This window comes from Mytilus californianus, unplaced genomic scaffold (assembly GCF_021869535.1).
Source record: "Mytilus californianus isolate M0D057914Y unplaced genomic scaffold, xbMytCali1.0.p SCAF_2, whole genome shotgun sequence".
NCBI lineage: Eukaryota > Metazoa > Mollusca > Bivalvia > Mytilida > Mytilidae > Mytilus > Mytilus californianus.
In genome coordinates this window covers 33,889,279-33,960,169 of record NW_026262668.1, presented here as the reverse complement: position 1 = coordinate 33,960,169, position 70,891 = coordinate 33,889,279, and the positions used below count along the sequence as shown (strand labels likewise).

The following is a 70,891-nucleotide window of genomic DNA, read 5'->3' as shown; positions in this document are numbered from 1 at the left end:
GTTTGTCTACATGTGCTCTTTCTGTTCAAATATCTGCAATATAGCCATCATCCATGTAGTCAGTGCCTTGGTTCTGGTATTATTTTAATAAAATGATACAGCGTGATTTTTCTTTTTGACTGTTTGTAAATTATACGAATATTCATCTTGCATGTTGCTCGCACTAAAATCTGTATCATCCATTGCTTTTCAAAAATCACATAGTTGTAGATTTTCTGATTTAATGATAAAGCATATAATCATAACATCAATTATTCCTCAGAATTTAAGCGATAAACATGAGACAGTCTGCATGGATATTGTTGTTTCTAGTTCCACTTGTTGTAGGCAATATACTCGAAGATGTAGTAAGTACATTTTAGAAGTGTTTCCGTGACAACATGACAAAACACCTTCCCAGTTTTAGTAGTTGAGTGACAAATCAAGAAAAAGTCGCTTATTTCAAGTTTAATGGACCGACATACCTCACGGCTGAAAATCCACATGTTCTTTATGGTATGGTAACAAACCTTTCACAAAAATGTCTATATGTTGTCATATATTATTGCATAGCAAAATATTAAATGTAAATAATTTGTCGATAACTTCCGCAGATAAATATGACAAGCTGAATTTGTGCAACATTCCCAAGGCATGATTTCATTGACAATTTTTTCTCAATTATCATTAAGGACCACCGAGAAATTGTTCAAAATGCGAAGAAATGCTATTTTTTCAAATCGCCCATTCCGACCTTTGACCACATTTTTGAAAAATCTGCTCCACTTTGGCACTCTACGACAGACTTAATCAAAGGGCATTATATTTATTTCAAAATTAGACCAAAATTAGCCGTGAGGTATTTCGGTCCATTAAATTTTCAAATTCACCTTACTTGTCAACGAACTATAGTACCAATTATTACATTTTACATAATATGTCAGAAAAAAGTAATAAAATTTATATTATCCTCATTGCAAAAAATGAAATTGCTGTTCTTCATTTGAAAGTCACAGTGATGTTTCCAACGTGGAGTAAAAACTCTCACCTCACTGCAAGTTCAAAACGTCCCCCTGCAACAGTTTCAGCGGAATTCTTTGCTAGGCGACGATTACGCTTCATCTGTGCATTAAAGCACACAACTTCTGGGGTAGTATCAATACATTATTATTTATATCTGGCAAAAAAATATAAAAAAGTTGTCGTAAATAGCCTGGTATCTCATTGTAAAACACAGAAACAAAACAAGCATTTGGACAACCACGAGACATGTTAGATAACGATGTATGATTTAGACAAATAATTCATGTGAACATAACAAATTCACTATAAATAAACTTTTCAACAGCAAAAAAAAAATGATATAGCATACACAAGAGAAATTATCTCGAGGGAAAATGCGCCATAACTTAAGAAATAATGTTATAATGTCATACATTTCAAGCACGGGGATATATTTAACACAAATCATCCAACGAGAAAACTATATATTTATAGAGAGATACAAAGTGAAGTATACGATTTCTTGCTGGTGCATTACATGTAATTATGAATAAATAAAAAGAAAAGACACTAATTTCTTTGTAATATACAATAATCACACACTAACATACAAATGTATATGTATCAATACAGGTACATTCAACATGATACAACTCTATCGAGATATAAATAACACCACGGATTAATGGACAATGTCACTAGCAATAACGAAACATTTCTAAAATGGACTCAAAGACGCTTACATAATCAAAAGGAAGGACTATAATGCGTAGATTTAAAACAGAAAACCGAAAGGCAAAATATTAAAAGTATTGTTAATTTTTGTTGAGAGTTAAAGTTTTCATATAATAAACTTATAAATGAACTGTTTCTTTCTTCATCCGATGTTGTTCTGACATACTATCTGAAAAGTGAAAATAATGTACTTCGGAAGTTGCATTTCAATAGATAAATCAATGTGTTGATTTACAGGGATTTGTCTCGTAGATTCTTTTTTCTCATTCAGATAAATAAATTTCAAGATGAAAGAGACAAAACAAGTGTTTGTAGTATTCCAACTGATCGTGAACTTCTTAGATGTGATGTTCTACCACTTGAAAACGTTGTACCTGAAGGGTCAAAGTGCTCCTTTATGGAAACTGACAATACCCGATCGGAAAGAGTTGTTGTCAATTATGTTTGCGAAAGTCGAATGCTAATTGCGATGAATCACATGCACAAATGTGAGTGAGGATTATTTGCGATTTGTAAATTGTGTTTATCTGTTATGATACAATTTTTAAATTTGCTGTATACAGTATGTGAATATATATTGAACAAGTATCATTAGCAATTTAATATAAACCAATCATTAAATTTACAATACAAAAGCTGTTTGCATATACATGGTATTCATTGCAAGTTAAGGGGTATTACCTGTCACATTTATTTCTCGCTTACTCGTTGTATGAGGATACGACAGTCACTGATCAATAATTTGATAAGATTGAAAAGTTCCAAAGGACGCAATCGTAATAAAGTACCAGCATTTCGTATGTTCTTAAGGTCTACATGTCATCTAATTAATCACCGACTCGTAGATAATCTTTAAAAACAAGCGATTGTCATGGGACCCGATATAAATAGACAAAGTTGCACATGCAATGATACTTTGATGATTTTTCTAATTTGCATTTAGCTCACTTGACCAAAGTACCAAGTGAGCTTTTCTCATCACTTGACGTCCGTCGTCCGTTAACCTTTACAAAAATCTTCTCCTCTGAAACTACTGGACCAAATTCATTCAAACTTAGCCACAATCATCAATGAGGTATCTTGTTTAAAAAATGTGTCCGATGACCCCGCCTGTCAACCAAGATGGCCGACATGGCTAAGAATAGAACATATGGGTGAAATACAAGTTTTGTCTATTTTGAAAACTGTTATAAAAAAAAATCTGAAAGGGGGCAGAAATGTTCAGAATGTTGAGCTCTACCAATTGTCTATTTACGTCAAAACTTTCAGGGGACTTATAAGAGTTACATGTATTGCCCTTAACATTTTTTTTCATTTTTGCCAATTATCTTGAAAACTATAATAGATACAGAGAAACTTTAAAATGCAAAAATGATCAACAAGACAAGATCTACAAATAAGTTTTACATAATCGAAATCGTCAGTCTACTCCTTATTCGAGTTAATGCCCTTTGATGACGTTTTTTACCAATTTTTTGCGTTTTTGCCTTATATCTTAAAAATTATAATATATAGATAGAAACTTAAATAAGCAAAAATGATCAGCAAGACAAAATCTACAATTAAAACAATTATGGAGGAAATAGTCCGACGACTCATTATTGGAGTTATTGCCTTTTAATGACGATTTTTACCAATCTATTTGCGTTTTGCCTTATATGATAAAAAATATAATAAATAGATAGAAATTTTAAACAACAAAAATGATCAGCAAGGCAAGATCTACAAACAAGAAAAATTTTGCCGATACATAGTAAGTAGACTGTCACTCTTTATAGGAGTGGTTGCCTTTAAATGAGGAGTTTTTTACCCACTTTTGTGTTTTGAGCAAAAACTAAAGAAGGTAGATAGAAAATAAACAGACAAAAAGAACAACATTACAAGTTAAAAAAATGAGATTTATTTCATGAATTCTATTCTCATCTACGATGTTGGAGAGTGTCCATTGTTGGATATGCACATAGACCTAGGTGAGCGACACAGGCTCTTTAGAGCATCTAGTTAAATTACATGTCATAGATTAAAATAGAATTTATAGTAGAAACTTTGTCCTTCCCTGTGGCTTACTTGTTTTATTTTTCAAGTTTGACAATCTTTTCTTTTCATTAACTTAACATGCTAAGCACATGTGGCAACCTATTTCAAACGAAGGGTAGAAAGCATACGGACCCAAACGAGGTCGCATTTTTGTGTTGCAAGACAATAATGTTTCAGTGATTTTTTTAGATTATTTTTACAAAATTGACCCAAAATGTCTTCGTATAGCGATTTACAATTATTTCAATATTTTGCTTTTATTAATATTGAATCAAAGAAGAAAATACTGTATTTTTTTGGTGTAAACCGTAGCTAATGTCCTTTTGGTTAATAAACGAGAAGTTTGTTTTTAATTTTTTGAAAAATGAAATCGAAAATCGTTTTTGAGTGAATGGCAAATGCGAAAAATATGCTAGGATTTATATGTCAGTGAAAATGTACAAACTTCTATATTCTTCAGAAACTCGTTTCAAAAAGCTTGAGTTTGACTAAACAAGTATTTTGCCATCGGTTATTTTTTCCTTTTCTTGATGCTGTATTGTCTCCCTGCGACGAAGAGCGATAGTGACAAGTAATTTATCGTTTTTGCATTTTTGTGAAGTACAAAGTTCCGTAACCTTTGTTCTTCATTGCAGCGAATTGTGTTTCACTTTATGATGGTATAGTTCAAATAGCACTTTTAATAATAAATTTATGGAGAGTGATTAAGAGTTCTAAGCTCAAATACTTCATTGAAAAAAATCATTACCATTTCAAACAGACAAAAAGGAATAAATCAGTTAGATTTACGAATATAATTTAATAAGAATAAGCTTCTTTTTTTCACAGGAACGGGCGAGCATCATGTCATAAGGAAACGATTTTGGTTCGGTGCTATAATGTCTGCCATAGTAGGTGTGGGCGCCATCATCAATATTGTATGCGGTATATTTTGTGAAGCTACACCCGGTGCAAGTAGTTCAGGTGGCAGTAGTAATTCAGGTACTAAAACGTATGACACTGATTTCCGTGCGCATAAGACGTAATTCTGGAAATACTTCATCAGGCACGCTAGAGACCAAAAATTTTGAAACCAAAAAATATAAAATCTTGAGTTCGTTAACTAAAGGATAATAATCAGATAATCAGTACTGTAACAGTAGTTATATTTCATGAACTTTATGGAATAGACTTTTTAAAAACCTTGTGTCTGATCCTTTTGTCATTGTTTTGGACAATAGAAACTAACTACTCGAGATAATCCCGTAATCATGATATCATTTACTATTTTAATAATCAGATATTTTCAAATAATCTTGAAACCTTAAAACTCGCATCACGAAATCAAAACAATTCACGTGGCCGATCGACGTAAAAATAAGTAAACAAAGCAACGTTTTGCAATTCAGAAAGAATCAAATCATCACAAATACTATAATTATATTTGTCGATATGATGAAAAATTGTAAACATAACCTATATTATATTATTTTTTTTGAAGACTTCTCCGTTAAAAGATTTCGTTTTTTAAACAATATATTGTACGAAAACGGTTTTACACTTTCAAACGTATGTTCAATTTGACGATTTACGTTACTAATTTCTTAACCTCACCTTCTAATCCGGTTGCAGGGCAAACTTTCTGTCCTATTCCAACGTGACCTCCTTTTCCAGTGACAACCTTATTTTCATTCCCTTCATCTCATGCGAACAACTTTGCAGTACCTAGTTTATTTAGTTCTAGTTTGATTTTGTCCTGAATATTCTGAAATATTTAAAACTGGACGTCAAACAAAAAGCAATCAACCAATCGATCAATCTGAACCCTTACCATTAACCATATCTGACAAATTTTCTTTAAGGTTGCAAAAAAAAAACCAATCATAGTTCGGTGCCATTAGTGGATCAGGAATTGCTAATCTTCCTGGATCAACTGAGTTTTCTCCCTTGTTCGTGATGTGTTTCGTGTTGCTCAATCTTTTTTATTGTAGTGTTTTGTCGACTACTTATTTGTGTTTTAATCTTTTTCTTTTGGGAATAGTTTCGATCTTTTTCTTCAACTTAATTGCCTCTGTTACATTCTACTGCCTTTTGTTATTCAAGTGGTAAAACATTTTTCTTTAATTAGGCCCTGCTGATTGATCGGCAAAATGCTTATTGTAACCCGCTTGTCCGTCCTTTCCACTCTCTAACCTTGGAGTTTGGTAATGAAACTTGATATGATTATTCTCCTAGATGGTGTGTCGAATAAAGAGAAGAAAATTCTTATAGTGAAGTTCAAGGTCAAAAACTTTGTTCAACTTGGTCACTCCTGTGCATTTGTAGAAAATAGTTTCCGTTGTCTAACTTTGACACCCTTGGAAATTCCATAATGAACATTGAAAATAGCATTGACTGAAAAAACCTTGCAGTTATTATGAAAATTTGCATAATTATTTGCCACTACTTAAACGTGTGTTTTTTAAAAAGGAAGAACACTATACGATCAAAACTTAGTTCATCTTAGCCATCGCTGTGCATGTATATAAAAAATGATTTCAGCTTTAAAACCCATTGCAGCTTGGTGGTGCATTAAAAATGTTCTACCTTCCATTATATAAGCACTATATGTTTATATTAAATAACAAATAATAATTTTCTTGAAAACTCGAGCGCGACACTCGGTGATGCAACCCATCATTATCCTCTAGTTTTTGTTTCAGTTCTTTACTTTATTACAAAAAAGTTTTCTTTTCATGTAAGTGAACAAACCACCAACAATAACTTGCCCAGATGTTCCTGATAAATTTAAAACTAGCCGCCTGCAAGATACCATAGTTATCACATGGGATGAACCAACAGCTACTGATCCCGAAAGCAAAAGTGTTGAGTGAGTTTTGTTATATTTAAATGAATTAGATTTAATTTTACTTCATTAAAAACAACTTCAAAATTAAAATTCAAAATGTTTAATTTAAACAAACTAAATTCGATAATTTTATTTTGTAGATATAAGAAGATGAGGTATGAGTGCCAATGAGACAACTCTCCATCCAAGTCACAATTTATATTATTATACTTCATTTCAAAATGCCAGATTGTGATTGGTTAATACGAGGGAGACAATTTACTCTATCCCATGGCAAATACTCTATTACCCTTAACGGAGACGTTTGATCAAATACGGATGATTGTTATGTACAAGACGTCACAGTTTATTTCTTTAAGAATTGAATGCTTCTTTTTGTAACTTCATTGGGGTGTAAAAGCGTTGACCGAAGTACATTTTGTATGAAGCGCGGAAGCGCTTCATTCTAAAAATGTGCGCACGGTCAACGCTTTTACAACCCTATGAAGTTACAAAAAGAAGCATTCAATACTAATAATTACATTTTTTAGCTAGGATCATGAAAACACGATTTTTATCAAGTTTTTATTTGATTTACCTGTGCACTTTATTGTGGGACCCCGTGTCATCATGAATGATAAATTTCATTGTGTAATGAAGTTGATTAAGGAATAACGCGAGATTGCAGTTAGCCAATCAGAATAACGTATTATAATGAAACATACATCTAATGTTATTATTTGAATTTGATATTTGATAGACAGTTATTACAGAACATTCAGTATAATAAATTAAATAACACATATCTGAGAGGGTGATAGAGCAGATTGTTACCCCTCGAAAAGACATTGTCAACCTTGGCTTCGCCTCTGTTGACAATGTTTTCTCGGGGTAACAATCTGCTCTATTACCCTCTCAGCTATGTGTTATTTATATAATAATTTATGTGTATACATTAAGTAAGGTTTCAACACAAACTATCTTAATTGAAGGTTGTACTACACAATTTTGGTCTTGGCTATTCTTTATTTTATTAAATATATACATAATTCTGTAGGTAATTTTTATATTGGTATGTTTGATTTTGTAGCAACAAGTGTACCTGTTATAAATATTTGGATTTTAATTGTATGCTATCAAAGTAGTAATGATGTTTATCCAAATATCGGTTCGGATGCTACAAATACACTTGCAGGTTTAAATTTTGTTTGATTTTTGTTTGAATTAATGTAATTGTATACTCTTATGAAATCATTATCATGTACTATATTTTCGTATGCGTTCATAGAATTACAAGAACAGGTGATCCGTCAGGATCTTCCTTTGGAAGTGGCAGTCATGTCATCACATACACAGCATCAGATGACAAAGGAAACAAAGACACGTGCAACATTAGATTTCAAGTTTCGGGTCAGTTTTTACATTGCTTCATTATTCCATCTTTTGGAAAAAACAATATTTTTATCTTGATGTATACTCGAAACTATTGATGTTTACATGAGACATCGGATTTAACGTTCCTGTTTCGACGGACGTTACTGAGTATTTATACATCCATTACAGAGAAACGGACACCGCTCTTTAGTATTGACTGTAAGATGGGAGAAGTCTAGGTAGACATATTTTTAGATATCCTAAATTGTATTATTTTTGAACAACTAAAAAAAACACGCTTAATAAGAGACAGTTTTCAGGTGAATTTATTTTTATACATATTAAAAACCCGTAAAAAATCACCATTTTAAAAAAAGTTCATCGGAAGATACCAAGACCTAGTTGATAAATATTCTGTATCAACTTCAAATCAATACATGATGGTCTTGAAGTATCGATTCTAGGTACTGACGTTGTTTATCATCTTAATTACGTGTTATAGTGTTCATTTTGTTTGTTTTGTTTATTTTTAACCTTTACCGTTTAGTCCATTTTCGGTATATCCTTTTGGGGTGGCTCGGTATTTATACATCCCGCCATTGAGTTGTTGTGCTGTGGTCATTTTTAGCTCACCTTTCCAAGTATTCATTAGGTCAAGGTCTACCTGCCCTGAAATTATCAGCCAAATCGGGTATCTGATTTTTTTGTTATTGCCCCTGAATTAATAATTGTAAGGAAATTTTGCAGTTTTCGGTTATTATCTTGAATATTATTATAGATAAAGATATACTGTAAACAGCAAAAATGTTCAGCAAAGTAAGATCTACAAATAAGTTTAAGGAGTTATTGCCATTTAAAGACAATTTTTCACAATTTGTTCATCTAGTTTGCTTACTTTAAAAATCTTCTCCTCTGAAACTGCTAAATCAATTTCAGCTAAACTTGGGCTGAATGAGTTTCAGAGTATTTAGTATAAATTTTGTATTTTATTTCCTTATACAGCAAGAAACATAGCCACTATGGCTAAAATGGAACATATGGGTAAAATGCATTTTTTTGCTTTTAAAGAAAATATGACAGATACAAAGAAAATTTGAATGGCATTTTAAAGCAACTCATTAATATATCTTGAAACTACTGAACCAATTCCAACCAAACTTAAGTTGAATGATTCTTAGGGTATCATAAATAAAGTTTGTGTTTTATTTTTTGTTTCGTCAAAAAACATGGCCGCCGTGGCTAAAAGTAGAACATAGGGGTAAATGCAGTTTTTGGCTTATATCTCAAAAACTAAAGCATTTAGAGCAAATCTGACATTAGGTAAAAATGTTCATTAGGTCAAGTTCTATCAGCCCTGAAATTTTCAGATGAATCTAACAACCCATTGTTGGAATGCTGCCACTAAATTGGTAATTTTAAGGAAATTTTGCAGTTTTTGGTTATTAGCTTGAATATTATTATAGATAAAGATATACTGTAAACAGAAAAATTGTTCAACAAAGTAAGATCTACAAATACGTTTTATATAACCAAAATTGTCAATTGACCCCTTAAGGAGTTATTGCCCTTTAAGGACAATTTTACATAATTTGTTGATCATGTTTTCTAACTTTTAAAAATCTTCTCCTCTGAAACTACTGAACAAAAGTAAACCAAACTTAAGCTGAATAACTCTTTGGTTATTAAGAATAAAGTTTGTGTTTTATTTTCTGTTTCCTTAGAAAATATAACCGCCATGGTTAAAAATTAAACATACATGTAGGGTAAAATGCAGTTTTTGACTTATATCTGAAAAAAACTAAAGCATTTAGAGAAAATTAGAAAAGACGTTAAAGTATTCATTAGGTCAAGGTCTACCTGCCCTGAAATTATCAGCCAAATCGGGTATCTGATTTTTTTGTTATTGCCCCTGAATTAATGATTGTAAGGAAATTTTGCAGTTTTCGGTTATTATCTTGAATATTATTATAGATAAAGATATACTGTAAACAGCAAAAATGTTCAGCAAAGTAAGATCTACAATTAAGTTTCAGGAGTTATTGCCATTTAAAGACAATTTTTCACAATTTGTTCATCTAGTTTGCTTACTTTAAAAATCTTCTCCTCTGAAACTGCTAAATCAATTTCAGCTAAACTTGGGCTGAATGAGTTTCAGAGTATCTAGTATAAATTTTGTATTTTATTTCCTTATACGGCAAGAAACATAGCCACTATGGCTAAAATGGAACATATGGGTAAAATGCATTTTTTTGCTTTTAAAGAAAATATGACAGATACAAAGAAAATTTGAATGGCATTTTAAAGCAACTCATTAATATATCTTGAAAAGCAAAAATAATCATTGATGAAAGATTTAAGCAAAAAATTACAGGTAAGCGATTCAGGGTCTTGAGCCTCTTTTTTGTATTCTTGTCTTTCATTTTTGCTTATGTGCTTTGTCTATACAGTGTCTTCATGCCTTTATTTTTTCTTTGTTGACATAATTGTTTGTTTTAATAGTGATTATAACAAAATGTAAAAGTTGACTGCTATACCCCAATTTTTGGCGTTCACACATTGTTGTCAATATAATGGAACTTTATGCGACTGTCATACAAGTATGAGGGTTAGCTAGCTATAAAACTAGGTTTAATCCACCATTTTCTACATAAGGAAATGCCTGTACCAAGTCAGGAATATGGCAGTTGTTTTCCATTCGTTTGATGTGCTTGAGCTTTTGATTTTGCCTTTTGATAAGGGACTTTCTGTTTAAAAAAAAAATGAAAACAACACGTTATAAATTGAATGCGTCCGAAGCGCTTTTCTGGATTTACCTTCATCAGGAACGCTCAAAGCCGAATATTTGAAAGCCAAGGATATATAAAACAGACACAGTTAAGGGGCTTTGTAATAAAAAATGACCTAAAATAATAGCCAAATCCTTCTAAGGGCTTTGCCTGAATTTTCCATGGAGTTCGGTGTTTTTGATATTTTCCTTTTTTCCATGTACACGTTTAAGTTTAAGAAAATGTCATGTGCAGTTTTGAAAAAAAACATACCTTCTTGCATCTGGAAAAGCATATCGGTATTGATTAACTCTGTCGGAAGTGTAAATATACTCTCAATGTTACTAGTAACTGAATTATATTATACCTGTTCAATTTCCACACATTTTTTGCAACAGCACTCTATATATACACGCTCATAATTCTACAGACGCCATTTAAATTGTTCCTTAAATATAAAAATTCTTTCTCTTTCATGTAGTTCTTATTCTATCAAATGGTAATAGAAGAAAGTAACTATTAAGAGCCAATCTGCCAGAAAACCATGCAACAGGCTCCAAATGCAATGTTATCATATTGACCTGAAATTTGGCATACATGATACATTCATAACAACTAATCTTTGTGCAAAATATTTTTCAAAAATATTCATTGTTACTCTTTATATGGAGCGCCATCTATAAATAGCCACTTATGAAAAAATAAGCTGAACATTAGCCAATTTCAGCAGTTTTAAGCTGACAAACACCCGTGTTTATCAACATGTTACTGTTTTATTGGTAATAATATGTCATAATACTGTATTTTAACTGTCAAAATGTGTTAATACCTGAGGTTAAATTTTTTTCCTATATTTGCTCAGTGTGGTCCAAATATCCGAAACTTTACGAAACTGCTAAAATTGTGAAATTTGCTAATTTTTAAAAGTTTATATTTTCTTAAGTGGTAAAAATATTTTAATGCCATTTGTTTTTTTCTTAAACCCTAGTCATATATCTACAAAATATAAAAAAAAAAATCCAATTTCGTCAAATGATCATAGTACTCAATGTAAATTTTTTTTTTTTTTTTTACAACATAATTAAATATTTATTTCAATTATTGGCTTGTTACAATATCCTTCAAGCTCCCCCTGATGTTCCCTGTTACATTCCACTAATCACTCAGGGCAGTAATTAGTTGTAAAATTCACATTACATCAAAAATATATTAAATAATATCACTCATAATGATTATTCATATGTTTTCTAATGGTTGCTAAAACATTACTTTTAATTGCCATTGTCAAACATACTATTCTATTGAACTCATTAAGAAAAATTGAGAAAACATTGACATTTTTTGTCTTTTGATCAGATATGTAATAGGCTTTGTAAATTGAAAAACCAACAATTGTAAAAAAATAGTTAAAGTCAAAATATTCTTCGTCTGAAGTTTTATATCCAAGTACCAAATGTCTTAATTTTATCTTAAAAGTTATTTTACTCTTCTTTAAAACTTCATTTATTTTATTCCAGAAATGTTCTAAATACGGACACAGTATAAAGAAGTGATCATAATCTTCTTCTTGTGTACAAAAGTTACAAAAACTATTGTTTACAATTTTCCACCTGAATAAAAGTTTCTTTGTAGGTAGAATATGTTCTACTAATTTCCATATAAAAAATTTTAAGTTTATTTTCTTTTAAATATCTGAATAAAAATTTATATAAATTGTTTTGATATAACACATCATCTATATCAAGTATACGCAGCCATTTTTTGGGTTCAATAGCTGGTTCAAATTTTTTATTTATCAGAGATTTATATAAAAGTTTGTTTGATAATGATTCTAATTTTATAGGTAAACCTTTCCATATAATTGGTTTCTTTTTATATTTACAGTACTTTTTACTGAATTTTCCGACTTTAAAATTGCTACCCAGTCTTTTGGTATTGATTTCTTTACCAAATTAATTTCAGCTATCCAGTTTCATTTATTTTTTAGTTTATTAAAAATGATGTCTTGAGAAATGCAGCCTTTTTCATCTATGATATCAATTACATAAATAAGATCGCTTTTAATCCAATGTTTTAAAACTATAGCTTTATTTTCAAATTTGATAAATTTATTGTTCCATAATATTTGTTTTCTTATATCTGTAAATGTTTCAGGTTTATTCGTTAGACCTCCTCCAGTTAATTTCCAACATTTAAGGATATTTTTATAAAAATCTAATGTAAATTTATTAGTTTGGAAGGAACTGTGGTTTAGCAGGTGTTATCCTATATTAATGATATTTCTCTTATTTGGACACGTCAATAATCCTCATCTGTGGCCCCACCTTGTAGAAAATAAATATATGATGCACAACTAAAATACTTAATTAGTATCTCATACAACTTTCACATTAAACCCTTTAGTGGTTGCGGAGGAGTTGCAGACCGCAGGTAGTTACACTACACCACTACTGATTTTCTCCTTTTTGGTCCAAAGTTTCCCTCATAAACCCTCAATAGATAAACAAAAATATATATGGTGCACAATTTCACAACCCTCACAAGACATAGCATAGTTTGGTTTAATCCATTCTGTACTTTGAGAGGACTTAAGGATTGAAGATATATTACAAACAAACAGACAGACGGACGGACAGACAGACAGACCGACATTATGAATATTATATATACCCAAGCTATCACTAAGTCTCTTTACGAGAGGATCAAATGGATTCAGGACAGCCAATAATTAAAGGTCAAGCTAGCCCTTCTGGCCTGTTAAATGATTTGTTAAAAGAAGAATGCTACGGGGATATAGTTGGTTCACTATTGTGGATAAGCGTATGAATCTTTCTAATGGAGTAAGACACGTGGAGAAAATTTATCAAATCACCAATTACTATATCTAAATTAAAAAGGAGGGATATGTTGTATAGATTCATGACACAAAATCTTTATATTTACTTGATAAAATCCCAGCAAATGAACTGAGCTTTTGTTGTTGTTCTTCATCTAAAAGTCACAATGATGCTTTCAACATGTACAAAAAGCTCATAGCAAGTTCAAAATGACCCTTACGCACTGTTTAACTTCATTTAGACTTTAAATGTTGGATTTTCATGTACATAAAATAACACGTTTCAATCATTTTCATTTTATATTAATTCAAAATACATGTATCAAGGCAATTAATACAGGAAAGAAGTACACTAATACAATGACAATGGCATTTTTTTGTAGTTACACTGCAACAAGAATGAATGTAAAGTTGAAATGTCTATGCTATCTCTGTATAAAAATATATGTTGCCAAGTCTGTAGAAACAGCATGTACCGGTATGTCATCACTTGACATTCTGCTTTGCAAATCTTCGTCATCAACTACATTCAAATTCTCAATTTTGACTAATGACAACTTTGCTGGATCTCTAGATCTAGTTTCACAAATTTGGCAAATACACTCCAAATTTGAGATGTGGTAACCACTCGTCAGAGTTAAATTTCTTTGTTCCATCATCATTCCTTAATAGTTTCAAGTTTTTTTGCTATAGCCCTGCATTCTACTATATATATATATCATGTAAAAATTCCTTAACCATACTACTAAAAGGTTTCAATGGCTTATAGAATCCGTAAAAGCCCATCCTTCTGCAATATTCAAATAAGTTATCAAAACTGATTGTAGCAAAACCTTTGTGCTCATGGAAATCAGCTACATATGTCTCAGCCCATATAAGTTTCACTTTGTAATAACTATTTTCTTTGTTGGCATATATATACATGATTGTCTATGCATATATGATATTCTAAGATGTGTGGTTTTTGTATAAACCTAAAGCAATTTCGCTCTGGACAAGCAAAGAATGGATCATCATCTGAATTATCATCAGTGTCGGCTATTACATTTGCTCTTGGAAAATATTCAGTTTCTGCTGTTTCATTATATCCTCCAACTTATTTGTCTTTGTTATAAGTGTAATTAACAGATCCTTGTACGAAAGTTTCTTTTTGTACCTACAAAAAAAACCGTAACCATATTATCATAATATATGGAACTGATTAAGCATAAAGTAGGCTAATATTGACAAAATGCTAAAAGAAAAGTGTTCTAGCTCAATACAAAATTTTTTTCTCAAATATGACCCGAAACATATTGTTGTCTCATACAGACTAGAAATTTTACTGACACAGTTTTTTTTAGAACAATACAAGAGTAACTACTGGTGGAGCACGACAAGCTTACACTTCCTAAGTACCTGAGTACCTTCTCTAATTATAGTCTTTTTATTGAGTTTATTTTGATAACTTTAATTTATAATTCTTATGCAATTCTTTTGAAATGTGAGTTAATGCCCTGTGCGCATTTTTAATTTGTCTACTTTTTTATGGATGGTTTTCACCTTTATTTTTTTATGGGTTGGAAAAACTGGAAAATATTCCAAAAGGGGGGGTGGGGTTTAGGAAACACAAATCATGGATCTGCTGAAGATTTGTTATTTGTTTTTCGATTCTATACTAAAGTACAGTTTGATAGATGTTACTGCTTTCGATAAGGTCTCCATGCTTCCAATGGAAATTTGTTATAATTTTATGTGATGATTCATAAAAATATACAGATATTTGATAACCCATATCAAATTCATGAACGAATTATAATGCATATTTTCATTGATGAGTATGAAATCATATCTGGATAAATTTAGTTTTCTCCCTTTATCAGTTGATGTTTTTTAAAAGTTAGCACAAAGTAGGAGAACCAGGGAAACAAATCTTAGTTGATATTCTGTGGAAAATTAAAATCAAAATTATACAACTCTTTATATGAGCAGATTTTTACATCTGACATTGTGATGTGAGGCTGGTCCTGGATACTTCGTACACAATAACACATGCTATATATATATGTGGTATAAAAATTGCGACAAGAAACAACGAGACGAAAAAATTAAAACCTATAAATTGAAAATTAAAAAAAAAAAACGAAAATGTATAATACAAATATATCTCTGTATGGATTATATAAGACTACATTGTAGTACTAATATCAACAATGCAATTTGTCCCATCAAAATTATAAAACCGTATCTAACGAGAATATATATTGACTAAAAGGATAAACATGAATATAAGCCAATGGTGAATTTTTGTCTGAATGACCAATTGAAAGAGGGTTTTTTTTGAACCCATAATTATAAATTACAAACTGTATGATAATCTGAGTTTGTTTTATAATTTGCTATATGAAACACTCAATGGATGTCTGACCAAACTGTGGCAGATATCTTTTTAAGGGAAAGGGTTGTCAAAACACGGATTCATATGCATATATAAAATTAGAAAAAATAACCATAACAGAGCATTGCTGTATATCATATTTCTTTTTCGTTCATTATTTTGTACATAAATCAGGCCGTTAGTTTTCTCGTTTGAATTGTTTTACATTTGTCATTTCGCGGCCTTTCATAGCTTTACTATGCGGTATGGGTTTTACTCATTGTTGAAGCCCGTATGGTGACCTATAGTTGTTAATTTCTGTTTCATTTGGTCTTTTGTGGAGAGTTGTCTCATTGGCAATCATACCACATCTTCTTATTTCTATACTTGTCAAGAATTTTAAAGGGGTGGGATTTCTTTAATATACAGAAATATTGTCAAGAAATAGGAACTGCCCTAGAAAAGAGTTAAAACATTAGTTGTCATTTATGCAGTACTTAATTGACTTATCTTAATCATACTGTAATGAAATTTCATCAAAATGTTCTGTATGAAGGCTCGTTTAATAGAGAAAATGAATTTCACCCTCTATAGAATTTTTTAAATTTCAGACACACCCACAAAAAATACCAGTCTTTTTCTATACAGGGGATGGCTGTTAGATTTTGTTTTTGGAGGGAGTGGGACATTATTTACCATAACTTTGTTGAAAATAAATTATTTGTTGCAAAAGGTTTATAAGAAAATAAGTAATTTCTTTGCCTCAGATTGTAGGTCATTTCCCCTTACATGAAAATATTTAATTCAAATCAGCCTATGGCAAAAATAAATGATTTCCCCCAAATACATTGAAAATTATTATTTGATCCAAAAATCTTCCAAGCTCAACCATTATTTTCTACAAGAAATACCAGTAAATATGAGAAGTTCTTATTCTCATTCTTCATGGCAGACAACTTATGGTAACATTGTGTTTTCACACCGGAGAGTGGTGGTTTTTCCTATTTCAGAAATTTTTTTGGCAATGATACATAAAAATAATGAGATTATGTATGTAAAATGTGTCATGCAGTAATTTTATGTAAATCAGGTCTAAGTTAATTCATAGGTTAAGGGTTAGCTTAATGGGTTGTAATTAGAAAATAAATAATTCAGAAATTTATCAAAATATAGGAAAGTTAGATGCAAATTTCAATATCTTGCAATAATTTGCCAAAATTGGATTTTTGATATTTTTGACAATATCCATTGGTCTATTCACTAGTGCTTATTTCATGGAAAAATGAATGCCACTTTAGGAGATTGATGGACTCAAACTGCCTTCAAAATTGATTGTGGCCTACAAGGCCTTCTTTAATACCCTTTACCGAATAATTATTCTAGACAAATCTTTCCTGATATGGTTAATTTTTGTCTATCCAGGTTATTTTTAACAAATATAAGTTTAAATGGCCAGTAACACTTTTAAAAATCATAATTTATTGAGTTGAAACTATACACATTTTTCACTAGCATTTTAGTGATATTTAGGCATTTATGCAAATGAGGCTGTTTCTAAAAATAGACATGATGCAACAAAGTCTAAGATGTATTTTTACTTTTCCTTTATATATAAGATTTCAAAAATATAAAAATATTTCAAAAGTTCCGACATGCCATTTGGACAATATTTTGGATTTTGCATGGTTTTCTGGCAGACTGGCTCTTAACATCTGTAAAATTAAGATTACAAATATTAAAATCTGAAATCGGTGCATGTGTAGGCTGTTTTGAATTAGTTTTTTTTAATAAAGTTTTGATTTCAGTAATCTACTGCTTGCAAAGTTTATACCTTGAAAATGGGAAGATTGATTGTGATACATCAAGCCGTATATTCGGAACAGCATGCAAGTATACTTGTAACAATGGTTACCAACTATCGTCTGACAACAGTTCTGCAGTTACATGTGACATTTCCTATTCCGAAGGAGTCTGGTCACCTTCATCTAATGTTACATGTACTAGTAAGTGTGTGTATTTGAATAGACATTAGATACTAAGGGTGCCATACAAATCAAAAGTCATGATGTCAAAATGTAAAACAAACAAATATATATAATAAAAAAGACAATTAAATCATAAAACAAAATGCAACACAGAAAATTTCAAATTTAGCAATATAAAACGGGTACTCTGGAAGGATGAATGAGAAGACCCTCTATCACTGTATTGGATCACACTATAGAATATATTTTCATAATAGTAATAAATTAAAAACTTGTACATTCATTATTTGATAACGTAGAAAATCTGATCCATTTCACACTTACTGAAAAAAGACTTGCTGAAGTCTATTTTTTTTTTATCACACTTTTATTTCTTGATATTGCTAATAAATTGGTTGATTTATTGCTGGTTATGGTCATGTGGAAGTCTTTTGTAGGATTAAGACCCGCTGCATTGGACTTTCAATGAGCTAACTCAAAAGTTAAGTTCCGCGAGAATATGATCACTTACTCAGGCACATTATTATGAATTCGAACCTACTGATCTTTACTTTTATCCCTCAAAGCCGCGTGTTTGTGCCGAAAAATATTTATCGTTACCAAGCCTAGGGTCAAGCGCATGACCTTCCGCCCTTGTGCCGGGTTTAAAAATAAACTGTCTGTGTAAAAATTCAAGGTTGTAAGATATGTCTTCAATTTGCGGTTGATCTAGCCAAAAGTTCAATTGACTTTATTCGAGTGCAGATTTAAGCAAAGAACTAAATTGATTATGTACTGCTATTTTACAATCCAAGATGGCGGTTTACACTTAATTTACCATAAGTTAAGTCTTAATATTCTGTATCTTTCTATAGTAGATAAAGTGTTGAATGGAGATCGTTGATGGCAATGGTTATTCGCTTGGAGTTTAATTTATTGTATAGACACGTCTATTGGTGAAGACTATTGTTTGCTGTCTTGTTTACTTTTGTTTGTTTTGTTTTGGATGGTTTATTGACGTACATTTATTTGCATGTGTTTGTATTTATTTTCTGTGATGTTCCAATTTTAATTTTTTTTTCTCTCATCTTAAATGTAAAATGAACTGAAACTCTACTGAGCAGATGAAAGTGTTCGTCAATGCAATGACTTCGAAAGATAATACCTGCAGTATAATCGAATTGAAAAGGCTAAATCGTGTCTTTATGTAATCTTAGAAAAGATATGCAGCTCTCCATATCATCCTTGCAATGGACGCCTGTCTTGTACCTCTGACAACTATGAACACGGCACAACTTGTTATCCAGTATATAATGACGGGTATTCTACAGATTCCACGAAAAGCATGGTTTGTAACGGTGATCAGTGGACAGGTGTCATCGATCCTTGCTTAGGTATAAAACACATTTAAAATATGTAAGGTGATAAATTCATAAAATCATGATTGCATAATTAAAACCTTGCTGTGACGTAATATCATTCATAAACTGTAGTTTCTCTTACTAAAATCAACGCTTCCCAAACCAGTCACTGAGATAATGTTGAGTCAGTTATAAATAACAAGGTCTGTTATGTGCATTTAAATATTTCAATTTTATACGAAGGAAAATAGTGGTATATATTTTAACAGGTCAGGAATAACTTGAATCAATTGACGTATAATCCACCAATTGACATATATTGGTATAGACCAATTGACCTATAATGCAAGTTTTTTTGTTATTAAATGCTAGTGTGAGATAGGAGCATCATTTTGCAACTTACAACCTATTTTATGACCATTATTGAGTCCTCCGAAAGTTTCAGTTTTGTCAAAGCCTGCTGCATCTCTTGAGAATGCATGTGTACAATAATTCTTTTGATGAAACATCTGTACTATTGACCATTATTGACTTTTAATAATAAAAGTCAAGTATTAACAAAGAGCTTCATTCACCTGTGGAGTTGTACTCATAATCACATGACTGCAGACAGTATTGATGTCTATTGACAGGTGATTAGTGATACATTTGCCAATCAAGAATTGACAAGATAACAATAGAAGAAACTGCAAATACAATTATTGATTAAATGCAATATGTTATGTCACTATACTAAACTAGGAATGTTTGACATGTTTTCATACAATAATATGGTTTTAAGAAAACAATGCTCCATTTTGGTTGAATAATTCGCTTTGAAAAACAAAGAATTGGTCTATACCATTATATGTCAATTGGTGGATTATACGTCAATTGAGGTATAATCCACCAATTTGTGGTTATTCCTGACCTGTCGAACAACATTTTTGTTACCAGAATTTTACTGAAAAATGATACAACCCAGTATAATGAATACATAGGGCTTGCACCTTTGTATACGTAAAACGACGTTCGTATGCTGTTGGTACCTGCGAAGATCGGACGATTTGTAAAGTTAAGGTTGGAAGAAATAACCCATAAACAATACAAGTCTTACAATTTGGAAGGTTAGACGTTCGTCTCGTCTTCATAAGACACATCAGAGGCGCTCGAATTTAAGCAGAAAATGTGTTTTTTTTTTCATTTTCCTTTGTTTTTTCCGTTTTTGTTACTTTCTGAGTTATTGTTAGTGTTTTGCTATGAGCACGTTTTTTTTTATGGTTTATTGGTTTATTAATGACTATTTTATGCATACATGTATTAAAACATTGTTACATTACCTTCATTTAGTAATTTTGTATAAAATTTATTTAGAGTATTTTTACAAATTTACATATATCTGAAAATAACACTTGTTTAAAAATTTTGTTCTTTGATTGAAGCGGTAAAAAACCCAGCTGACGCTTTGGACTTTAATTACGTTTTAATAAAATTGGAAACGGGAAATGTGTCAAAGAGACAACAACCCGACCAAAAGAGCAGAAAACAGCTCGAGGCCACCAATGGGTCTTCAACATATCTAAATATATATCATTTGGGTAGAATCTTGTTTAGATTTTATAATATCAACATATTATATATTTAATTCTATATAAAAGATTCTGAAGAACCAGAATTTACCTTTTGTCCTACAACAATGCGTAAAATTGCTGATAGGCTTACTGGAGATATTATCGTCAACTGGTCAACACCCATTGTGTCTGATAATTCCAAAAATGAAGAAACATGTGGTTTTGGATCATCAGTTGAAATTCAGCAAATACAAGGATTACCATCAGGATCATACTTTGGAGTTGGATATCATCACATTTCGTACAATGCCACAGATAGTTTAAAAAACATAGCCCAATGTACTTTTGTCGTGATCATTGAAGGTATGTGAATAAAAAGTAAAACAAAATACCTAACTCCAAAGTAAATTCAAAAAGGAGAAGTCCACAAAAAATGAAAAAAATCAACGTTATCAACTAACAAAATGAGTTGAAATTAAATGTCGTATTTCTGACTTGGTAAAGGCATTTTCCGACAAAAAGACTGGTTTTAAAGCTAGCTAAACCACCCACTTGTATTACAGTTGTTTTTGTTCCGTTATATTGACAGAATTGGGTGAGCAAACCAAACAGACATAATAGGTTAATATGACATTAATTCGGATACAGCAGCCAAATCTGTGTAAATATAAATCACAGACATACAACACAACTGACTAAAGAATTCAAACAAACAACATTTGTTGCATTGTATTAATATGCAATAACATAAGTATATGCAATTTTAAATACGCATACACCAAAAGTGTCATAAGTATACAAACAGTTCATGAAAGCGTTCCCACATTACAATGCTTGGATATTTTGTATAACATGGTAAAATAATTACAGTAATATCAAATCAGACGACATAGTTACAAAAATTACCATCAAGGTGTTTTATTTGAATAACACTTGATCTTATCTAAAACAATGTATATATTATAGTTTCAATCTATTCTGTCTACAGAAGTTTCGTGTGACCCTCTAATACTTGACGACGAATTTGTATTGGTTACATGTCCAAATGGGTACGCATACGGATCGACCTGTTCCCTTGCCTGCTTCATGAGTTACGAATTAGATGGTGATGCTAATGTTACATGTGAGAGAAATACATCTGCAGAAGATAAAGCGTTTTGGAACTGGAACAATGAAACTCAGGCATTCTGTCAAAAACTATGTAAGTTAAGTAAAATTGTAAGTATACTCATTATGTAACGGCTATACAAGAACAATCACCTTTACAGGTCCTTCTTTGTTAACAGTTTCTGCTGTGTTCTTCTTTATGAAAAGCGCCATAGTGCGCAGTTAAAAGCTAATGAATGGATGATAATGTAAATTTATTCTGAGAAATGATGAAAGTTCCTCGCAAAACACCTAGCAGAAAAAAAGTCATTGCTATATTCCATATAACGGTGACAGTGAAGTATATAGAATATTACCTGCTAATAACGTAATGTTAGAAATCACACCTCACTCTTTTATCACAAATATGAATAAAGAGAACGCAGTTCCTGTTCAATTCTTATTCGTGTGAATGCATTAATGAATTATCAACAACTATAAAATGCACAACGGAAAATAGAGCTTTATTTTAAGAGAAAAGGTGTATTATCAGGTTAAAAAAAGTATCAGAAGATTCTAAAGGGAGATTCAAAACTCGTTCGTCGAAAAAATACTTACACGATCAGCGTAAAATACTTAAAACGACGAAAGAATAAAATATGTCTGCAAAGCACTACGTAAGAAAATAAAGACTTTGCCTTATGATAACTCAGTGTTTCCCATTATGGACTTTCAATTTTTATGTAGTAAAAATACAACACCAAGTGAGACAAAGTAGATACGATATTCTAAGGCTTGGTGTCTTACCAGGATTATCTTCTTAGATGGTTGCTATAATGTTACTATGGAGGCAAACAAAGCCATGGACAAAAGAAAAACGACAAAAAAAAAAAACAGTCACAAACATACTACACAGAAAAAATTGAGCACCACGAGCCGTATCAAAAATATGCAGTTAATGTAGATACTCTTGAATGGTCAGCATAACCTACTCAAAAAGTAACACCCGTCGTGGGACTCTTGCTAAAATCAATTGATACAAGATGTTCACTGTTTAACAGTATAAGGTTGTGAATTTCTTTAATCAGAACATCACAAAATTCATGCACCATCGATACATGTATATTTTCTAACCATTAAACCTAAAATATCGTATCAATTTGGAAATAAATACTCCATGCGCGCAGGTGCTGTGAATGTTGCTACCCAGAAAGTGAAATTTTGCAATGGGAAAAAGTAAAATAACAAAAATACCGAACTCCAAGGAGAATTCAAAACGGAAAGTCCCTTATCAAATGGCAAAATCAAAAGCTCAAACACATCAAACGAATGAAAAACAACTGTCATATTCCTGATTTGGTACAGGCATTTCCTTATGTAGAAAATGGTGGATTAAACCTGGTTTTATAGCTAGCTAAACCTCTCACTTGCATGATAGTTGCATAAAATTCCATTATATTGACAACAATGTGTGAACAAAACAAACAGACATTATAGGTAAACATGTCAAAAATAGGGGTACAGCATTGAACCTTTGTCGCAAAATTTTAGTATTGGCCTATATTGTCAATTTCTAGTTTTAAGTCGAGATAACATACGGACTTAACTTTGTTTGTTGTTATACTTTATCTCAAGTATAATCGGGTACAAATATCAACATAGTCAACAAATATCAAATCATTCAGTAAGAGAACATCAATAATATAGAGAAATGTGAATTCAATGGATAATATAACCTTCTTCCATGTTTTATGCTTGCGTCATAAGAATAAAGGAACAAGGTGACAAGATAGGATAGTTGGTTCCTATGTGAATGTCGACTGTGTGTTAAAAAAGTAATCCAAACGTTATAAATGTGATTGTTAGTTAAGAAATCAATCAATCAAAAACATTTGACTTTTCTACACTTTACACACGTATTCCCAATTCCAAACTAAAAGACAAATTGAAAAAGTTGGTTCTGCTTTGTTTCATAAAAAAGAATGGCCAACGTAGATACAAGTATCTTGGCTTAGGGAGGGATAAATCCTACTTTGTAAAAAATCACTCTGATTCAAACAAAAAATTCTCTGAAACTGACATTATCAAGATGCTTAATTTCTTGATTAACAACATATTTGTAACGTTTGGAGGACGTGTTTTTCAACAAACAATCGCCATGGGAACAAATTGTGCCCCTCTTCTTGCCGACTTGTTCCTTTATTCATATGATGCTGACTTCATACAGGAACTTCTTAGGAATAAAGAAAAGAAGTTAGCGGTATCCTTTAACTTTACTTTCCGCTATATAGATGATGTTCTCTCACAAAATAATTCAAAATTTGGTGACTATGCTGAAGGTATCTATCCCATCGAACTTGAGATAAAGGATACAGCAGATACAGTTAAGTCTGCCTCATATCTTGACTTACATCTAGAAATTGACAATGAGGGTCGATTGAAAACAATTTTTATGACAAAAGAGATGATTTCAAGTTTCCCAATTGTGAACTTTCCATTTCTATGTAGCAACATTCACGCTGCGCCTGCATACGGAGTATATATCTCCCAGTTGATACGATATTCCAGGGCTTGTTTTCCTATCATGATTTCATTGATAGAGGATTACTGCTCACAAAGAAGCTATTAAACTAAGTAGTGAAGTTGAAATCATCACAAGTTTTACGGACGTCATCACGAGTTGGTTGACTTTTATGGAATATCCGTTTCACAGACGATAGCGGATATATTTCTAATGTCGGAACTACAACCCCGTCCTCTTTTTCCGAATGTGACCTACCGAATTAGACTCATAACCGGGTTTGTATAGACATGATCAACACGACGGGTGCCACATGTGGAACAGGACCTACTCACCCTTCCGTAGCACCCCCAGTTTTTTGGTGGGGTTCATGTTGCTCAGTCTTTAGTTTTCCATGTTGTGTTTTGTGTACTATTGTTTGTCTGTTTGTCTTTTTGTTTTTTAGCCACGGCGTTGTCAGTTTATTTTCAACTTATGAGTTTGAATGTCCCTCTGGTATTTTTCGCCTCTCTTTTGCATCTTTTTTTAACCATTCCTTTTATAAAAACAAGTTGGACTAATTATTTCAGGCAGCCTTTCAGTTAAGAATGAAGAATACATATGTAAAAAGGGGAAGGAAAGCAAGTGCTTGTTTGCTACTGCATATGGGGAGAGGAACTTAGATTGTAAATTCTGCACCCTTCCGTAGCACCTGCGATCACCCCCAGTTTTTTGGTGGGGTTCATGTTGCTCAGTCTTTAGTTTTCCATGTTGTGTTTTGTGTACTATTGTTTGTCTGTTTGTCTTTTTGTTTTTTAGCCACGGCGTTGTCAGTTTATTTTCAACTTATGAGTTTGAATGTCCCTCTGGTATTTTTCGCCTCTCTTTTGCATCTTTTTTTAACCATTCCTTTTATAAAAACAAGTTGGACTAATTATTTCAGGCAGCCTTTCAGTTAAGAATGAAGAATACATATGTAAAAAGGGGAAGGAAAGCAAGTGCTTGTTTGCTACTGCATATGGGGAGAGGAACTTAGATTGTAAATTCTGCAATGGTTCTCAATGGAATAAAAATGAAGTCATATCTTTGAAAATTTGGCCGTTATAGACTTTCCGTGACACAAAATACTTTGAAAAATGTTCCATTTGTTTTAGCCAAATCCTTTAAATCTTTCTTTTCCAGTATATGCACCATTTTGAAACCACGTGGTGTTCATTTGTGATGTACTTGTACGTGTCTACAATAAAACAAATATATTTTATTTTTAGAAATTTACTTGACGTGTGAAAATATAAACGTCACAAAAAATACGTCACTTTTTGTGGCGTTTATACATTCGTGTGACGCACAGTTTATAATTCATTTGTGGTGTCCTGGTGTGCTGTCTTGGATTCATGGGAGGTGTACGTTGTTATTCTGTGGTTTACATGTTGTAATGTACTATTATATTATTTATCTATGTGTTTCTATGTCCTGAGTGTTCTTGCGTTTATTTGTACCGTATTCCTGTCACGTAATGTATTCATTTTAGCGGTATTTTTAACATTGCCATATAAGCGGGAGGTTTGGCTAGCCCTAAAACTAGGTTCAAGCCACCATTTTTAAATCCTGCACGTGGTTTTATTAGTTGTAACCTTTTTTGAAAAGTTTTTTTTTTTTCGTTACAGCATGCCCAAAGCTTCCTGTTCCCGAAGGTGGAGCATTGGTTTGTAGCACAGCCATCGGTAATGAAGTATGTACAATGTCTTGTTCAAATGAACATCAAGTTGCAAAAGGAACATCGATTACGTATATATGCAGTGATGAACAAATTTGGATACAAGGAATACCTCCAAATTGTACAGGTTAGAGACTAACTTTATGAACTGTAAATTCTTCTGTGAACTACAGTAGTCAGCACTCTTGTGTTGACATGAATTATCATTGATATGGTCATAACTATAAATTAACTGTTTACAAAACTTTACATTTTTGAATTACTAAGGCTTTTCTACCTGAGGAATAGATTACCTTAGCTGTATTTGGCAAAACTTTTAGGAATTTTTGGTCCTTAATGCTCTTCAACTTCGTACTTTATTTGGCCTTTTTAACTTTTTTTTATTCGAGCGTCATTGGTGAGTCTTCTGTAGACGAAACGCGCGTCTGGGGCAAATACAAAATTTCAATCCTGGTATCTATGATGAGTTTATCTACATACCAATTCAGGTCATGATTGATTCACTGTCAATTTGTTTCATCAAAACTAATTCTTTACAGATAGAAACTTGAACTTCCAGTGATTTATAATTTTTTACAAAACACTGGTTGCAATTCATATGTTATAAAGATGGTACTATGTAAATCAACGACAGATTCAACAAAGAGGGTATACCATAGGAAAGGGGATTTCAGAAAGTATCACTCCATTTACTTTTCCAATACGTATACAAGTGTTAATATAACGGTCATCTGCCGTTGACTAGACATTACATATTACCAAAAATCTAATTTAAAATTTCTGACATATATATATATATAAGTGTAAGCATGTGTTACTTCACTGGCTACCCTTGGACACTTCCACCATGTATTACAATGTATATATTTTGACAGTTGTGGAGTAAAAAAGATGACAACAAAAACTTATCTGGTTTTTTGTATCATACTGCGTATTTTCAGAATTTTTATTTTTATACTTTAATTCCCAAAAATGTCAGACGTTGAAACGTAATAAGACATAATAACACTTAATTCAACGAAAATAAGCTTAGAAAAATAAGTGTACAGATAGCATAACCTTTAATATGACAAATTTAACATCTTTTAGTCAATTGAAAGCTTCGATGATGTTAATATCAATATAAAATCGCGAAATCTTTATAACAACTTTGAAATTATACATTTAAATTTTGAAATAGGGTATCCAAACAAAAAAATTGTTATATTGTCATCGCTTAATGTTAATGACCCCTTCTGTACACCTGTGTATTACGAAATGTTCAAAGTGCTATGATATCAAAACAGTAAAAATACATAATAAAAGTGACCTGCCATTTCGTACATATACGAAAGGGAAACGTTGTTCAAAGCAGTAGTGTTAAATATTTCATTGCATTTAATAGAAAATGGGGATGGGTGGCAAATAAAGCCAAGATTTTTGAAAAAATCCTACAGACTTTATCACAGAGATGTTCGTTATAAAATTGTAAACATAGATACTCACTTGTTTGTCCATGATGTGCTAGCGTTTATTGTCTTCAAAAAGTCCTAAACAACCTTTACAATCTCAAAAAAACTCTGCTGAGACACTAAAGTCGAGCGCACCTTAGAAGGTGTATTTGAATAAGTCCATTTTTATAACTTGTTTAACCAATATCTTTATTTATATAATTGTTTTAGGGAAATCATTGCTAGCACTGCATGCAATAATCCTCTTAATATGAAGTACTGACTTGTCAAATATTGGAGTACAATAGTAAAGGCTGTTGATTTTTTTTTTATAAAATTTCCATATGTTTACATCTAGAAATTGACAATGAGGGTCGGTTGAAAACAAAACTTTACGACAAAAAAGATGATTTCAGTTCCCAATTGTGAACTTTCAATTTCTATGTAGCAACATTCCAGCAGCGCCTGTGTTCAACGTTTATATCTCCCAATTAATGCGATATTCCAAGGCTTGTATTTTCTATCATGATTTCCTTGATAGAGGGTTGCTGCTCACGAAGAAGCTATTAATACAAGAGTTCCAAGTGAAATCGTCCCTTCGTAAATGTTACGGACGCCATCACGAGTTTGCTGACCGTTATAAAATATCCGTTTCAGAGATGACAACGGATATGTTCCAATTGTCGTAACTGCAATCCCGTCCCCTTTTCCTCGAATGTGACTTACCGAATTAGACGTATCACCGGGTTTGTAATAACATGAGCAACACGACGGGGACCACATGTGGAGCAGAAACTGCTCACCCTTCCGGAGCACCTGAGATGGGGTTCGTGTTGCTCAGTGTTAAGTTTTCTTTGTTGTCTTTTGTGTACTGTTGTTTGTCTTCTTCTTTTGTAGCCACGGCGTTGTCAGTTTATTTTCGACTTATTATAGATATAAGAAGATGTGGTATGAGTGCCAATGAGACAACTCTCCATCCAAGTCACAATTTGTAAAAATAAACCATTATAGGTCACATTACGGTTTGAATGTCCCTTTGGTATCTTTTGCCTCTCTTTAGCATTTGAAAAAAAAGGGTACACTATCCTTAAACATTTCTCCCGAATATAACTATAATGTATATATATATATTTTTGCACCTCATGTTTGCGGTATACCATCTTTTCCGCAAGTTTATTGTTTTCTGTTTGGTAATAAATTAATAATAAGATCCATTTTTACATCTGGTGATCCGTTCATTTGGCAATCGCCAATGGCAGTCAGCAGGGTTTAGAACATCAGTTGTTCGACCTGCTAGTCAAATGCGTTTTGTTAAAATATACTTTTTCACTTTTTTGGTCTTTTGGAAAATGTTGTTTGTGCTGTATTTAGACCCCTCTACCAAGAAATTTGTTTTGCATGCACACGTATAAAAATTGCGGTTTTTATCCAAGGCAATCATAGGTTTGAACGTTGTTTTCAATTTACACTTGTTTATATTTTTTCGTTTGGGCTTGTATTATATTTGCCTTCGGGTTTATATGATCCGTTCATCCTATTTCGACTCTTTTCAAAATTCAAGAGTCTATTCTTAATTGAGGTAAATTATATGGCCTTCCAAATACCGTTTCGATTCCTAACATCACTGAAGAGACATTAATTGTCGAAATCCGGATATGGTGTACAAATTTTTGCACCTCATGTTTGCGGTATACCATCTTTTCCGCAAGTTTATTGTTTTCTGTTTGGTAATAAATTAATATTAAAATCCATTTTTACATCTGGTGATCCGTTTATTTGGCAATCGCCAATGGCAGTCAGCAGGGTTTAAGAACATCAGTTGTTCGACCTGCTAGTCAAATGCGTTTTGTTAAAATATACTTTTTCACTTTTTTGGTCTTTTGGAAAATGTTGTTTGTGCTGTATTTAGACCCCTCTACCAAGAAATTTGTTTTGCATGCACACGTATAAAAATTGCGGTTTTTATCCAACGCAATCATAGGTTTGAACGTTGTTTTCAATTTAGACTTGTATATATATATATATATATATATCTTCAAATAAATAATATGTTTAACGATAGTCATAACATATTCATGTGCTATTCTAGTATGTTCCATTCTGAACCAAGTTTACTCAAAAAGATTGTTAGACATACTTAAAACATATTCTCTTATATGAGGTATAAGGTCTGTGTGTATTGAATCAATTGGGAGTAAAGGGTTAAAATGTACATTCATCCGCAAGGATTTTATGCACTAAATTTCCATTTAATCATACAAATTAGGACATGTTTCAACTAAAAAAGAATTACCTCGTCGTTTTTATTCATTGTTTGTATCTTAAATGTTGAATGTTTACTTATCTCAAACGCAAGTTCGGCTGAACACGCCGTAGACACCGAGTGCAATGCATGAAATAATAAAATCCGATGAAATCCAAGCATTTCAAATATTTCTATTAGTTTTGTTTCGATTGATTTACTTCATGGAATTAATGTTTGAATTTCGTTTCTGGTGATCAATAGATCTCGTTCCGGTTAACAACCATTTCTTTTTCAACACATTCATTGTACATTTAGAATTTCTTAGTTTTACCATATTATATGATTTATGTTATTAGGACACGCGAAATTTAAAAAAAGTGTGTATTTCATTTGAAAGCATTTGGTTCGATACTGCAGCTGGTGGACTGGTAGTCCCCGAAGGTATCACAATCTTTTGCAGTGCATCGGTACTGACATTATTTTTATAACATTAATTTATTTAAAATTCCGTTTTGAAATTAGGAAATTATAAAATAACTAAGGTTCCAACTACATCATGCAAAGTTGACCTTAGATGAAATTGGTTATTCTGTTTAGTGTTTTTTTCTAATATATGACTCCTTACGTTGCAGTGAATTTATGCTTCCTTAGTATTCAAATGTTTAGGTTTTAGTACTCCTGTAATATCAATCCAAATAGAAAAGCGCTTGAAATGAATGAAATTAATAAAGTGTTTATTTCATTTATTAGTCACACCATAAACCCATGGACATGCAAAAAGTGTTGTCAGTGTATGCTCCTGGTGCACCTGACATTGTATAAGAATTCACAAGGATGTACATTAAACCATTAGGCTACATGCGGGCCATTCGAATCATACAAATGCATGCATTTTCTTTTATTCAATTCACGTCTTAATTTATTTTATAAAAGTGTCCTTTTTTCAATATTTTGATATAGACAAGGTGCATCCTAGGAATGCGATTGGAGAAGAGGAGTTTTTCTTATACTATGAAGGAAATTGTTCTGATCTAACTACGATTGAGACAATAAAAAGTCATTTTATTGAAACAATAAGAAGAGTAGAGAGCACAGAAGGGTGGAGTAACCTCTGTCCAAGTAACTGTACAATAGAAGATGTTGTTGTGGATTGTGGATCCCTAAATGGAAAACGCCGGAAGCGATCTACTGAAACAGATGCGTTTCACAAAATTTTCAAGCGATCTACCGAGCCTGTGAAGATTACATTTAACTTTATATTAAATTTCCCGTGGCAGACAGACAAGGGCCTGTGGGGAAATGATGACATTTATGCAGAAATGTCTGATTTTATGAGCAATAGAGTGGAAGAGGGTATGGTTGACTTTCCTAATGTAACAACAGGTTCCATGCAGTTTGGATGGCTTGAGTACAATTGTCCATTGGGACAATTACCAACCTACAATGACGACGGAACGTGTGGTACGTATAGTACCGAGAGACGAATTAAGTAATTTGGTTGATAATAAATTGGATCAAACACATGACACTTTTAAATAATTTAGTCATTGGTTTTGAAAAATTAACGGTTTTTTTTCTGAAAAAGAGCTTTTTTTTACTGTTACTTTTTACAGGAAACTTGCAAAGCAACAATCCTGGTGCATTTTCTTGTTATTTGTGCAATCAAAATCTTTAAATCCGTGATCCCGAATTAAATTGATATTTTTGGAAGATCATAAACGGAATCCTCTTCACAATGAGGTGTATGCCAGAACAAAATCATTAAGTTACGAGTTATTTCTAATTTATCATTTCCCAATTATTGGGAGACACACACAATTTCAAATTTATGTTATACGGTAGCTTATAAACGCATAATAAGTTGTATATTATAATGTATAATTTTGGATCATCAATCTAACGGATTCAATGTTTAATGATCACAAGGATGTCTTCGTTCAAGTTTTTAACTTCCTTGTTCCAAGGGTTACAACTGGTGTATTGAAACAACACTCATATTTGCATAACCCATATGTTACTACCAGTTCAATGTGATCTTAAATTAATTGAAAGAGTGTTTGGACTAAAGCTTTATATGTTTTTCTTTGCTAGAAATAGATCATAGAATGAGATTAAAAAAGTCAATATAGCAAATTTGGTTCTGTTAAGCTTGCTTTAAAGACCTCCCAGTATTCTTTGATACGGCCTTAACTGGTTATCTATTACCAATATTTTTGTTTTTATCGTCGTTATGAAAGACGTTGGATCTTTGTTGCTTTTATCTTATTTTGAATGTTATTTAAGAAGGTCTCCGACACGGAATAAGAAACACATTGTCATATGGCATATTATTTTATTATTTGTGTTATTGTTTGTTTCTTTATACCTTTCCGTATGTATTCATTTAGTTGGATGTCCCCCAGGACAGTACCTGGACAATGATGATTGTCTAGATTGTAGCAAAGGCTATTATCAGGACAAAGAATATCAAATTAACTGTGAAAAATGTCCATCAAACCAGTCAACGGAAAGTAGGAGATCAATGTCAAAAGATGATTGTCAAGGTAATTCTTTGCTACAAAAATGTATGAAAATCAAACGATGTTGTGTGTGTAAATGAAAGACCTGTTAAAGTAATTCATTTCTTCGAGAATGATTTCCGGACATTAACTTGTACCAGTATTTTTTCGGTCACATGATAAAAACAAAATGTGTTTGAACCTAGCTACTGGATTTTATATATTAAAAGTTTAAGTTATACGTTAAAACGATTTTTTACAATTTTACATGTATTCACGAAATCAATGTTACTCAGTGCTGCACATTGCTGTCGTACACAATGTCTTATTTTTAAAAACAATATTTTGACGTGTTTTTTCCCCAAATATTAGTAGTATAATGTTGTTTATTTCAGATGTTTGCCAACCAGGAACATATTCAAATACAGGCGTAGTTCCCTGCTCACCATGCCCACTTGGGCATTATCAACATGGTTACGGTGCAACAGTGTGCCTTTCATGTCCATTACAAACATTCACGTTGTCCACTGGTTCTAATGATTGTCAAAGTATGTATGATATCGTACTTCTTGAATTCTAAAAACTACCATAATCTGTTTAACAGCCAACCATTATGTTTTGCAAGTACAAAACACGTGCACATAATTCCTAATAGATTATACGTAGTTTTAAATTGCTAGTTTTACATATCTTACAAATATAATTCAGTATTCTAGTAAAGATCAGAACAAGACCCCTCCTTGTATGGGGCATAGCATGTAGGAATAAAATGTTGATATGTATTACATATATTTTTAATTACATCAAAGAGTCCATACCATCATGTTGGTTCGTGCCTCTTATTACGAATATTTATATTATTAAACTTGAAATTGAATTTAAAACGAAACAGCGTTACATTGACCGAAACTTATAAATAGCGATGAATACAACATATCGTTAAATAGCGTTTCAGTTATCAAAGGAGAAAAAGATATATAGAGTTTCATAAAAATACAAAATGTACCACTATGCGCTATTATATGTACATGTAATGACTCGCACTTCTACAATAGAAAAACATTGAAACGAAGACTTTTAATATTCCAAACACTTATTGAAACGAAGGTATATTTTTTCTTCTTTAATTCTAGGAATGGACGCTTCTTTCACTACAGAAAATGGCTTGATGAATTTAAAATCATTGTCATATAATATTGAAGATTATACACTAAGCGTCTTCCTTAAACTAGATTCTAATTCGCAGTGCATCGCAGTGACCCTTTCCAATTTCCAGATAAATATTGGGACGGATATCGAGATGTCAATTGCAAGGTATTAAAAGAAAAAGATTTTCAGATTGAAATGGAAAATTTACCTAGCTTTAAATGGTTAAAACAATCATTATCTATAAAGTTTTGCTTTTTATTTTAAGTTCTTGATATTACGTGCAAATCTCCTACGTCATTTGATCTATGGTTGAGTTTGTTTCATAGGCAATCATACAACATCTTCTTATTGTTTTAAAGCTATAATATATAAAAAAAAATTTATGAAAACAAATTCAAAGGAATATATATTTATTTGTGAATACAGATACAAACTGTTAACTATTATACTTTTACTTATAGCTAGCTCTAAGCCTTCACGATGTGTTCACCTATCTATGCGGTAATAAAGATTCGTTTAATTATGATAGTATTTAGGTTATTTACGTACTATATTGTGTTTATTTTCCCTTACACATACATATTTATTACTCAATATAAAATGAGTCTATTCCGAAAAAGAAAATATGTATATTGTAGTAACGAATATAGCTTCACAGTTCCCAATGATACAGTATCCACAGTATGGACTCCTGCTTCAATTGTTTGGAAAAAGTCGTTACAGGAGGCAAGCTTCTTTTGGAATGGAAATAAAATTACTTCACATATATTTGATACTGCGACAGCTGAGGATATTCAAGTTAATGTCGACAGTTCCATTCAAATCGTAGCATTGTCAATAGGTAAAGTGTTGTTGTCTCATGATAATTGTCCTTTCAAAAGAATAATTCATCGGTAGTCTTCGTCCAGAAAATTTTAATTTACACATTGTAATAGGGAGATCCAATGACTAGTGATTTACTGTGCACATTTAATGGAATTATGACAATTTATATAGACAGTAACCAAAAAGAACATAAATTATACATTCTTAGTCAATCAAATTTATATAAATATTTTGAAGGGTATATATCTGCGTGTTTATTTCCAAGAACAGGTCATTCTGTCTTTGTTGGAAGTGGCCGTGTTGTTGATAAAACGCGTCTAATGCCACGTGCTCGATTTCAACTCTCATTGACAATTTTGTATAATTATGCTGATCACACAATTCAAAGTAAAGTAATAAACTGTTATCGTGCACATTTGTTACATTAATCATTTGTGTTCAATGTTTTTATTTAAGAATGCTCTTTTACTGGATTCATATTTACATCTGAAGCTCTGTCAGATAGTACAATACACGACGTTGCAAAAAGTTGTTTTCCAACTTTCGATGGTGTTGTCTTGACTATGAAGGACCTATATATATCAGAGAAATCGGACGTACAGTGGACGTATTCCAAATGCGATGGTAATATTAAGTTGTAGCATGCCTAAACTGCTATGTATTTACTGGTGCTAGTCCAAATTTTTTCCTTCGAGCTATCATATATGTTAAACAATTGAAATAAACGTCAAGGTGAATTTTAAAAAATATATATATTATTATTATTCATATCTTCTGGCCTATGTTGTAACAAATTTCTTCTAAATATCATTATTGTTTATTGAAGATCTGGCCTATAGTGTGACAAATCTCTTTTAAATATCATTATTGTTCATTGAAGATTTGGTGATCATTGTTATATTTCGGAATTGTTGAAAATCAATATATAACGTGTTGAAATGAGTTTCGATAATTAATTTTACATGTTAAAGCCATGCAGCAAGTGATGAAAGCATGGCATATTACCCACTTGCTTTGCTTCCATAATGTATTTCTGTCTTTTTTGTCTTTTAGTCACCACATTCTATGTCTTTTATTGCATTCTTATGGCTTTGATTGTCCCCTTTGGGTCTTTTTTTTTTTATCGCAACACGGGTAAATTAGTAACGATATGATGGCCCCTATGGATCCCTACATTTCAAGAGGTATCAGGACGTCACATCTTCTGTCAATTGTTATTGTTTTTCGTTGTTTATTTTTATACAAATCTTGACAGGAAAAGTCTCGTTTGCAAAAAAATTAAAATAACAAATTTTTCCGAACTCCAAGGAAAATTCAACATGGAAAGTCCTTTATCAAATGGCAAAATCAAAATCTGAAACACATCAAACAGATGAAGAACAACTGCCATACTCCTAACTTGGTACAGGCATTTCCTTTTGTAGAAAATGGTGGATAAATCTGGTTTTATAGCTAGGTAAATCTCTCACTTGTATGACAGTCGCATATAATTCCATTATAATGACAACAATGTTTGAGCAAAACAAACAGACATATTATGTAAAAATGTCAAAATTGGGGTACAGCAGTAACATTCTGTTATAATCCTACTCACGAACCAAATTGCATATAGATACTTTATAGACACAGCGCATTAGCAAAAATGAAAGACGCAATAAATTTGTAATACGGTTCGCTGCTGACCTCTTACGGATAGGTAAAGGGTTTTTAAAATCCATAGAGAATTTGGCATTTGGCATCACACCCCCATGAATTTTTAACCCTCTTTGGATTCGTAGGGACTCAGTAGCAAACTATATAACTTATAGAATAGTAGTTAATATTCCGAACTATTCTCGAATATTGTATTTTTTTTAAATTTATATATAATGTATACTTTAAGGTACACTAAATCTTGTTATTATGTATGTAGTGAAATTAACTTTTTTGCAGTATTTGACGAATGCATGTCAAATCCTTGTGGTCAAGGCAACGTCTGTGTAAACAAACAGTCTGGATATCAATGCAAATGTCTAGGCGGATACAGTGGAGATAATTGTGAGGTTCCTCCAGACTTCTGTGAAATAAATGATTGTAGAAACGATGCAACATGTTCGAGTCACTTCTCCAATTATACGTGTCATTGTTCAATGGATTTTACTGGGACTTTTTGTGAGAGTGAAATAGGTGAAGTTTATTTTAAAGATCGTGGCATTCGTTTAGTTATTCAAATTAAATCAAGATGTTAACCTATCAAAATCGTCTTTGTGCGAAATGTAAAATACATGTTTTAAAGATATCGTAATTAATTATTTTTATTTATTCCAGCGTGTTTTCAATAATTATCAAAAGCATTAGTCACCAATTTAAAGAGTACCATGTGTAACAAGTAGGCAGAGCACAATTTGCGTTATTCTACATGTATTCCAGTCTTCTCAAAGAAACCACATACTATTTAATGTGGTTATTTTTTCTAGTCAATGGCAACTGGGGTTCTTGGTTAAGTTGGTCAGAATGCTCAGCTGTATGTGAAGGTGGTATCCAAATAAGGGAGCGTTATTGCAATAATCCAACTCCCGATAGATATGGTTTAGCCTGTGTGGGCAGCAGTACATCAAATCAATCGTGCAACATAGACCCTTGTCCAGGTATGAATTAAGTATTTCAGGGTAAAATGTATTATACTAATATCAATTTAACAAAATATTACGTTCAAAATTATGTATGAAACGCTTTGGTAATGCAAGTTTATACAGAAAGAAATTAATAAAACGGAAGAAATCTCAAATCTAAAGAAATATTTGCTGCATTGATACATGTACTCCTCGATTTGTTAAAAAAATCCAAACTCCTTTTAGTTAATATATTTCAAAATAACGTATATAATAGTCAATGCAGTCATTGATTTTTGTGTCGACGGCAACGAAAGTCGCGGAAGCTTGACATAGCGACTCTAAATTTAGGATTCAGTTTGTGGTTAAAGTTTTATAAACCCTTTTTACTTTTTCAAACCCTCATGGAAATTTACGACGCTTAGATCAAAGCTTCTGAATCATCAAAAGACACTATCGAGAGCAAAATTTTGAAAATATTTTCTTTTCATTTTCTATAACTTACTGATATAATGACATTTTTTTACCGTTATTATACACAGTCTAAGGTTAAAACGTTTTAGACATCATGTATCTTATCAAACCTTATGGAAATTTATGAAACATTTCTTCCAGTAAACATTGTTATATACAGTAAGAATGTTTAGACATAAATAAAAATTTGTTAAATCTTCATGGAAAGATGGGCAAGAAATTTTTGCCCGAAGCAAAGTGTTTAGTGGGTTATTTTTTTCTGTACTTTACTGATAAAAAAAACTGGTTTTTTTTTGTAGTCAATATAAATCTTTGACACGGACAGCAGCTATCGCAGGCGTGACACAAGGTTCCGCGGAACTTTTTAATAAATGCTACACTATGTTCAATGTATTTGATAAACAAAATTTGTTTTCCTTTATTCAGTGTGTCCTCATTACTTTACGATATATGCATACAAGAATGTCTTCAATTGTACAACGGCAGCAGATACTTTGTCATGTACCGTAACTTGCCAAGATGGCTATACATTTGTTAGAGATTATCTCCCCCTTGATTTGTATGAATGTGGACCTGTGACTGGATTTGCCTGGAATGCCCGACCGCCACCATGTGCTAGTAAATATTATTGTGTTGATTATTAATTTAAATCCAATTATATATGATTTCCTGATCTGAATGTGTCAATTTATTTTATATTCTAAATAAGGGTTATATGAGCCTTATTTAATATATATAGTCAAGCAAGTTAGAATGCTTTCCATTAGATCTATTTATTCCAAAAAGGTGCATTGTTTAAATGCTTCTGGATACCGTTTAGCACAGGGACAGTGCAGTTTGAATTAAACAATTCTATTATGATATGTTATTCTAGAATATGACAAATATGAGGTAAACATATACGCAGAATCTGTTTCTATGGGAAATATATGTAGATTTTCCAGACCATATGAGTATTTTGACCATATGCGAACGATCATAACCATATGCGTATATACTCATGTGTCCTACGCGTATGGTCCAGGTATTTAATACGATGAATGTTGCATTAGGTATGACTCTTCAATGTGTCATTAATAAAGAGTTTCTAATTGTGACTTATTTAATCAAATGGTAATCATTTTTACATGATTAATGAAATAAAATGAAATTTACTCGTAAATTCAAATTATAGTTGAAGTTTTTTACATAGTCAGTATCGATTTTTCCTTATGAAAAACAGTATGTCGACTTCGACTTTGGAATATATATAATTTCAAGAAATTTTAAATGAACCGTTAAACAACAGTTTACCTTGCAGGAAATTTGGGCATTCCACCCTCGTTTTTTCTTTTGTTTTCTTTCTTTTGATGTTTTAATTTGTTTTTAGTAAATTAAAATTTCTTCGGACGAAAAGTTCACAGGAGAAAAACACTTTAAATTTACCCCTGCGAAGGCAAGTTAAAAGATACACTAAGATTAAGACAACATGTCAAAGATAAAGGATTTCAGTAAGTACATTGTGCCGATTGTAGTTTGGTGAACAAGCTATGTGATCCTGCGAAGGAAAATAAAGTTTTTTTTCGAAAAATACCTACATGGTCTAAATACTCCTACGCGTATGGTCCAAATACTCATATGTTCTGGAACATATATAACGGATGTCTCACTACAGATTTTTTTCTAATCTATCTACTTTTTTACTCGTATAGAACTAATGCATCTATTTAATGAAGAAGAAAAAAACACAAACCAACTGGTCGTGGTTATTGCAAATATTTTTGGATCTTGAAGCATCCACTGAAAAATCCTGGAAATATGATTTACGTCCGTGCCAAGCTATAGACATATTCAGGACGAGAACATGTGATACATATATCAATATGAACCAAGCTTTGAACTAAAACGACATCATAAGTGGTATTTTGAACGCGCAAGCTCGCAATGAAATAGTCCGCTGGGTGACACCTTACGTTGACAGATTGTTCTGACTCCGAGCGATCCAGTATTTGATCTTGCGCCCACAGGACGCGTAGAAGCAACAAAAACAAATGTTGATATCTTTGGCTTGACCAGGTTGGGGATCGAACCCACGAACTCTCGCACTCGAGGCAAACACGCTAGCACGAGACCATAGAGAAAGTTCCAGTCAAAAAGAAAAGATTTATCTGATAAAAATATCAATTTTTATATCTTTTTTCAACTAGGTAGATTATTCTAAAGATCTTACAGTAGTAATTTAATTGTGAAAGCTCCGACCATTCAACTTTTGTGTTGTGTATATTCTTTTTTTCAAAATAAAAAAAAATAAAAAAATTATTGCAAACAAATCCCTGTTTCTCTATGTTATTGAAAAAATTAAATTTTATCAGGTAACATTCATCTTTCATCTTTTAATATACAATAATTACATTGCATGTATGTTTGATTAGAATCCGTAATTTTTATTCGCTGACAACAATCGCGAGGCACTCAAAGATCATATTTTATTTCCATATAAAGTATAACAGCTCTGCCTGCACATACTGTCCGTGACAATGATAAAATAGTGCAATGATTAAAAAAAACGAAAAGCTTAATATAACTCTTAACTTCATGGTTGAAGCATATAAATTTAATTAGATAGAATTGAATCCTGCTTTTCATAATTTTATAGGATTGTAACAGAGTTGATCGTGCGCACATTTTTTAATATGATTTTTCAAAAATTCGATAATCAAAACGAATTTTCCAAGTAAGCACATAATACTGTCTGTGTTTTATGTTTTACCTTGCACTGCGTTTCAGTAATTTATTTTCAGTCCTGGTATAAAGGTATAGAAAGACAGCAATACAACTTTATGATATAAAACTGAACATGTATGAAGCAGTGATGCTTTCATTGTACTCCAATTCAACCGTTTGTCAAGTGTGTGTATCTGTGTGTCTGGAAACCCCGACTATTTATTTGTGATCTTAAGTCGTCATAGAAAACACTGTTTTCAAAATATGAATTAAAAATTGAAAATAACACTTTATAAATTGTATTCGTCCGAAGCGCTTTTATATATTGATAATATGTTTCGACAAAGCTGAGACGTTATATCCTCTTCTGTAGTCGGTGCTAACATTTTGTTGGATTTTTCAGGTGCAAAAAGTCCAAGGACACTACAAGTCAGCACTTCTGTTACATACCGTGCCGATTGCAGCAACGAAAACCAAATTTCGAAAGCTATATCGCAATCTTTAAACGAACTTCAGTGCGTCCAGAATAAAACATGTACAGCTGCCGCTGTAACATCTGGTTGTGACGACAGTCGGAGAAAACGATCAACGTCATCATTAAATGCTGTAGTACAGCTTTATACAGAACTTTCACAGAACGCTTTAAATCTAGATACGTTCTATTCAAACAATATAGGTACTTCTTGGATCTTTTAATTTTATAACCAATAAATGCAAATGCCATTTCATGACGACATCTGAGCAAACGAAAGAATAATTTTTTTTAGTACCGTTAATTATATTTTTGTTTAATATAATAATGTTTATTGTAACGCATAAACGAATGTTTGTTTAAACTTTGTAGATATACATTATAGTATTGTAAATTAAGTTTAAAACGTTTATTTGCAAAACAAATTTACGGGAAATAAAAATTACTGTAAGAACAAATTATGAATGATATGATGTATTATTTCTTTTTAGTTTCCCCTGGTTTATCAGAGCTGATAACAGCATATACTGATTTAACTATGTCAGTTATTCAGATGAATACTACGGATGTTTTAACACTAGATACTAATGGCAATATATTCACAGCGGACCTCTCATCATTAATTGTCACAACTAGTATGATATGCCCAGATGGGTCAGTGGAACAGGACCTGGTTTGTGGTATATATTAAAAGCAAATTTCAAAACTAATTAACGTTAATTAAACAAAGTAAAGATGACTGTGCTCACAACCTCGAAAACAAATAATGATTTAGTCAAACAATCTATGTTTCCATGATTAGATTTACTTGATTTTTTTCTTACATAATATGACTGTGTAGAAAATGAAATGAATAGATAATCAGATACCTAATCGTTAAGAGTATAAATTGGGAAATGAGAATTTACTGTCTAGATAATTGTCTTATTATCAAAATATTTCAAGCAATTTATTTAACAACAACATTTCCTTCATCGTATGTTTACATGTTGCTTTCAGTGGAATGTCCGTATGGTACATTCTGGAGTAATGGACTTTGTGTTATGTGTTCTAAAGGAACCTACCAGGACGCAAGTGGGCAAATGCATTGCAAAAAATGCCCAGAAGGATTCACAACCAACTACATTGCATCTACAAACGAAACCGAATGTAACAGTAAGTGGCAGATAGATTATCATGAATTTATCATGAATTAAGGAGATTCATCGGATGCATAACAATCTATATAATGATTAAGCTCAAAACATCTAAATCTACAATTAACTACTAAAGGAGATAACGTGTATAGTAACAAATACCAAACTATAACATAAAGTATACAAATTATAAATAGGGATAACCCAAGTTGACATACATCTGCAAAAGATTTTGACCCTTTTGGTCTAGTATTTATTTGTATTGATTTTCTTGTCTGTTTCAGTTGAACAAGCTACAGAATCAACAGAACGATCAGGTATTTTCTGTTTTATTTTAACTTTGGTCACACTGTAACATGATAACTACTCAACATATAATAGTTTCTGATACGTCAGACACCTATCTCCGATCATCTCCCGTTTAGACGAGGCATTAAATATTATGATATTATTACGTGAGTATTTCTGTATTGGCCTGAGGCGAAGCCGAAGTCCAATACAGCTGGCCGAGGACCAATAACAAGGCCAATACAGAAATACACGTAATAGTATCTTTATTAATTAACTACAGTGTTACAATATTTTTTTTATTTCATTTCACAAGAGATAAACATTTTTACCTTGAAGTGGAACTATCCAAATCTCAGTTTCTTTTTATAAGATGCTCTATCTAATGATCTGGTGTCGTTTCCAGGTGTCTTAAGCATTTTCATATGCCTGGTTCGGGTTTAAAAATAAATGACAGTTTACAAAACATGAGAAGCGAAAGTAAACAGTAAATCGATTTGTACCATCGTGAAATTATGAGGTCGACAAGAAATGAACTTTGTGATAATCTACTCGTTCCCCAAACCTGAAATAATTCCATCGTCAGCTTTCAAAATGCTTTTTAAATGAATGTGACCTTCTTTAGCCTGAAATATATGCCATACTGAACGTTTCAGCATGTTTATGGTGAGTAAGTGAAAACTGCGTCTTCCAAACAACTGTTTACTTTCAGTTTGTGTTTATCGTGACTTTCGATCTAAAAACTAGAGACGTTCCGAAATCCTGTATTGGCCGGATCAGAACTCGGCCAATACAGAAAAAAAATCTATATTGGCCGAGTTATTCTGTATTGGCCGAGTTGACACCTTTATATTGCATAGGCAGTTTTCATCATATTAAGTCCAATAACAGTGTAGTTAATTAATAATTCTATATATTGAATGATCTTGAAAATGTTCGTCACATTTTTCTCAAGTACTACATAGAATGACTATCATGTTTTGGTGATCAGATTGGCAACGATGAGTAGTAACGTGTGAACGCATTTTATTCTTTTTATCTTAGGGACACCTACTTCTTGTTTCCATTACGCGTGCATTCTTATATGTATTTCAAGCATGCATAAAGATACTTATAAAACTCACAAAGACACCAGGCTTATAATTTTTTACGACAGACGCGCGTTTCATCTACAAAATACTCATCATTGACGCGCGAATCAAAAAAGATAAAAAGGCCAAAAAAGGTAAAATTTGAAGGCTTTAACTCCGGTGTTTTCTTAAATATTTGACTTTATCATTATTGTATAGACATATAGAGACTAAAAGACCAGTCTTGCAAACATTACAATTTCTTCGTGTGTCGGTATATTTCACAATCTATTGGTTTCTATGGGAAATTCAATGGTCAGTACAGTTCCTGCTCCACAAGATACATATTTAATGTGACATTAATTATTCAACACTAAATCGAGGGTAAAATGTTGCAATTTTCCGAATCAAATCATAAAGACGCTATCCTTTGGAGTCAGATCTGAGGAGTACATTTTTCTTTTGAACAGATCTGAATACCAAGATAATTTTACCAGCAGCTGTCTGCGGAATCACAATACTTTTCATTACCATCCTTGGTATAAGCAGCTGTATTTATAAACACAAACAAAGGTATGCTATCGTTTTTAATCCTTTATTAGAATAAGAAGATGTGGTGTGATTGTCAATGAGACAACACTCCACAAAAGACCTAATGACATAGTATTTAACATCTATAGGTCACCGTACGGCCTTTAACAATGAGCAAAACCCATACCGCAGTCAGCTATAAAAGGCCCCGAAATGACAGATGTAAAACAATTCAAACGAGAAAACTAACGGCCAGATTTATGTACGATACAATGAAAGAAAAAGAAATATGATATACAAACGACAACCACTGAATTACAGGCTCCTGACTTTGGACAGGGCATATACAGAACGTTCGTTTTTAATCCTATATGTTGTTTTGTGTTAAATTTGGAAAAAAAATATACCTTGCTTTATGCTTCAAAGATTATATACATGTGTAAGCATATTAATTTCAAGTTAGATTCTGGAATTACCAATACACAATGTACTTTTAAGTATAATTTGTTAAATTGTAATTTATGGATCAAAGTATCATTTCTGTTTTAAAAAAAATCAATGTCAAAATATCTTAGTACTAGTAAACAGATAAAAAACATTTGATCCCTGTGGAAATGATTTACCTGTTCAACTTTACATTGTAGAAAAATAATAAGAAGCGGCAGTACGAAATCACTAAGAAGTATTGGGAAACCATGTATTATCTTTCCGACAAAAGATAGCTCAAACAAACTAAAAGTTCCTCCTCTAACGATGGATGAATCTAAAAGCGGGAATGGCTGGATAGAAGATTCCTTGTCACTTTCAAATGGGCGAAATTCTGTTGCTAGCTTGACCAAGGTCAATATATTGCAAAATGGACCTCATATTGAAAACAGTTTTAGATATACAGGACTACCATCAAAATGGGAAAACAGAGGAGCACCTATTTCTGGACACATTGTTAAGAATAACTATAAAGGAAGTTTGTCTGTTGAGAATCTAGACTGATTCTAACACTTCTTTCATTGCTATGAAATCATGTTTTGCATTCATACATAGTGTACAATTGATAAAACAAAAGTTTGTTTGATAGAAATCATTGATATTAAGAGGTAGGATCAGTTTCCCCTGTTTTTGTTTAACTCAAAGGTTAAAATCAGAAATTAAAGTTGTTAAAATCTACCGGAAAATTTGGAATATTCAGAGTCTATATAATAAATATTAAACATCTAATTACTTAAAGGTGCATAAGCTATCGAATTCATGTTTACCGATTTAACTAAAACTTTCATATTTTATGTATACCATAGTGAAACGAATATCCAATTTGCAATAGTAAAAAAATCAACGAACAATTCATGAGGTCTCTACAATGTTGAAGCATTTCTTACGTATTTTGGTGCAGGTGCCATCTCATTATTCATCGAGATGACCTCTGAATACTGCCGACGGACATATAACCTGAAATGAACAAAATATAAATATAAACATGTAGTGAGCACGTGGAATCGGATTTTTCTAGGTCTGTTTGATTCCATGTTGTAGGTTGAACATATATAGAAATCATCGTTTTCCTTGTATGAAAATGATTTTTTGTGGGCCGGAAAGGTCAACGAAATGGTTATTCTTGGTGGCTCCATAGTTTCACTTTTGAATATTGACATTCTTTTCGTTTGAATGAACGAGCAACATGATGATAACATGTGCATCTATCTCATCTTAAGGTCAAATTAAAAGGTTGCATGAACACGGATTCAAATGAGTTGACCTATTCACTTGGGAGTCAATAATACACCAGTTATGTTTTAAAGCTTATTTTGACTCAACTAAACCAAATTGACTGCTTATAGCAATATATTGTTCTATTTTTTTATAGCTTTTATGAATGTTTGAAACAAAAAAAAATCATATGTTATTAATTTGTCGAATTTGTAGCTAACGCACCTTTAATTGTATAACAAGAATTACTTTACAATAACATTTAGAAGTTGTATGATATAAGGGACTTTCCGTTTTGAATTTTCCTTGGAGTTCGGTATTTTTGTTACTTTACTTTATATTATATGCATATTTGTCTTACACTTATTGAATATTGTTGAGTTAATTTAAATGATACCAATACTGTATGAATTCATCATTTTTACCTGTTTTAAACATGGTATATTTCATTACAATTTCTCACTTTTTTTTATGTGTGTGTGTTTGTTTGATTATTTTGTAAATTTTTTTTGGTTATATTTCAATGTACTCCATTAGGGCCTAATGGATGATAACTTTCAGACCTTACTGTGTTTATCTCTTTAAATAAAATTATTATTATTATCATTATTATTTTTTTATTAATTGTCAACAACAATATATATTTGTATGGTCAACATGTTGTTCAGTTCTATTTATTGCTGTTTAATACAATTTTGATACAATGCTGCAACTGGCATATTTTGTAAAATTTAGCATTAAACGATGTCAATAACCAAAATGAATTAATTAGTTTCTGAAAAAAAATATTCCGATGGTTGTTGAAGGTTCAATAGATTTTGATTAAGAAACCCTTCTTTCACATTTTTGAAAATAAAAACTCAAATTTATACCAAGTCTTTAAAATTTGCGGTTTTAAACTATCTTTTTGGCATTCATGATAGGTCTTTTGTCTAGAAATAAGCCATGATATTGTTAAAACCTCAAAATTCACACATAAATCTATGATACTGTGAATTTTAGTATTCATTGAGACTTTTTCAATATGGCCATAGTATGAAACAAATTCTGGGGAAATTTGCCATACCTCTTATTGAATAGTTCAACCATTCTGACTGTCATAATACAAGCGTTTTGATAAAAAGCTTAACTAAGTTAACATACTTATATTTGAGCTTGCAATATAATGAAATGATTGATTGATCCATCATTAATTGCTTAAGACCCAGTGAAAGATGTTACCTAAATGTTCATGACGAAAAAATACATTACCAATAAACATCATGAGTAGCTAGGTATAAAAAGTGGGTAGATTGGTATGAAGGGTAGGAAATATAGACTGTCGTTGGAAAAAGAGGGAATGTTAGACATAAACTGTATATAGGAGAAAACATGTTGCTTTGCAACAGACCAGCTACGGGCCTAAAGAGTTGTTACAAGGGTTACAAAATTTGCAGATAGTGTGGCACTTCCCCTGCACGAGACATCGTTTTTAGCACTCATTTCGACGTGCCTGATTATTCATACATTCCACACAACAAAACAAACAAATAAAGGTGCATTTATTTATAGGCGGAGACATCAATGTAAAAGAGGGCTTGACCACTGATCTAAGTGTTCTTTAACGTAAAGAGAGCATGACACTCTCTGTCCCCCTACACTAGCAATAAGTTTAAACATACACATTCCGAGCATGTGATTTGAATTTAAACATATTTTATTCATAACGATATGAAAAGGATTGAGTAACAGGCAAAGCCTATAACAGCTCTCTCCATACTACATGTACAAGGTATAATTCAACAATTAATAACTGTATTTAAAATAATAAAATATAGTGGGAAATGCATGCTACTTATGAGCACACACAAACAAATATATATTTACAGTGTTAATTACTAAAAGTATAGTATATTTAAGTATGTAGGCAATTAATTATCATTTATTCAAGTACCTTGAGGCATGTAAATATCTTTTATAAGTCATTAGGAATATAGATATGAGGTTTGGAAGAGACACTTAGCTCACTTTGTGCATTAAATAAAAATAATATTGGAAAAAAAGGAAAGAAATGGAGAAAAAAAATAAAGACTTAATAGAAAAAAATAAATAAATTTCAAACAAAACGGTGAATGTCATTGATATATTTCTGAACAGATTTAAAAAATAACAATATTCTTATCACAAGAAAATAATCTGTTTCCAAAAAGTAATAAGTCAATATCTATGTCAACATTATCATCAACAATTGAGTAAATAGAACCAAGTAAGATCTGTCTTACATCGTTGTACTTAGGGCAAATAAAAAAGAAATGCTGGTTATCCTCAACAGGGTGATTACAGTCTAGATTTCGCACTGTTAAAAAGACGAATAAATGGTGATTTAATTATAGGTGTAGACGGTGTCCTGTGTAGCTTGACCACAGGCTGTTTCCATAAAGTTTACCAATACTTTCTATTTTAAAGAAATTAAACAGTAGTAAAGTTTCAATAAATGCATTTGAAATCAATGCGCCGGACAGGAGCCGGTCATTTCCATTATCACAACTACATTTGTACTATATACATTTGGTTGTATCATTTTGCCACTATTTTTTTTTTTTTATATTTTTGTCAAAATATTTACAGATAAAAATATAATCGTGTTTGTTATTTATTTTAAATTAAGGACAGACAGTAATGAGAGGGTATGAAATATATGAGATTATTTGTAATATTGACTTCTTCATCTAACGTAACGAATTGTCTTTACGATGAGCAACATGACGAATTCAATATGTTAGCAGTATCTGCTCACTCTTCCGGAGCACATGAGAGCGACTGCCGGGTATGTGTTGCTAAGCCTTTAGTTTTCTATGTAGTTATTTTTTTTGTCTTTTCATCGTTTTTTGTCATGGCGTTGTCCGTTTGTCTTCGTCTTATGAGTTTTGAATGGCCCTTGATATCGTCTTCGAGAAGTATCGTCCGCCTTTTTCCTGATTATTTACCCATTTATCTGACGTCAGTCTGTTGTTATAAATCCTCTTATACATAAAAAGTATAAACAAATATATCGAACTCCAAATTTGAAAGCAAATGGAAAAAGGGTCAAAATCAAACGTTCGACTATGTCAAACTCATAAGCAGAAAAAAAAACCTGACAACGTCATGTCTAAAAAAGAAAAAGACCAACAGACAAACAGACAAAGAACAGCACACAAAACACAACATATAAAAAATAAAAACTGAGCAACACGAACCCCATCAAAAACTTAGGTCAAGTCAGGTACTCCAAAATACATAGATTTTTTTATAGTGCTAACCCTGCATTCTTATCTTATTCGGCGGAGAATGTCTGTTGTAAAGTTGTCATATATTTAGAGTAAGATATTCCATATGCATGCCATAATGTTACAACCGTAAGGTGCAACAGCAAGGAAAGTCAATATTCGACTTACTTATTATATGTCAATATAGTCTAGGTGAGTGGTTTTGAACTCTAGACAAAGTGCTGGTTGATGTCACAGAAGGATTGGTTCAACTCACGCTGGGGGACGAGGAAACACAAATTTGGTACCTTAAAGCAAATCTGATATTGTTTGGCTAAATTTCAGAGAGGTATATGTAATTTGTGGTGTTATATGTAGCCCTGTCTATTCCTAGGTTATCCGATTATAACGATGTTACTATGCAGTCATTTCTCTAACTGAACCAACATTTCAGACAGTCTAACCGCTATCTCCATCACATAACCGTATGCAATGTTATGTGATTGAACAGAACAATCAATGAGAAAATACTCAGTGTTTGGATCGGACAACTTTTGAGAACTGCATCTTCTTCACCAAGACGGTATACGGTAAATAGTATATATTTCCAATACTCTCTGTTTGTTGATCAGAGTTTCCTGCAAATTGTTATCAGTTTAATATCCATGATATGTTTTTAGTAGAATGCGGAAACGAATATCTAGTTGAAAACTTCGATTTTCAATACAAATTATTGAAGAAAAAAAAAGCATTCATCCATGTGGTTTGTTTCGCGGGTTTGTAGAGAACGTTAACGTTCAGTCTGATGAAAAAGATATATTACATTAAAAGTCGTATTTATGGGCGGATAGTCTCACATCTTTTTTTTTCGAAAATTGCAGGTTTTCACTCACTGCAATCGCGCGTTATTAATCCTTTGTGTCTTTTCATACCTCCTGTACAGTGTAATCTACATTTGAGGTCAATATACAATAGTAAACCAATGTTGATCTGAAACTATCATCATCTGAAAAGTCTGAACAATAAATAATTCAGTCATGTTCAGTTTTTCAGTCAATTATCAGACATACACTCTGCGGTCAATTCAATACAGTTCATACAATTCTCTTGCAGTCAATTCTGTGCGGTAGCTTTTTAGACAATTCAGTATGATGTTAATTTATACTGGTAAAACAAATACTGAACAGTCTAAACATATTGAGTGGCGAAGTTATGAGACGACTACATCTGATTAACATAGAAATGATAAATAAATATTTGATCTTATCTCTTGGTCTAAAAAGACCAACTAGTTCTGATAAAACATGAATCGGGTCATTATCTTAATTTATTCAGATGCAATAACATTTTAGAAGAGGTTTCATAGTTATGGACTTGGAATAAAATCAAAATTGCACCTAATTTTCTGTCATCAAATTGATACCTTATCACTGCTTTTGTATGTCAATATGAATCGTTGTACTATCTTGTCTTTAGACTGGTTAATTGAAAAAAAAACTTGTATTTTTTGTTTGCTTTTTTATTTGTTCTATATAAATATCTTTACTAGTCAATTAAAGGTATATATAAATAAGTATTTCTGTGACTGCATCTTACGATCCTTTATGACAGATAATTTAGCTTATCTGCAATCAATTCCATCTTCAGCCTAATATATCATGTACTGTGTTACAACTCTAGATTCTACTGACGAGGAAAGGTAACACTAGGTCACCGAAAGCTGAATTTTTTAGTTCAATCTAGGTTGCCGAGTGGTCTAGAGCGCTGGAAACAGTGCAGGCGATATTGTCACGATATCCGAATAGCATGAGTTCGAATCCCGGCGAGGGAAGAACAAAATTTGCTTCCGGAAATTTGCAGATTTAACATTGTTGTGGTGATATTTAGAGTAATATCATAAATATATACTTGTTTAGAGACAAATGCGTGTCGTGAATTTTCAGAATTGTTAGACCTTCGACGTCAGGTTATTTAAAAATTATCAAAAAGACATAAAACATTAATGTTTTAAAAAATATGCTCCAATCTAGAGGCGTCGGAGAAAGTACTCAAAACAAAATCGTCCTTTTTTTTAATATAAAACAAGAGAGAAAAGTCAATAGGCAAAAATATATTGTGGGTGGGCATTGTTTTGGAAGAGACTTTTGTAGTAATACTTTCAAACAAACCTTCAATCAAATACTTTAACAAAACCATTTCACATTGTCAAAGTCATCTATAATTGTTCATATAAATTAAAACATTGATAAATCTACGGTTCAGTAAATAAAATCATAATAGTGTCGTTACTATTATCAAACAATGCAAGTTAATTGTTCAAAACAAATAAGACATTTACATGTAAACAGTATAGTAGTTGTCTACCCAAACGTTGAAATCTGATAATAGCATTTAAAATGAACTATTTTTATAACTGTATATTTGTCGATAAGGTTAAATGGATATTATACAGTACTGTTTACTTTGTTCTAATTACAATCATTAATTGCAAATTGAACAAATATAAACAAATGTTACCAACTACAAACTTCCTGCTTCAATATATGTAGTTTCGATTCAAAGAATCCAGAGTGACTACGATAAATTCAACATAGAGGAAGGCTTCCTTGTGGTTTATTTTTTTTTATATCAAGATCGAAGTCGAAATAATCTTATTTCAGGATTTTTTGCCAAGAGTGTTAAAATAAGTTTCGTGTAGATCCAAAATAACAGTTTGATTAATTTGGTTTTTTTTGTATCAAGCAAATTTTATAAAAGTCCATGCTAGATTGAAATAAACCAAACAAGTTGTTAAAAAAATTAACACTTTGTACGAAACATCGTCTCTCTCCAAACAGAAATAACAGTTTATCCTTGTAATGCAAACCTGGACCATAACTAATGAGACAAGAACATGGTTCCTCTATTATTTCGTCTGCATGATGAGTGTCTGGGGATTTCGAGTACTCCGGACCTGCGATTCGTCGTGCGGTTGTACGTTCCCAGGGAAATTTCTAAAAAAAGTAACATATAGCTTTATTTTGGGTTCAGATGTAGTCGTGAAGACTATCCATGTTAGGTTTTTAAGTGTCATTTCCGCAATGACGTTTTGCGTTCGAGTTCATATGTCTCATACTACAAGTTACTTACAAATTAGTGACTATGTAAATGATGCATGAACAAAGAGGTGCATATGCTATAAAATATAGCTTATGCTGCTTTGTAGCATAAGCAATATTTGACGTCCCATAAGGGTCAATATATAATTGTGTGGCATATGCTACATGTATATTTCAAACATTGACTATGTATGGAACGCCTCAGCTGTCTTATGTGGAACTCTGATATTACTTTATGTTGTTTTATTATTACTTGATGATATTTTGTCTTTACTTAATATGATTTTGACATTACGTAATGATATTTTGATATAACTCAATATGGAATAGTCATTACTTAATGATATTTCGATATTACACGATATGGTTTCGTATTGACTTGATATAGTTTTGTCATTACTCAATATGGTTTTGTCATTACTCGATGTGGTTTCACCATTATTTAATGTGGTTGTGTCATTAGTCAATGTGGTTTTAACATTACTTGATGTGAATGTGACTTAAGGTTCATGTGGACCCTATTTTGAACAAATGGAAATAAATATATTAAAAATACTTCTAAGCGACAAATATGGTCATATTGTATATCAAAATAATTGTCATTTATCCTACTTTATCACAGAATTGTCCTTTTAAAAAAAAATCAATAAGCAAAAATATATTGTGGGTGGGTATTGTTTTAGAAGAGACTTTTGTAATAATACTTTCAAACAAACCTTCAATCAAATACTTTAACAAAACCATTTCACATTGTCAAAGTCAACTATAATTGTTCATATAAATTAAAGCATTGATAAATCTACGGTTCAGTAAATAAAATCATAATAGTGTCGTTACTATTATCAAACAATGCAAGTTAATTGTTGAAAACAAATAAGACATTAACATGTAAACAGTATAGTAGTTGTCTACCCAAACGTTGAAATTTGATAATAGCATTTAAAATGAACTATTTTTATAAATGTATATTTGTCGATAATGTTAAATGGATATTATACAGTACTGTTTACTTTGTTCTAATACCAATCATTATTAGCAAATTGAACAAATAGCAACAAATGTTACTAACTACAAACTTCCTGCTTCAATATATGTAGTTTCGATTCAAAGAATCCAGAGTGACTACGATAAATTCAACATTGAGGAAGGCTTCCTTGTGGTTTATTTTTTTTATATCAAGATCGAAGTCGAAAAGGTCTTATTTCAGGCTTTTTTGCCAAGAGTGTTAAAATAAGATTCGTGTAGATCCAAAATAACAGTTTGATTAATTTGGTTTTTTTTGTATCAAGCAAATTTTATAAAAGTCCATACTAGATTGAAATAAACCAAACAAGTTGTTAAAAAAAATAACACTTTGTTCTAGAAACATCGTTGCTATCAAAACAGAAATAACAGTTTATGCTTGTAATGCAAACCTGGACCATAACTAATGAGACGAGAACATGGTTCCTCTATTATTTCGTCTGCATGATAAGTGTCTGGGGATTTCGAGTACTCCGGACCTCCGATTCGTTGTGCGTTTGTACGTTCCCAGGGAAATTTCTAAAAAAAAGTAACATAGCTTTTTTGGGTTCAGATGTAGTCGTGAAGACTATCCATGTTAGGTTTTTAAGTGTCATTTTCGCAATGCCGTTTTGCGTTCGAGTTCATATGTCTCATACTACAAGTTACTTACAAATTAGTGACTATGTAAATGATGCATGAACAAAGAGGTGCATATGCTATAAAATATAGCTTATGCTGCTTTGTAGCATAAGCTATATTTGACGTCCAATAAGGGTCAATATATAATTGTGTGGCTATGCTGTATTTTTTATCGCATATGCTATATTTCAAACATTGACTATGCTTTATTTTCAAATTGTAGCATATGCTGTACTAATTCAAACACATCATGAAAGGTTCAAAACTTGAAAGTAGCTTAGGCTATATAACTCATTTTAATTAGACTGTATATCTTACTGTTGGAAGGCGTGTTTAACGAATCATGTCAATTGTCATCACTAAAGTCTCTGCCCTTTTTTATCAGTACTTATAGAAATGGAATGTATAATACGATCATTTGAAAACGAAAAAAGCCTTTTCCAATGATCAAGTCCGAGTTTATTGAAAAAACATTTGATTTTTACTATTATTACATTTTATACATTTATATGTTTTTGCCTGATATTTTAGTGGATTTTATCTCACTGGCATCGGGGAATTTAAGAACAAGGGGAATGGAAACGCGGCACACATCAAAAATGATTTTCTTATATCATCTCTGTCTCGGGTGATGTGTTAATTATATACCCCGCAGAGCCTTCTCGCTAACCAATGTACCCGATTTCAGTTACTGCCCTTTCCATGTTGTATACGCTGCACTTGCTGTACAAAACTACATTATAAATATGAAATTAATCACTTTTTATTTGACATTAAACAAATTTCTCAACGATAAATGATTTTAAAACAAACTAAATAATTTGTCGGATGACAAACTTCTGAAAGCGGCAAATATTCACATGTACGTCCCTGCAGTTGCAATTTAGCACCCAGAGGCGGATCCAGGGGTGGTCACCCGGTGCCGGTGACCACCCCTTGGGTTCCAAAAATGGTGCACCATGTACCAAAAAATGGTGCACCTTGAACATTTTGAAAAATAAATTCTTTGATTAAATCAATTTGTCTATCGTAATCACCATGCAGTCATAAAGTTGTCATTAATTACCTTAAGGCAAAATACATGTACCTTGACATGTATGTTTACACAATGAACATGTAATCGACGATCGCTAATTACTTGGTCGATTTCTTTGATGTTAAGGTGTAAAAATGAAGAGACAGTCCTCAATCTTAGATGTTTTAGCAGGTAATTCATACTTTTATTTACATTACATTTATCTAAATTTTTAAAGTTTGTATAATAACTTTTCTCGACCAATAATGTTTTTTTACTGTGATGCCAAAATTCAAATATAATTTTAAAGTTTTTAAGTCACATAAATATTCTATATTGAATACCCCCGTTCTATCATCTGTTTTTCTAAAAGTTCCGATCATTCCAATTTTTTAGTAACTTACACCCTCTTTCCTTCAGGAAACGCCACAAATCAGCCCCCTCTGAAGTACCAACGACTTGTAATGGACCTAGCATTGATACGAATACAAGTGATCAGATTAAAGAAACAACCCCCGACTTACATATAAGTACAAACGACATTGGTTTTGTAAAACAATCAACACGTAAATTAACAAACGAAGAGAAATTTAATTTGATAAGAAATCATTTCCAACCTGGAATAAACTATAACTTTCCCATAAAAAAATATGCAGGAAAGAACAGACTGTTTCAGCTGAATTGGCTGAATCGCTATGATGGGCTAGTGTACTCACCTTCAAAAGAAGGAGCTTACTGCATATACTGTGCTCTGTTTGGGGATAATTTGGGAACATTATCATGCAAACCACTAACAGATATGGCACATGCAAGTACAAGACTTAACGATCATTTCGGCCGTGATGAAAAATCATGTAAAAAAAGTCATACTGAAGCTAGAGCAAAAGCTCAACTTTTTCTTGACAACATTGAACAAAGGACTACTGATATTAAAACATTTATTGATAAAGCAATGAATGAACGTATAAAAGCCAACATAACTGTTTTGAAATCTATATGTAATTGTGTTTTGCTTTGTGGCAAGCAGAATCTTCCATTAAGGGGCCATAGGGATGATGCAAAACATGTTTCGGGCAGAAGTTTCAATTCCGGGAATTTTCAAGCACTGATTGATTTCTTAGAGATTATCTGGAAAATGCCCCAAAGAACTGTTCATATAGATCAAAAACTATACAGAATGAAATTATAGATGTAATTAAAGATGTTATCGTCGAAATGCTTGTTAGTCAAGTGAAGAGTTCACAGATTTCTGCAGATGAGAAGGCTGACCATGCAAACCAGGAACAACTGAGTCTGTGTCTTAGATTCGTTGGTATGTATTATAACTATCATTTTGAAAACATTTCATGTCTTTAACTGTTTCGAATATCTCATTTGCTGTAAGAACTATAAAATGATTTGGGAAATAATATGTTTTGACTTTCACCCCCCTTTATTATCAGTTCCAGTCAAAGAACCATTTTATTTTTTTAGATGAAGACAATAACATTAGAGAAGTCTTTATGGAATTCCTTGAGGTGACAGGTGACACTACAGGACATGGTCTTTCTGATATTATAAAAAAAACACTGGTTGATTGGGGGCTAAATTTAGAAGACTGCAGAGGGCAAACATACGACGGAGCGGGTAATATGGCAGGGTCAAGAAAAGGAGTTGCAGCAAGAATAGTAGATCAATATCCAAAAGCAGTATACAACAATTGTGTTAGTCACTGGTGAGCTTGACAGTATGACTGATAACTAAGATTTTTCCAAATTTTACTTCTAAATTAAATTTTAATACGTTGCCGATATTCGTGTAATAGTTGCCACTGAATATTTAAAAACACAATTATTTCAATGCTTAGTACATTTGATAATCAATTTCTTTAACATCTTAGTCAAGAAATTAATTAAGTATTCTAAAAAAGCACGCAATTATCACAGCTTTATCTATTTTATGTGTACAAACTGAAGCAAACAAAGTGTACATGTATAATTATACATTTTCTTTTTTTTTCAGTCTCAATTTAGTTCTGTCTCAGTGTACCAAAATCCAGCTGGTTAGAAATATGGTTGACATTTCGGAGAAGGTTATATTATTTTATAATAACAGCCCAAAGCGTAATAACCATTTACAACAATGTTTGCTGCAGGAAAGTAACATTACTAAAACAAAACTTTTGGATACATGTCAGACAAGGTTTATTGAAAGGCATGACGCATTTGATGTATTGTGGGTTGTATGATACAATTATATTGTCTCTTAATGACATGTCTCAAAGAAAAGACTTCAACAGGGAAACCAATTCAGAAGCAACAACACTTTTGGCAGCTATTACAAGTTTTAGTTTTGTCATTTCTCTTATTACTGTAAAAAATCTTATGGGTTACACAGTTGGTTTAAGCAGAAAACTTCAAGGAAGAACTCAAAACATCATATCTGCATATATGAGTGTCCAATCAGTATTGTCTCTTCTGATCGAGGTTAGAGAAAATGTTGATTGCAAGTGTCTTGCTTGGTATGAAGAAGCTGTCGTCATGGGAAAGGAGCATGATATCGAACCTTCTGTACCCAGAACATACGGTAGGCAACGAAACCGCTGTAATGTTCCTGGAGAAACACCTGATGTTTACTTTCGACGTGCACTCTGTATTCCGTATATTGATGAACTGATCTCTGGCATTAATGATAGATTTTCTTCTCTTTCTAAAACCGCTGTCATGGCTCTTGTTTTAATTCCGGAGATGACAGAAACAACACGCTAATGTTATACTTGAGAACCTAATTTAAAAACCGTTTCTTGATTTTTATAACTCTGACTTGCCTAGTCCATATGGAATTTCTTAGGAAGTAGATAGGTGGTTGCATTTCTGGAAACATACCAAAGGTACATTGCCAAAATCAGCTGCTGAAACCATTATGAAATGCAACAAACTTGATTATCCGAACATTTATGCTATTCTCAAAATTATTTGCACAATGAGTGTAACAAGATGTGAATGTGAGCGTTCGAATAGTGAGCTCGGGTTACTAAAAACATTTTTACGTGCAACAATGGGCCAGGATCGACTAAATGGACTTGCACGGATGCACGTGCATTACAATTTAGATTTAGAACTTGATGTGATCGTCGACATGTTTGCACGCAGGCATCCAAGAAAAATGAAATTAGAATCAATTTTATAAATCATGTGTAACTTGTGTATTCTATTGTTGTAATTATTTTCATGATATCAATAAAAAAAATGAGTTTTGATTTAAGATTTCAAAAGGTGACCACCCCCTGACAAATTCCTCGATCCGCCCCTGGCACCTGCAGTGTCATTAGGTAAATGTTCAGATCTGTAATAATTAAATCCATAAGTATACATTTTGTTATCAAATTTGCAAAACCTGATAATAAAATTATCAAGACATGGTCCAAATAATCCTTCAACTTTTGTCTAAGGCCGAAACACGAACAGATATGCCAGTGACAAAAAGTACATGCAGCAGGAGAATTAATTTCAGCTTTAAAGTGGGACCAAGTTCATAATTTTATAATACATTATTTTAAAGTTTTAAGAAAATTCATAGTAATGCTCTTAAGACATTAACGGGAACATTTTTGGGGGACTAGTCTTCAGCTGCCGAACTCCTAATTTGAACAAGAAATATAGAAAAAAAGTCGAAACGGGCTATTCCTTCTAGAAAAAGTGCATCCAGGAAAACTTACTTTCAAAATGGACTATTTCCTTGAAAATGGGCGGAAGCAATAGAACAGAATTTCAGCTTTAGAACGAGACCAAGCGGTCATAATTCTACATTACACAGTTTTGAAGTTTTTAGCCGGACACAATTCAGAACATGGTGAAAAATGTCTCACCAGTGAAAAAGTTCATGTATGTTAACTTTTAACTATGTAGTTTTTATGTATGCTGAAGAAAATTAAGTGTAATTTGTATATAAGCACAATTGAATGTTTATATGTTTATTTCTGGGATTAATTACACCCAGGTTTATTTCACTAATAATGACTATCCGAGATAATTGTAATGTAAATTAATTGAATATAGTTAATGTAATGAATTTGTATAGGTTATTAATAGTGAAAATTATATGTCCATAATTCGAAAAAATCAAAGAAATTTAACGGACGGTTAATATTCTGTCAAGATTTAGTTTTATAGAAGAAGTAAAACTTCCAGAAATTTGAAGTCCAAAACCACAGTGCATTCATGCTGTGGTAAATGAACTCTCATTAGGTGGAAATTTCGTTGAGAACTTCTCGCATGAAGAAAACTTCCATGTGTATTGTATATTCCTAGCAACTCTGTAATTGTAAGAAATATCCCGTCATAAAGTCAAAAAGACAAAAACGTCGTCTGAAAATTAAAAAAAAAAATGTAAGGAGTCGGCCGGACTGTAACCCCTGATCCTTGTATATTGCGAGTCATATACGTTAACCACTGGGCTACAGGGGTCGCGAAATCAAAATCCCAAAACAAAAGTATACGGGATTATGTTTTTATGTATGTTACAATGTATTCCACGTTAGATGCTTAACAAATATAAGAAATACTGCAGTTCGTACTAAATGTACACCAAATATCGAACGAAAGCACCACAAAAAAAAAGAACTCTTGTTATAATAGCAAAAAAAAAAAAGCCACAAAAAATCCTAAATTGTATTGTTATATAAACTATTTGCATATATACAGTGTATATAGTTTGTGACAACTAACATGACTACTGTGACCTAAATTAACATGACAGAGACATATATGTCTGAGAACGCAAACATCAATAAACAATATATTTACATAACAAAGTAAGGTATATACTGTATACAGAGCTATAGTTAATGCCACCAGGAAGGATCAGTCACGTCTCAGTCCTTACACCTGAAAGGACAAACCGGGTAGCTGTCTCCATGTTCACAACTTGTAAAGTATATACTGTAGGTTAGTAGTTGCATCGTCGTGCCAACCGTCTATTTACTAGTAGGAGGGTCTGAGCATCCGAGACGAGTGTCCGAGACGAAACTCGATGGGCCGTGTAGGTAGTCCTGTCCAGCAACTCGTATACCAGACTAGTTATCCTGAAACCATAATATTTTCAAAATCCCTGATTTTTGTATAAAAAAAAAGTTTTTCACCCCAAATTCTTGTCAAATATTTACCAAACTCCCATAAGAACCGAGAGTAAAACTTTGTGGTCCGTATGCGACACCCATCGTATCATCCAAATGTAATGTAAACGCCGGTAGCAAGTCGGTCAGTATAAAAGTACGACAACGGGAATATATCAATAAACATTTGTGAACTGGACACCAAAATCGTGACGGCAACCATAACATTTCCTAAGTAAAGATATCAATTTAGGCTTCCTATAAGCCTGTTTAAGCAGTTTATTTGATAAAAGTAGCCCTCTGTCTATGAACTCTTTGTAATGCATGTACGCCATGTACAATACAATATCTATGTAACGAAAGCTGAAACTATAAGACTGGGCTATTTTCTTCTCATTTTCTGTAATAGCCCCCGAATTATTTCGATGGCATATTTTGGTATTAATATTGATTCACTGATAGGGTCTTTGCATCGGAAATAAACACATTTATTCTAAAACCAGTTGTTGGCATGATACGGATTAAGTTCTTCTCATATATTTTATGATGGTATGATACTAAACCCCTAACGGGAGGGATTGTGCTTGATTTTCATAAGATGAAGACATAATCTTTCAATCAGTTTGATTGAGGTCTGAAGCTGGCATGTCAGTAACTGCCAGTAGTCCTTTGTTAATGTATGTATCATTGTCATTTTGCTTAGTTTCTTTTGTTACCTTTTCTGACATCGGACTCGGACTTCTTTTAAACTGAGCTTTACTGTGCGTATTGCTGTGTGTTTGTTTTTTCTACATTGGCTAGAGGTATAGGGGGAGGGTTGAGATCTCACAAAACATGTTTAACCCCGCCGCAATTTTGCGCCTGTCCCAAGTCAGGAGCCTCTGTTCTTTGTTAGTCTTGTATGTTGTTTTTTATTTTGGTTCATTTATATGTTTTGGAGTTTAGTATGACGTCCATTTTCACTGAACTAGTACACATTTTTGTTTAGGGGCCAGCTGAAGCCCGCCTCCGGGTGCGGGATTTTCGCGCTGTGTTGTTGACCAATTGGTGGCCTTCGGCTGTTTTCTGCTCTTTGGTCGGGTTGTTGTCTCTTTGACACACTCCCCATTTCCATTCTCAATTTTATCTTCTCCTTGAAACAATATTACAATTTATTTTACATATAACATATAGAGCATGCACTAATGTTGTACAAAAGATAATTTCGAGAAGTCAGAGTTAAAACATAACTAGAAAAAGAAGCACAAAAGATGAAGAATAAACTACAAAAATAGACAAAAATACATGAGTGAAGTATATGGATACTATGATGATGTATACAGCATAGAAGTAATGTTCAAAGTTAGACAATGAGGAATCTTTTAGACCCTTTGATAAATATAAAGACATTTTTAAAAATGTTGCAGTTTTCTTCATAACTAGGTCCGGCGGTACTTCCTTGAGTCACTAAAGCAAGATTATCAGTTATTATTTCAAGATTTTGTCATTCATTTTAAATTTTAACTTTCGCAATACATCCGGCCAAGTGTTTCGATATATATTTGTATATATATTTTCAACGTGTTCGTTCCATTTTGCATCAGAAGAAAGAGTAACTTCTAAGTGTTTAGGAATAGCGTTGAGAGGTATGGATTTACCTTTAAAGGAGAAATCGAAGTTGTTTGCAACTTCTGTATTAGAGAAAATCATGGTTTCTTTTTTTTTTGGATTGAAAGACATTATCCTTAAAACTTAACACTGACCAATGAACCATGAAAATGAGGTCAAGGTCAGATGAACCCTGCCAGACAGACATGTACACCTTCCAATCATTCCATACACCAAACATAGTTGACCTATTGCTTATAGTATACAAAAAAAGACCAAACCACGAAAACTTAACATTGACCAATGAACCATGAAAATGAGGTTAAGGACAAATGACACCTGTCAGACAGACATGTACAACTTACAATCATTCCATACACCAAATATAGTTGAACTATGGCTTATAGTATTAGAAAACAGACCAAAACACAAAAACTTAACATTGACTAATGAACCATGAAAATGAGGTCAAGGACAAATGACACCTGCCAGACAGACATGTCCACCTTACAAGCATTTCATACACCAAATACAGTTGACCTATTGCTTATAGTATTAGAAAAACAGACCAAAACACAAAAACTTAACATTGACCAATGAACCATAAAAATGAGGCTTAGGACAAATTATACCTGCCAGACAGACATGTACACCTTACAATCATTCCATACACCTAACATAGTTGACCTATTGTTAATAGTATTAGAAAACAGACCAAAACACAAAAACTTAACATTGACCAATAAACCGAGAAAATGAAGTCAAGGTCAGATGAAACCTGCCGGACTGACAAGTACCCCTTACAATCATTCCATACACCAGATATAGTTGACCTATGGCTTATAGTATTAAAAAAACAGACCAAAACACAAAAACTTAACATTGACCAATGAACCATAAAAATGAGGTCAAGGACAAATTATACCTGCCAGACAGACATGTACACCTTACAATCATTCCATACACCAAATATAGTTGACCTATTGCTTATAATATTAGAAACACAGACCAAACCACGAAAACTTAACATTGACCAATGAACCATGAACATGAGGTTAAGGACAAATGACACCTGCCAGACAGACATGTACAACTTACAATCATTCCATACACCAAATATAGTTGACCTATGGCTTATAGTATTAGAAAACAGACCAAAACACAAAAACTTAACATTGACTAATGAACCATGAAAATGAGGTCAAGGACAAATGACACCTGCCAGACAGACATGTCCACCTTACAATCATTCCATACACCAAATATAGTTGTCCTATTGCTTATAGTATTAGAAAAACAGACCAAAACACAAAAACTTAACACTGACCAATGAACCACGAAAATGAGGTCAAGGACAAAAGACACCTGCCAGACAGACATGTACACCTTACAATCATTCCATACACCAAATATAGTTGACCTATTGCTTATAGTATTAGAAAAACAGACCAAAACACAAAAGCTTAACATTGACCAATAAACCGAGAAAATGAAGTCAAGGTCAGATGAAACCTGCCGAACTGACAAGTACCCCTTACAATCATGTCATACACCAAATATAGTTGACCTATGGCTTATAGTATTAGAAAAACAGACCAAAACACAAAAACTTAACATTGACCAATGAACCATAAAAATGAGGTCAAGGACAAATTATACCTGCCAGACAGACATGTACACCTTACAATCATTCCATACACCAAATATAGTTGACCTATTGCTTATAGTATTAGAAAAACAGACCAAAACACAAAAACTTAACATTGACCAATGAAATATAAAAATGAGGTCAAGGACAAATTATACCTGCCAGACAGACATGTACACCTTAAAATCATTCCATACACCAAATATAGTTGACCTATGGCTTATAGTATTAGAAAAACAGACCAAAACACAAAAACTTAACATTGACCAGTGAACCATAAAAATGAGGTCAAGGACAAATTATACCTGCCAAACAGACATGTACACCTTACAATCATTCCATACACCAAATATAGTTGACCTATTGCTTATAGTATTAGAAAAACAGTCCAAAACACAAAAACTTCACATTGACCAATAAACCGTGAAAGTGAGGTCAAGGTCAGATGAAACCTGCCAGACTGACATGTACCCCTTACAATCATTCCATACACCACATATAGCTGACCTACTGCTTATAGTATCTGAGAAACGGACCTCATCACGTAACTTTAACCTTATACCAATTATAGTTATCCTATTACTCATAATAAGTGAGAAATAGGATAACGGGTATCAAACAGAAACAAAACACCATAGGTTTGCTTCATTATTATCCTGCATTTTTATTGATGTAGAACCCCTCACATGACTTTCAAAATTAGATTCATCGGTCAATGAAACTCAAAATTCAAATGACTATGCCTAGTTTTTCTACGCCATCGGAACAATTTTCTATTGTTTCGTCAACAGCACAATATTCATGTGTATTGTGATGTAATGCGTACCGATAGTCTTTTACTTCACTCTCAGTAGTATGTAATTAAAAGTATTGAATGTATTTTGTTGTAGTTTTATTGGGATGTAAAAGCATAGAAAAAAATCACATTCTAATATGACGTCCTTCATTCGCCGTTTGTAAACAAACTTAAAGATAACTCCCGATATACTTTAAGTTACACATGCTTAGTCAATGAAACTGATAAATTCAAATTATGCATTATGTACATGTATACAATACAAAAAATCCCATTTTGTAATCATTTCTTAAAATCTTCTGTCGGCGTATTTCGTGTATTATCGTGCTGTGCTGTCATTCATATAAGAGGGGGTGGACGGGGTCCCTTATCCCACCTCCCGCCCCCTATCTCCCACATCCCACTTTTAGAATCTTTTTTTCTCTCCCACCTATTTTTTGTGCTAACGCTCGGGGTAACAATTTTACGAATATAATGCCTGCCCGTGGACAAAATCTCCAACAAATCATGGATACCAAAAGTTATTTCTTAATTTTAGTACTGAGCTTCATATACATTCCAATGAAACTACAACAATTTCATATGAAAGCCTAAGGTACTACACCAGCCGCACAGCATGTTGGAATAGCAAATTCCTTCTGGTTAAACCTCTTACTCGTAGTAAAGTCTCCATTAAGTGGGTCTATGGAGGTAAGACTATTACAATGGTATTCCCACAACTGAATTCATGATCTAAAATACTACTTTTTTTCTAATGTCGCAATCATTAATTAAGATCCATCCCACGGTCGTCTCCTTTCAAGTATGTCATTAAGAGAAGAACTTCTCAAACGAGCAATAAAATGCAGCTGTCGAAACAATTATAAACCAAATTATATGCTATATTCAAATAATTTAACATTTATAACCACAAAGTTTCCCCAAGAAGGTATACTGTAAATTAACTGAGTGTGTATATTTTGCTGGTTGCGGGTTGCGGGCTGCGGGTTGCGGGCTGTGAGCTGCGGGTTGCGATCTAATAAGTCAGTTTAACAATAAATAGGGAAGAAAAAAAATCACCAAAACACTGTATATACTTGTAAAAGGTTCTATTTGTGAAACTTCGAAAAATTGTGTAAGAATGTGTATTATTATTAACAGACTTTTAATGATTTATTGCTGGTCATTTATTATACCAATATATCAGAAAATAAATAGAAAAATTCAAAACCAAAAATATCACTTATTATAGAATTGATAAAAAGTAAAAATTGTTAACCAGCTAGGCCAGTGTTTTAGAAAAATCACACAAAGCAATGACACTATTTAAAGTGTACGAAAGGTAACTTTTCAGGAAGAAATTACATAATTTTCTTAAAATTTCCCTGAATTAAGTGTGATAATGAAAATAATGATCATACTTGAACAGAATTTTTTTAATAGTTCAAGTAATTTAAAAGTGTCCAAAGATTGCTAAGATTTTATCTTACTATGATTCTAGATCATCTCATATTTGTCATATATTTGGCATACAGACCTTAAACTATTTATGTGCAATAACACATTGCTTTGTATTGTTATTTATTGTTATATTAAGGATTTATTATCACTTTTCTTCCAATTTGTTTGTGTTTCTTCTTTTTCTCCTTTTCTTTAGATAAAACATGATTTTAATTGAACTATAGATAATTAGCCAGATTTACCAAATTTTTAAGGTCAGAAATTTATTGTGTGAATCGAACCATCTAATTTTAGGATGGATTTATTGGGTTTAGTGACAGATTCTTCAGACAAAATTTTATATAACATGTTTGATTGTTTCAATTGAAGGATTTATGTCCTTCTGTCCAAACTCATTAAATAAAAGTAAAGGAGATGTAATAGTTATGTGCAATTCAGCATCCCTTTGCATATATATAAAAAAGATCTTTCATCCTTAAAATAAAAATGAAATAATTTTATAAAGTACCAAAACTTAATGAAAGAGAAGCCATAGAACATACATCAAGTGAATACAAAGTGTCTTTACAAGAAAGAAAAGAAAAGTTATCGCATAAGTCAATAGTTATATGTTTACAATCATATATAAGTTTAAATTGAAAACTAAAGGGAGGTTATTTCAATAGATATAAACCAGTCACTAAAGTTTCATGAAAACTGCTCAAAACATTCTTGAGTTATTGTCCAAAAACTGGTTTATATAATATATATATATATATAAAAGTCTAAATTGAAAACAACGTTCAAACCTATGATTGCGTTGGATAAAAACCGCAATTTTTATACGTGTGCATGTAAAACAAATTTCGTGGTATAGAGGGGTCTAAATACAGCACAAACAACAATTTCCAAAAGACCAAAAAAAGTGAAAAAGTCTATTTTAACAAAACGCATTTGACTAACAGGTCGAACAACTGATGTTCTTAAACCCTGCTGACTGCCATTGGCGATTGCCAAATAAATTGATCACAAGAAGTAACAAAATGGATCTTAATATTAATTTATTACTAAATAGAAAACAATAAACTTGTTGAAAAGATGGTATACCGCAAACAAGAGGTGCAAACATTTGTTCACCATATCCGGATTTCGACAATTAATGTCTCTTCAGTGATGTTAGTAATCGAAACGGTATTTGGAATATATATATAATAAGTACGTCTGAACCAATGACGTGTTGTTTGGACGAATTATATATATATATATATATATATATCAGTGATGTTAGTAATCGAAACGGTATTTGGAATATATATATAATAAGTACGTCTGAACCAGTGACGTGTTGTTTGGTCTTTTGGAAAATGTTGTTTGTGCTGTATTTAGACCCCTCTACCAAGAATTTGTTTTGCATGCACACGTATAAAAATTGCGGTTTTTATCCAACGCAATCATAGGATAGAACGTTGTTTTCAATTTAGACTTGTTTATATATTTCATTTTTATGGTCAGTCAATATGTCTTAATAAACTGGAAAAACAAATAAAGGTTTAAATTAAAATAAAATAATGTATATTTTTTTTCAAATTTGTGATACAGAAATACTTTATTTTTTTTTATTTTCATCATCTGGACAAAAGTCATCTTCTTTTCATATTCTTTCAATTATTTTTAACAAAATTTGATAGTTTTTTAATTTCTTTAACCAATTTGCATGAAAGTTTGGCGAATTGTTTATATCTATAAGTTCCCTTACGATTTATATAAATTTTAGATTTTACATTTCCGAGTGATGTGGTTTTATTCATTAAAAAAAGGGGGGTTCCAGTTTTCGGACAATAACTCAAGAATGTTTTGAGCAGTTTTCATGAAACTTTGGTGACTGGTTTATATCTTTTGAAATAACCTCCCTTTAGTTTTTACAAATTTCTGATATGACATTGAGAAATTATGGAACTTTATTAATCGAAAAAGCGACAGGCGTATCATGCGCTCATGCCACAGCTCTTCATTAACTTTTAACCTGTAAAGGAAAATTAGTATTTTGATTTTTATGTAACTTTGTAATATAATGGTATAGAGCAGCCCGCAACCCGCAACCCGCAACCCGCAGCCTGCAGCCCGCAACCCGCAGCCCGCAAAATAGTGATACTGAAATTAACTACGTTGTGACATAGTTAAAGACTCATTGATTATCGTCTGAAGGTTACAACTGTTATACACTTGTAATTGACCTTAATGACCTGTACCAAGTTAAGTAATGTAGTCTGTAATTAAGTGGCTGGTGGTGCTATAACAGAGACAAAATGCCTGACTGAAAACGAATACATTTCAACAGAGAAAACTGACAAATATAAAAGAAATATAAAATTTATTACAAAAAATAAAATTATATAGTATTGCCCTTGGGAAATCATCTCAGCTAATTTTGAAAATATTTTTGCTAATTATGAAAATATCTTCCCGTCGAATTCCCTGAATCCTGAGCTGTTGTAAAGCGTAGTTTGCGCGAACTATTGATGCTTGCGAAACAGTGGTTGACAGGAAATTCGACGTGACCTGTCCTATCAACTGTAGTATAACTAATGAAATGTGAGTTGTAAGTTGATAGAACTTTGGGGATAAAAAATTGTCATTTAAAAGACTGACCAGTGATAAAAAATGCAATGAATGGCAATTGCTCAGATTATATGAAAAATAAAAATGTATATGAGCTGAGTAATCCCCCAAGTTGTAAGATATTAAGTGAGGTGGAATTCAAAAGGGGGTATAAAGGGAGCCTTCAAGTCGCATGTGGTGAAAAAGTATTAGAGAGAGAGAGAGAAAAACAAAATGAATATACAAATGTAATGCACAAAACATAACTGTAAAGTTTGATTGTATCTAGAAAAATAAAACAGCAACTCGTCACATGGCTGAATATTAAGAAACTATAAGGTTCACATGTGTTTCTTTTCACATTCCAAGCAGGCCCCGCCAGGCTCTAAATTGAAATACGCGTTTCTCAACAAAAACTCAATGACACAAGTTCGTTAAATACAGTAAAATAAAAATCCACATGTATCAGGGGGAAAACAGCAACTCTTCGAAACGGCTGAATATTCTATGAAATCGGTAAATTCGAATTCAAATAATTGTCACTTTAGACGTGATAGATAAGGCTTAAAGTTAAAATACATTGTTTCTTCTGCTTAACGATATTGTATGTATAAAGATATGTCCAAGTGTATCGAGAGAAAAACAGCAACTCTTCGAATGGCTGAATACTTCGTAACAAGTAAAGTTAATTCACATAAAAGTTCAATTATGGTCAACAAGTTCACAATTAAAGTTCATTGTTCTTGGTAAAATAACATCCATTCAAGTTCGATAATGTCCACATATCGAATATGACTCAGATATTTTAAGACAATGTCAAAGACTTCTGTGCTTTTCGAATCGTGTCCATGGAAATTCGAATATAACGACAATAACTGTCTGATGTCCACCGACCAAGAGTTTTGATAAGATGATCTTGAATATTAACAGATCCTGCCGATGTACTGGCACCAATTCTAAAAGAATGACCATTGTATAAGCTTGAGTTGTACCCACAAATATCTAGTACATGTCTTAGACTTCTAATGAAAAAGTCCCTGTCTAAAGCACTACCATTCTCTTTGACAAACAATGGATCTGAAAAAACAAAAGGATGCTTCTTTACCCTTCCTGATTGCGATATACTTTTGGACAACAGAGAAAGGACAAATAGTATGATCGGATTTGTGAAGCTGTATACTGACACCTTTACGAAAAGGATCTGTTTTTGAGGCTTTAAGGTGTAGAATAGCATAAGAATCGAGAATCTCAACATCCGTTACACTTAGATTTACAGTAGAATCAAAATGTTTAGAAACTGTAAATTCACCACATCTAAGAAATCCAAAAGCGGCTACAGACATGCCGTTTCTAACATACAATCAGTAAAGGTAGAGAAAACACCTGCTCTAAGAGAATTGCAAATTCTCCCAAGTACCTGAAAAGTAATAGGAAGACGTGGTTTTGGATTAAGCTCTCCTTATATACGTTTGACGGCGCGCATTATCATATTGAGTCTATGGAGTGTCGATTCATTTCTATAATCAAACGGATGGTCACAGTTACTTTGGATATAATAAAACCGAATTCCATTAAATTCAATTTAATGGTTGTATGTAAAAGTCTCAAGTTTTTGTAACAATGTGTAACAAAATAAATCAAAATATCCTCAGAAATCGGAGGCATGGGTTTACCTAACCAGACAACCCCGTTGTTAGCAAGAAATGCAGTATAAGCTCGATATCCAACTTTATACGTCTGAGATGTTCTAGTTGATAACACATGTCGCCATAAATCCGACACTGTAGACTTAAATGCCACATTACTCGTGAGACTGGCGGGCACTTGTGATGTACTTTGTCCGCTAAAGGTGCAAGTATCTTGAAACGCTCTAGCTGTAAACGAGAAAGAGAGTCACTGATATTATTCTGAACTCCAGGAACGTGTTTGGCACGAAAACAAAAATTATTTATACAGCATACAAAGTAAGAGTTCTCATAAGTTTCATTATCAATAAACATCTGGAACGACCTTTATTAACAATATGTACGGTGGCTTCATTGTCACATCGAAATAAGATTCTTTTAGTTGTCCATGCATGACCCCATAAGATGGCTGCAACGACTATAGGATAGAGTTCTAGAAAAGCCATGGAATATTTCTTTTCGCATGGAGAATTAAAAACATCCGGCCAAGGAGAACAAAACCATTTCCCCTTGAAATAACCACCATAACCAATGGTAGAAGACGCATCTGTATATAATTCGATATCCCTAACACTAGTATAGTCAGAATCATAAAACATATTAATGCCATTCCAGTTTACCAAAAACGAGTACCAAAAACGCAAATCGGTACGACATTCATCGGTCAAATAGATTTTGTCTTTGAGATCCTTGACAGTTGTTGATAAAGATATTAGGTATGAAACAAAAGAACGACCCGGAATTATAACCCGCATAGCAAAATTTAAACTGCCCTAACAATTGTAGAAGTTCACATTTAGTACAAGATTGTCTGTTTAAAAACTTCTTGATAAATTCACTGATGCGACTTGTTTTATCTAAAGGCAAGCGAGTCTCCATCTTTTCCGTGTCAAGTATAATACCCAAATATTCAATAACTGTACAAGGGCCAACAACCTTGTGTTTAGCCAGTGGAATATTAAGTCTTTTAAAAAGAGTAGTCATTAATGCCATAGTTCTCTCTGCGCAAGAATCGGGTTTATCTATAGTCAAGAAATCGTCTAAAAGGTGAAATATATATTCAATTTTGTAGATATTAGTAGCAATCCAACAAATTGCTCTGGATAAGTTATCGAAAATAATTGGCGAGCTCCTACAACCAAACGCTAGCCTGTTAAAGAAATAGTATTCTTTACACCATTTAATGCAAAATAAATGCCACTGGTCCTTTCTAATACCCAATTGTTTGAAAGCGGACTCTATATCGAACTTTGAACACAATGAAAAACGACCTAATTTTCGTATAACTTTGATCGCATCGTCTATTCTGACATACGTCATTGAACAATCTTCTTTACTGATCAAGTCATTAATACTACAATTATCATCATCGTCATGTGGGGCTGATAAATCCAATATAAGCCGCTTTTTCCCGGAGTACTTCCCCACAGCAAGTCCCAAAGGGCTGACTCGATAATAGATAAACGGTGGAATTTTATACGGACCTGACAAGAAACCTTTTTCACATTCTTTGTCAATAAACTCCCGCACGGATAAAGGTTGAGAGCGAGCTGAAAAGTTATTCTTACATTCAAGTGTCGGTATATCAGTACATTTAATCATAGTGTCAAAACCCTCGTTTATTCCACGTGCACTACAAAGATAATTAACAAAATTTATATCCGGATGCGTTTGCAATAAATCACGTAACAAGTTAACATTGATAGGTGAATTTTCGATAACATGAATTGTTACTAGTCATTTTTTATCTTCGTTGATTGTAGTCGACCCTCTAGAAGATTTGTTCCTTTGAGTATCTTTGTTGCAGTTAAAGGCGGAATGAAAAGCGAAACAAGAACTGCAAATATGAGTCAAAGAACAACCCGGTCTGGCACACCCCCTTGTGGTGTTATAATTATTGC

The 70,891-nt window shown here is 32.4% G+C and overlaps 2 protein-coding genes and 1 long non-coding RNA gene across 3 annotated transcripts; all 3 read left to right on the top strand.

The window, feature by feature from the left end:
* Positions 1-21,829: 21,829 nt before the first annotated feature.
* On the top strand, positions 21,830-32,342 carry LOC127728947 (sushi, von Willebrand factor type A, EGF and pentraxin domain-containing protein 1-like). Its single transcript, XM_052236526.1, has 4 exons — positions 21,830-21,966; positions 26,019-26,195; positions 30,704-31,204; positions 32,131-32,342. Exons 1-4 carry the CDS (start codon positions 21,852-21,854, stop codon positions 32,340-32,342), a joined length of 1,005 nt encoding a protein of 334 aa, XP_052092486.1. The 5' UTR covers positions 21,830-21,851.
* A 298-nt stretch (positions 32,343-32,640) lies between these two features.
* On the top strand, positions 32,641-34,256 carry LOC127729769 (uncharacterized). The gene is made up of 3 exons (XR_007994827.1): positions 32,641-32,789; positions 33,375-33,555; positions 34,029-34,256. It is a non-coding gene; the product is annotated as an uncharacterized LOC127729769 (long non-coding RNA).
* Positions 34,257-34,679: 423 nt separating this feature from the next.
* Positions 34,680-45,787, top strand: LOC127729748 (sushi, von Willebrand factor type A, EGF and pentraxin domain-containing protein 1-like). The gene is made up of 10 exons (XM_052237620.1): positions 34,680-34,839; positions 36,148-36,381; positions 36,672-36,842; positions 37,707-37,898; positions 40,387-40,659; positions 40,947-41,135; positions 41,455-41,610; positions 41,876-41,908; positions 43,420-43,522; positions 44,125-45,787. Exons 1-10 carry the CDS (start codon positions 34,779-34,781, stop codon positions 44,468-44,470), a joined length of 1,758 nt encoding a protein of 585 aa, XP_052093580.1. The 5' UTR covers positions 34,680-34,778; the 3' UTR covers positions 44,471-45,787.
* Positions 45,788-70,891: the final 25,104 nt, after the last annotated feature.

Coding starts and splice junctions, on each gene's coding strand:
- LOC127728947 (XM_052236526.1), top strand. CDS start 21,852: ATGAGTTACGAATTAGATGGTGATGCTAATGTTACATGTGAGAGAAAT. Junction 26,196..30,703: donor AATACCTCCAAATTGTACAG/GTTAGAGACTAA, acceptor ATTTTGATATAG/ACAAGGTGCATCCTAGGAAT. Junction 31,205..32,130: donor CAATGACGACGGAACGTGTG/GTACGTATAGTA, acceptor GTATTCATTTAG/TTGGATGTCCCCCAGGACAG.
- LOC127729748 (XM_052237620.1), top strand. CDS start 34,779: ATGAAGGACCTATATATATCAGAGAAATCGGACGTACAGTGGACGTAT. Junction 34,840..36,147: donor GACGTATTCCAAATGCGATG/GTAATATTAAGT, acceptor ACTTTTTTGCAG/TATTTGACGAATGCATGTCA. Junction 43,523..44,124: donor ATTTATAAACACAAACAAAG/GTATGCTATCGT, acceptor TTTACATTGTAG/AAAAATAATAAGAAGCGGCA.